This window comes from Tuber melanosporum (genome assembly GCF_000151645.1).
Source record: "Tuber melanosporum whole genome shotgun sequence assembly, scaffold_17, strain Mel28".
NCBI lineage: Eukaryota > Fungi > Ascomycota > Pezizomycetes > Pezizales > Tuberaceae > Tuber > Tuber melanosporum.
In genome coordinates, this window is record NW_003298830.1 from 814,999 (window position 1) to 884,976 (window position 69,978).

General features: G+C 46.1%; 5 protein-coding genes; 3 read left to right on the top strand and 2 right to left on the bottom strand.

The window, feature by feature from the left end:
- Positions 1-33,274: 33,274 nt before the first annotated feature.
- GSTUM_00005078001 (uncharacterized protein) lies at positions 33,275-35,321 on the bottom strand (the record flags this gene model as incomplete). The annotated part of the gene is made up of 4 exons (XM_002837052.1): positions 33,275-34,234; positions 34,337-34,836; positions 34,907-35,083; positions 35,177-35,321. The coding sequence occupies 4 exons, from the start codon at positions 35,319-35,321 to the stop codon at positions 33,275-33,277; spliced, it is 1,782 nt and encodes a 593-aa protein (XP_002837098.1).
- Positions 35,322-43,017: 7,696 nt separating this feature from the next.
- On the top strand, positions 43,018-45,820 carry GSTUM_00005079001 (uncharacterized protein). XM_002837053.2 has 8 exons: positions 43,018-43,182; positions 43,252-43,321; positions 43,384-43,744; positions 43,806-44,134; positions 44,207-44,721; positions 44,801-45,088; positions 45,218-45,335; positions 45,413-45,820. Exons 1-8 carry the CDS (start codon positions 43,156-43,158, stop codon positions 45,496-45,498), a joined length of 1,794 nt encoding a protein of 597 aa, XP_002837099.1. The 5' UTR covers positions 43,018-43,155; the 3' UTR covers positions 45,499-45,820.
- A 4,228-nt stretch (positions 45,821-50,048) lies between these two features.
- On the top strand, positions 50,049-52,923 carry GSTUM_00005080001 (uncharacterized protein; the record flags this gene model as incomplete). XM_002837054.2 has 2 exons in its annotated part: positions 50,049-50,276; positions 50,336-52,923. The coding sequence occupies 2 exons, from the start codon at positions 50,049-50,051 to the stop codon at positions 52,766-52,768; spliced, it is 2,661 nt and encodes an 886-aa protein (XP_002837100.1). The 3' UTR covers positions 52,769-52,923.
- An 81-nt stretch (positions 52,924-53,004) lies between these two features.
- Positions 53,005-53,733, bottom strand: GSTUM_00005081001 (uncharacterized protein). XM_002837055.2 has 3 exons: positions 53,592-53,733; positions 53,411-53,531; positions 53,005-53,342 (listed from the first exon to the last, which is right to left on the bottom strand). Exons 1-3 carry the CDS (start codon positions 53,687-53,689, stop codon positions 53,271-53,273), a joined length of 291 nt encoding a protein of 96 aa, XP_002837101.1. The 5' UTR covers positions 53,690-53,733; the 3' UTR covers positions 53,005-53,270.
- A 190-nt stretch (positions 53,734-53,923) lies between these two features.
- On the top strand, positions 53,924-56,237 carry GSTUM_00005082001 (uncharacterized protein). XM_002837056.2 has 4 exons: positions 53,924-53,989; positions 54,185-54,476; positions 54,586-54,747; positions 54,814-56,237. The coding sequence occupies exons 2-4, from the start codon at positions 54,368-54,370 to the stop codon at positions 56,043-56,045; spliced, it is 1,503 nt and encodes a 500-aa protein (XP_002837102.1). The 5' UTR covers positions 53,924-53,989; positions 54,185-54,367; the 3' UTR covers positions 56,046-56,237.
- Positions 56,238-69,978: the final 13,741 nt, after the last annotated feature.

A 69,978-nucleotide genomic window follows, 5' to 3' on the forward strand; every position in this document is an offset into this window, starting at 1 on the left:
ACCTTCGGATGGGGTTCCCTCGTCCGTCCCCGCACCGTGCTCTCTCGCGTATTTTCGATGGAACTTTGGCATCATGCCAGTGCGCCAATATTGTGGGGGTAATATTGCCCGCTGATTGCTGCCACAATCATAAAGGGTCACTCGTATTACGTGCAATTTACCTCTTGATAGTTTCTTTCCTACCCTTGTATAATGGGGTCTTTTGACCAAAGGCTCCATAAATGATAACTCCTGGGTTTTGTGAAAGGCTCAAGTAAAAAAAAAAAGAATATAATAGCTCGCTCGGACTCTAAAAACGCCACCAAAACTACAGGTCCCCGATAACCCAACTCTGCTGTGCTAGCTAAAGAAAAAGTGCACAGCACAAACAACCGCTGGTCAAAAAAAAAAAAAAGAAAGATCGCGACGCACAGCCCTAGGAGTGGTGGAGTAAAAAAAGGGACAGCGGGAACTTCGTAAAAGCAAAAAGGTATCGTACTTTTCCCATTGCAGCAAGCACAGCAGAATCAATCGACCGTTGGCGCAACAGTCCCAATTTCTCGGCCAAGCCAGGGAGGATCAACTCCGGTGAAGGGTTCAGATAAAGCCACGAAAGGGGGCGAGGGCCCAAGCATATCGCTAATTCGGGGAGGGCGTAAGAAAGAGGATAGGGTACGGTACTTCATAGGATGGCTGAATAACCGTGCTTGTAAGGTAGGTTCATCCTGCTATTCGCTGCCGGAATACTTAAGACCACGTTCGAACCACGACCCCCCTAAACCATTCTCTATCTGCGCACCCGCATCCACCGCACACGCGCACCAGGTAGTGCCAATCACACTTCCTCAACACCGCAGGAACCCTTGCCCAATGGTTTCGTCCCGATGATATCTTGGATAGAGATGCCGGGTAGGTTACTCATCGAAGGGAGGAAATAGAAAGAGGGCGCAGGAAAGTGAGCTCTCCCAAGTACAGTCGCACACCCGCTATAATGGACCCCTTTATAGTGAAAAAAATGCTATTACAAACAAATTGTGGTGGAGTTTGGATTTCTCATAGAAATATTCCTGCTATAACGAATTTTATTGGATAGCGAATAAGAATAGATTTTTCAGATTTTCTATCCCTGTTTCCATACAAATTTAACCTGCTATAATAGACAACTGGCAACTAGAGAAGCAGATTGGCATATGTTTGGCTAAAGCCATGATCATCATACTGAGAGGGAAAGAGATTTAGGTCCTGTGAGTCATATGGAGGGGGGTACATGTTGTGATGAGTTTGGTCCCTCTCATACCCACCAAAACTGCTGCCTCCAGCTTGTTCTAACTCTTCCTCATCTGCAGTTACACTATCACCTGCTGTTTCTCCTACTTTCAACTCCACAATACCACCCTGCACCATTGTGCTTAGCACCTCTGGCCACTCACTCCTGTGAGAAGCCTCACGTTCTTTTCCATTTCCATTTCCATTTCCATTTCCATTTCCATTTCCATTTCCATTTCCATTTCCATTTCCATTTCCATTTCCATTTCCATTTCCATTTCCATTTCCATTTCCATTTCCATTTCCATTTCCATTTCTATTTCCCTTTCCCTTTCCCTTTCCCTTTCCATTTCCATTTCTATTTCCATTTCTGTTTCCATTTCTGTTTCTGTTTCTGTTTTCTTTGCCACTATACCAGTTGCTTCTTAAGCTGATGGAGCAAGGTTGATCAGCCTGAAGGTGAGCTGGCGGCCAGGACTTCAGCTGGAAAGGTATTCAAGTAAAAAAGACGTCAATGCTAGTTTGTTTCTTTTAGGATTCTTGATAGCTAATCGAGTAAAGATAATTAGTAAGACAATAGTTCTCTTTCTTTTATAATCAAGAATTGTAAAATCTAGTATTGAAAGTGAGATATGAAAGATATTCTTACTTAAACAGAAATAAATATAAACCTACCAGTGAAGAGCAGAGGCTAAAAAGGTAGACTGTTCGACTATTGTAGAGAGCAAAATCTTCTGCCTAGTATTAGCTGAAAAGGAACTAACCGGTAGTAACTGAAGGTAGTGGGAGATGTTGTGAAGAGAATGGATAGCTTTAGTATGAGATAGAAGCTGAAGTGGGGGGGTAGAAAGTTCATCATTGAGATCTCCTTCTGCATCAAGGTATGTTGTTTCTATATTATTAATATTCTATGTAACTAAACTCAAATTAACATATTCCTAGACAAGGAATCCAGGATCTGGGAGAATTGCAAGTGTTTTGGCAAGGTCATCAGCATCTTCTACACTCTCATCATAGCAACAGTCGTAAAATCATTGATCCAATTCAGTTTGTAGGAGGCCTGAATTGCAAATTCTGACAGTAGAATGAGTTTGAGCAGAAAAAGCAGTAAGAAAGTCAGAGTCCTCAGAAGGTAAGTAATGAGAACCAAGCAAACCAGCCCACTTCTAGTAGTTGCTAATTGTACTAGTAGGAATCAACTCCTATACATTAGCTATGAGGTATATCGTAGAGAGAATATTGAGCTTCGGTGGAGCTTGACTATGATGATTGGTATATTGAACCATGTAGTCTGCATACTGCCTCCAGTATGCCGTTTTGAAAAAAGCAATAATACCCTAATTAAGTGGTTGGAGCTTTGAGGTAGTATTTAGAGGGAGATAGAGAAGGGTAATATTTGTAAGTACTAGTGGGGCTCGTTTTTTGGGCAGTTATTAGTAATTAGGATAATATTCCGTCTCTGAATTTGCATTTCTTGATCAAAATTCCTTAAATACTCATACCACAATCCACTTAACATTCAAGCCTTTTTGTTATAGTAGTAAAGAATTGGTAGGCTATGAATATTAATTCTATTGTACCTGAATACCTGTGGTATTTCTGCCTGTCCAATGACCATTAGGCATCTTTTTTCAGTTTCATATGCATTGACTGTATGGAAGGTTGTGATGCAAGTTTTATCCAACTTGACCCCGACTAAAACCCTTCCATTTTCCTTTCTTACATTAGAGTAAGCTGGCTGTTTATTATATTGTAGATCACTCTCATCACAATTCCAAATGTCCCTCAAAGCAAAATACCTTAACTTTTCCTGAATTTCTGTTAGGCAGAGACAACTTGATAAACTTCAAGATTGTCTAGGCCAATTGAGATTCGTTTTTGTAGACGGTGATTGTCTAGGAAGGCTCAGACTTGGCTCATTTCGTTTATGACTACTAGGAGCAAGGTAAGTAGGTAAAGTAGGGTAGAATTGTAAAAACAATATTATATTGTTAAGGTCTCTTCTCCATTGCTTGATGATGTCTAAAGCTTGGGAGGCACTTCGATATTTATATTCCGCGTCTGAGTGTTCGCGGACTATATCTATTTATCATACAACTATGTACTTCTTCAATCGTAATTTGCAACGTCGAGTTTTCTTCCAAGGTGTGAACACCTGTAGACCCTAAAAACCATCACACCCTCTTTGGTAATTACGATATTTCTTCTTAGGAAACGTACTGTCCTCAATAGTAATATCCCGATTGGCAGTGTCTTTAGATTTATAGCCTAGTTCTTAAGTCAAACTGAGTTGGCTCCAATTGTTTTCGCCATTGATGAAATGATCAGTCTTATCCACGGCTGTAACCGGTACTGATACTTGTATTTTGTTTTATGTTTTGTTTTAAGTATCGCTTTGATACTTGGTTTTATTTTATGTTTTGTTTTAAGTATCGCTTTGATACTTGGTTTGTTTTAAGTATCGTTTGATACTTGGTTTTGTTTTATGTTTTGTTTTAAGTATCACTTTGATACTTAAAGAGTTTTACCAAAGTGTATCGATTGATACCTTTGATTAGTTTCATTCATGCTAGACATGAACAGATTTGTGTATTTAAAGACCGCCTGTTTCTACGATAGAAAAGGCAGACTTCGACAGACAGTATTTCAATATACTTGGTTGAACGGTTACTTCTTTGTTCCCCAGTACACCCTCGAAGCCTCCTTTAGTTCTCAGCTCTCGCCTCCTCTCTGGAAGAGCAGGCCACCTGCCAACTATCGTATCTATTACCGATAACGTGATTAGCACCTTGCGAACACGTTACATTTTTTTAACCTCAGCAAGTGGTTAAGAACCTGTCCCTGAATTTAGGCCTAATCAACCTATCGATATCCACCTCAGAACGCTAGCGGAGAGAAGTGGCAGAATCACAGTACATTCGGCTTCATCTCAAACCCAAGATAGAGTCTTTAACGACCAGGAGTGGGAAGCAAATCCCACGGCAAGACCTCAGAAGGAAGAAACAACCCCGGCGCTCTACTAAAGAGCCGGGCGATCCTGCAAACATGGAAGATACACAACCTCCAGGAGAATTCCCTTCTACTCCAGCAAAGAAGCCTTCCTTTGAACCTCCATACGGCCCCGAATCTAGTAGCGAATCAGATATGGCTAGCACAGGAGGAGAGCCTTCTGGAGGAGGGAAATCTCGGGCAAGGCCTGAAGAAGAGGAGGTACCCGCAGCATTTGAACCCCCTAAGTTTAAACTCCACCTCCCAGCGAAGTTCACAGGCGAAGGGAAAGACCTCAAACCTGAAGCCTTTGAACGATAGGCCACAGAACTCTCACACTTCCTACTCTTACAAGGAAAAGATGTGGAAGACCCTACAACCGGACTTATCATTGGATCATTTTGCGAAGGAAAGGCAACCGACGCATACCACCAATGCTATAAGGATTTCGGCGGGAATCTAAGATTAAGAGGATCTACAGTTCTCGATTACCTGAAAGGACGATTCCAATCCTCTATAACCAACGACCTCCTATACAACAAATTCAACCAGCTCCAGCAAGTTAACGGAATGCATGTCAAGCGAATCACCAATGTGGCTATGGACCTAATAATGTATAATGACCGGATGGAGAGAGGAAGTATCTCCAAATACATACTGAAGCGACGATTCTATGACACCATGCACTCTACCCTCTGGCGAGAAGTAGAACCACGCGAGGAAGATGGCGATGATATTGCAGTAATAATTGCAAGAGCAGAACGAAAGGACGCCATTCTCCATGAGACCAAGGCCTATAAAACACAGACATCCTCTAGTAGGAACAGCCAGCCACGACACAAAGCCTCCAGCAACTCTGAAGACGATACCCCACGGGTTTTCAAAAAGAAAACAAAATCCTCCAAAGAATCGAGACGGCAAAAGGGAGAATGTTTCGAATGTGGAAAAATAGGACACATGGCAAAGAACTGTCCTACGAAGAAAAGAAAAGGAAAGGCAATTAAGCAAGAGGCATCGGCCAACAATGTTGAAAGCGATAACGCCCAATCCAGTGAATATGAAGAAATCCATATCGGATATATCGATGTAGAATGCAACAGTGTTCGACCTCCGGCTACATTCAAAGCACACACCGCTCTAGAAGGTACTATCCTGATCAATGGCAAAAGGGCTCGAGTCCTATTCGACACTGGCGCAATCGGAAGAGATATGATCAGTAATGCCTTTGTCTCTGTCCATGGACTCCCAACCCGAGACCTCAACCAACCCATACCAGTCAATATGGCAGTAAAATGATCACGATCTACAAGGCATAAAACCTGTAGTGCGACCATTCGACTTGGTTCTGCTATACTACCCACCCAGGAAATGCTGATTCGAAATTTAGCCAAATACGATGCCCTAATAGGCATGCCATTCCTGAACCGCCACAAAGCTATAATCAGGTGTGGGGAATCAACCATCGATTTCCCAGATCAGAAGGTCAGAGTCTCATGCAAGCCAACAAGCGGCGAATACCGAGCCGCAGTCTGTGAAGCAACTACCCAAAAACTATTGGATGAATACTCTGATGTTTTCCCTGATCAAATACCCGAAGAACTACCGCCTATGAGAGAGGTGAATCACTACATCCGCCTCCGAGACCCCTCCAATCACAAGAACCAACCCACCTACTCTATTCCTGACACATACAAAAGTCCACTTTGTGATTGGATCAACCAACAACAAAGAAGAGGAGTCATCTACCGGGCAGAAGTCCCAGGTGCCACTCCTATGTTTGTTCAACCCAAAGCAGATAGTAAAAGAATCCGCCCCTTAGTTGATCTCAAGCTACGGAACGAAAACACGGTTATGGACAGCTCGGCTATCCCAAACTAAACCCAGATCCTTAATGCAGTTGGACGGGCTAGATTCCGAAGTAAGATTGACCTAAGCGATGCCTACTTCCAAACAAGGTTAGATCCAGAAAGCGAACACTACAACAGTTTCAAAATACCCTTCAGAAGTTTCATTAGCCAAGTTATGTTACAAGGTGATATGAATGCACCGGCCACCTTTATGCGAATTATGGAAAACCTCCTGAGCGAATACCTCCACCATTTTGTTTGGGTTTACTTTGATGATATTCTCATTTTCTCGAACACCGAAATAGAACATGCCTACCATATAGGATTGGTTTGAACCAAACTAAGGGAAGCTAAATTCTATGCTAGCAGAAACAAATCAATTCTGTTTGCCGATAAACTCGATATCTTAGGACATGTTATAGATGATGAAGGAGTACACACAGCCCCTGGAAAAATAGCCTGTTTAACGGAATGGTCAATACCCCGGAATCAAAAGGAACTCATGCGATTCCTAGGACTAGTCAACTATATTTCCCAGTTCCTCCCACACCACGCCACTGTGACAGCGCCGCTCACAGACCTTACCGGCAATGCAGAATTTGTCTGGACCCATACTCATGACCAAGCCTTTACCAACATCAAGGAATTGATTAAAAACGCCAACGTTACTCAACCTGTCGACTATAGTAAACCAGAACCGATATGGCTGATTACTGATGCATCGGATGTTGGGGTTGGAGTATGAGTTGGGCAAGGGACCTCCCATGAAACGGCAAGGCCGGCGGCATTACACAGTAGGAAGTTCACTAACTCACAGATGAACTATGGGACAACAGACAAGGAAGCCCTTGCTGTGATTGATGCTCTCGCCGCTTTCAACCACATCCTCATGGGCAATACCTTCACTATTGTTACCGACCACCAACCGCTCAATAATCTTAAAACAGAAAGGATACCTGGAAGAAGAAGAACAAGATGGATAGGCGAAATCAGCAAATATGATGCAAAAGTTATCTACACCCCTGGAAGAACGAACTATTTAGCTGATGCTCTCTCCCGCCTATATGAGAATCAAGACATCGCAGAGTCCCCTCTCGTTCACGACCACACAAGACAAAGGGAGGACAGCCCTGACGACACCTCCTATGAACAAGAACCATTGATGGCTACCGCCAGCTCTGCCGCTCCCTCCAATCCTTTCTCTTACACCATGTACAGTGCTGCCGGAACAGAACGAGGAAAGGACATCGATGAAGAATGGAAAGACAATTGCACGCTCCGCAGCACACCTCCTCATGAACTTGAACAAAGCAGACTCCACTGGTCCCACTGTTATCACGACACCTGCCCTTTTCACCAGACGGAGATCAAGTTCGGCAACAGATACCAGCGACCGTACTATATGCCTGCTGACGATTCCAAAGACACCAGTTTCGACACCATAGAAGGAGCAGAAGAGATGATCAATGAAGATGAATCGACCCAACCTCCTCATACCCTTAATCCTGTTCCAACACGATACCAAGGTCTTGAAGAACTTGAACAAGCAGCAGCCTACGTGGATGCAATATCCTATTTACAACCCCCACAGTCAGCCCCGCTATCCTCTCCTCCCATTGTCAATTCACGACCACTATATGGTGGACCCTTACGAGTATACAACAATGAAACCATTGTCTCAGTCATACCCCCTACTATTCCCGAGCATCGGCGTCAACTCTACGAAACCTTTGAGGAAGAGGAAGCCCCTAACGAACCAACAAGAGGATCCCTAATCGAGGATGAACAAGATGTTAGATCGACCAAAGAAGAATTAACCTCCTCATTCTGAAGCCAAATGATAGCAGGATATCGCCATGACCCGATTTACTTCAAAGCCATGGATAGCTCCAGGCATGGAGATCTCGCCCCCTACAACATATCCAACGGAATGGTCTTTACCAGCACCCGTTACGGTGAACATTGCCTATAGATACCAAAAGGCCATATGTTCAATGGAATGACTATTAGAGAATATGTCATATCCGAGATTCACAACAAAGGACACCACAGTACGGACCGCAACCTTCAATATGCCTCAGAATATGTTTACTGGCCTGAAATGCGAAAGGACTTCCGCGATTTTGTCAAACAATGTGAACTCTGCCAGGCAAATAAGGAGCAAACACAACTACCTGAAGGGAAGGCACAGACCCTCCAACTACCATGTGAAATATTCGAATCATATGCTATCGATTTTGCAGGACCATTCAACAAATCCGCTGGATTTGACACCATCTTGGTAGCTGTGGACCGATTTTCTGGATATACCTGGCTCATTCCAATGAAAGTTACTGATTCCTCCAAAGATACCTGGAATAACCTCCAACGATACCTGTTTACCCCCTATGGGTACCCCTTATCCATTGTCAGTGACGCTGATCCCCCCTTTACCGCCAGATTCTGGAAGCAAACCTTAACCTCCCTCGGAATAAACCCCATTATGGCTGCTCCTGGACACCATGAGACTAATGGCCAGGCAGAACGAAAAATCCGCGAAGTTAAGACCGGAATTAGGAACATGATCAATGAACGACAAACCAACTGGGAACCAGCCCTTGTTGAGCTCGCTGCATATATCAATGCCGGATTTTCAGATACCTTGGGAATGTCACCATACAAGGCAGTTTTTGGCTGTCAATACCCCCTCCTACCTACAATACTATTTAAGAACTCCTCAGTCCCAGCCTCTGACGACCATCTAAACCGCCACCAAGCAATTCGGAACGATGCCTTCCAAGCTGTTAAGGCTGCCCGATTCCGAAGCACCACTACTGCCCAGAAACGAGGACGCAAACATATCCCCATCTCACCAGGAGACATGCTCATGGTACACGGTAACATGTTCATTACCAATGTTGGACGCAGCAAGAAACTGCAACCCCGATGGCGCGGACCCTTCAAAGTCATATCCTTTGACGAGCATACAGAGAACTACACTGTCCAGATGGATGGACGCATGTACCGCCGCAATACTGCAGTCTTACACGCCTCTGCTGTCAAACGGTTCCACCCAAATGACGACTCCAAGTTCTCTGGAAGAACCCACTCTCGACCCGCACCTATCATCATTGAAAAGAAAGATGAATTGGAAATTGAAGAAATCCGAGACCGCCGCCTTTGGCATGGAAATGATCAGTTCCTAGTCAAGTGGAAAGGATATCCGACGAGCGAAAACAGTTGGGAACCACTAGAGGGACTAGAGCACGCTATGGATATGGTGAACGAATGGTGGAAAGACAACATGCCAAATGAATCCCTCCCCCCAACAATTAATTATATCACCATGTGCTGGACACCTACAATGCCAGAAACTGAGCGATAGCACACAGAACTCGAAGCTAGAGATGGATTTTGGGCACCACACTTTGAGTCGGAGTTTGAAAGCAGCGATGAGGAGAATCAAGCTATGGAGCAGGCTCTCGACAACTTTATCTAGTCACCAATCACCATCCGAATACCATAACAATGTCAAACTATGTGGAGCTCAATGTGAGGCTGCGACAACAGATTGTTGGACTGTTGTTGAACCGCGATGCTATCCAACTTGAAGACTATTTCGAAATCCTCTGGATAGATTACTGTCCTGATTGCGATCACACTTGGGTTGATGTACAGCGCGAATCTGGTATTCGTGACTACTGTGATTTTGATTTCTTCGAGTCTAAGTGTTTCCTTAGAGTTTCCTCTTGTCCCTGGTGTGACACTTACGATGAAGAGTTTTTAGCGGAAACTGAAGCCATGAGTTTCTCAGAATCCGCTTTTGATGATTATTAGGTTTTTGTTTGTTTAAACAGTGGTTTTGTTTTGGGGAATGTAACCGGTACTGATACTTGGTTTTGTTTTATGTTTTATTTTAAGTATCACTTTGATACTTGGTTTGTTTTAAGTATCGTTTGATACTTGGTTTTGTTTTATGTTTTGTTTTAAGTATCGCTTTGATACTTAGTTTGTTTTATGTTTTGTTTTATGTTTTGTTTTAAGTATCGCTTTGATACTTAAAGAGTTTTACCAAAGTGTATCGATTGATACCTTTGATTAGTTTCGTTCATGCTGGACATGAACAGATTTGTGTATTTAAAGACCGCCTGTTTCTACGATAGAAAAGGCAGACTTCGACAGACAGTATTTCAATATACTTGATTGAACGGTTACTTCTTTGTTCCCCAGTACACCCTCGAAGCCTCCTTTAGTTCTCAGCTCTCGCCTCCTCTCTGGAAGAGCAGGCCACCTGCCAACTATCATATCTATTACCGATAACGTGATTAGCACCTTGCGAACACGTTACAATGGCTATATCTGCAAAGGTGGTCGTCATTACAACTATTGTAGGTTATTTGATTCCGATCCTTTGTAACTCCATACCCAACCAATAGATTTTCTTTGGATGACTTCCTATTCACTCACAGGAAGCCACTCCACTAGACTGGTAATTAATCCCTCGGTCAGCAACCCTTGGTTGCTTCCTGGGTAGTAGGTTTCAGTAACTATTGTAGTATTTTTTAGAATCACCCCATGACTACAATGTGTTCCAAAACCTAGTTGCAACACTCCGTGAAGTTCGTTGGCTTCTTTGGTAGTGTCTTTTGGAGTTCTAGACTCTTCTGGTATATGTAATTGTATTGGTCTCTAGTAGAGATCCTTTACTATTTGATACCATCTCATTGTACGAAATCGTCCCGTTACCTACGGCGCATGCCAAAGGTGTCATGTCTTTGAAGCCTAGTAACTCTCTGAGTAGTTGACAGAATTACTCCGTTCCACTTTCCAGGCCTAGCCGAAGGTCCCCTCTCATATATCCTGCGAATAGGATCCGGTTGGACAGACGGCAGCGACGTATACGGTGTTATACTAACACCTTCAATTCTGTGGTAATGTAGTCACAGGACGCAACTGAGATTGATATATATGATGATACGCAGGCCCCATAAGGGAGCCAGAGGGGGGTGTTGGAGACCAGAGATTCCGATTCCAAGTGGGATTACCCTACTTAGGGTGATTCCTAGGTATCAGATTCTGGTATTCCTAACAATTTCCTCTTATGCTGTTTCCACAATTACTGAATTGACACTACCAGACTCCCCGTGTCTCTTCAGCCTTCCTATCATATAATGCTTCTTACACCTTTTTAGCCATCCCCCAAAAAAGGCAAAATCAGTATAATCTTCCCAGCAGCCAATCTCAACCAGATTTTCTTGGATAAGAAGTAATTGAGCTCGAAGTACAGTTACTCGGCAGAAGTGTTCGTGATCTGAGACAATGTTTAATTGCAGTTGCGCCATATGGTGGGACAGTGCTGGTGGGGTTGTCAATAGGCGTGTGGGTACGCGAGTTCAAGTTCACAATCAACAACCACTGGAACCTCTCAATATTCAACAGTCAATTGACCTACCATAAATTAAACTAGCTAATATTTTGTATAACCTCTGCTTGCTTCTAAAACTGCAGCCACCCTATCAGACATTGATTTCCACAACTTCTCAAAAAACTCCTCGGGAATTGTCTCCCAAACCAATGGTAATACATGTGCAAGTCTTCTACTAACAGCCTCTTTGCCTACTGGAGTATCTGCAATCCTTGGATACTGCTGGTGCAATTGCTTTTTAAGCTCAACCCATACATGCTCAATTGGATTTAAATCAGGGGAATAAGGAGGGTGGTCTGCAACCTCAAAACTGTTTCTCTTCAACCAATCCATAACACTATATACCTTGTAAACAGGAGCATTATCTTGCTAAAAAAGAACATCTTCAAGTTGTATACCAAAGGAAATTATTTAATGAATAACAGGAAAAATATATCTTCTCAAAAGTCTAACATACCTGATCTTATTGATAGTTTGAGTAATAGGAACTAATGGACCTTTTCTTTTACCCCAAAAGCACCCTAAAACTATAAGTGAGATTCCCTTATCCTTCTCCTTTGGGTGTACACAATCAGCCAACCACTTCTCTGCAGGTTCTCTGAATACTCATTGTTGCTTTGGATCCTTGAATTTCTCCACACTACACTCATCACTCCAAATCACCCTTTCAAAATCCTCAGTTGTCCAGTCCCTATAAGCTGTAGCCTATCTCAATCTCTTAGCCACATGATCAGAGTTTAGCGTAGGTCTTGACTTGGCTATCCATTTTTTAATGTTTGCTTCTCTGAGTACCCGGTCTACTATGCAGGCAAATTTAGTAGGCAATCATATCCAGTCACTCTGGGTAGCACAAAGAGTTACCAGTATCAAGAGAAACACTGGGTGCATAGCGATCCCTGAAGGCGCATCTGGTCATTTTCCAGTTGGACTTAGCTGCCTGTATAATTGTGCAATTGTAACCGGTACGGGTACTCGGTTATTGGTTTTGTTTTATGTTTTGTTTTAAGTATCACTTTGAAATTTGACTTGTTTTAAGTATCATTTGATACTTGGTTTTGTTTTATGTTTTGTTTTAAGTATTGCTTTGATACTTGGCTTGTTTTAAGTATCGTTTAATACTTGGTTTTGTTTTATGTTTGGTTTTAAGTATCACTTTGATACTTAAGAAGTTTCACCAAAGTGTATCGATTGATACCTTTGATTAGTTTCGTTCATACTAGACATGAACAGATTTGTGTATTTAAAGACCGACTGTTTCTACGATAGAAAAGGCAGACTTCAACAGACAGTATTTCAATATACTTAGTTGAACCGTTACTTCTTTGTTCCCCAGTACACCTTCGAAGCCTCCTTTAGTTCTCTGCTCTCGCTTCCTCTCCGGAAGAGCAGGCTACCTGCCAACTATCGTACCTATTACCGATAACGTGATTAGCACCTTGCAAACACGTTACATTTTTTTAACCTCAGTAAGTGGTTAAGAACCTGTCCCCTGATTTAGGCCTGATCAACCTATCGATATCCACCTCAGAACGCTAGCGGAGAGAAGCGGCAGAATCACGGCACATTCGGCTTCGTCTCAAATCCAAGATTGAGTCTTTAACAACCAGGAGTGGGAAGCAAATCCCACGACAAGACCTTACAAAAAAGAAACAACTCCGGCGCTCTGCTAAGGAGCCGGGCAAACCTGCAAATACGGAAGATACACAACCTTCAGGAAAGTTCCCTTCTACTCCAGCAAAGAAGCCTTCCTTTGAACCTCCAATCGACCCCGAATCCAGCAGCAAATCAGAAATGGCTAGCACAGGAGGAGGGCTCTCTGGAGGAGGAAAATCTCGGACTAGGCCTGAAGAAGAGGAAGTACCTGCAGTATTTGAACCCCCTAAGTTTAAACTCCACCTCCCAGTGAAGTTTACAGGAGAAGGAAAGGACCTCAAACCTGAAGCCTTTGACTAATGAGCAACAGAACTCACACACTATCTTCTCCTGCAAGAGAAAGATGTGGAAGACCCTACAACCGGACTATACATTGGATCATTCTGCGAAGGAAAGGCAACCGACGCATACCACCAATGCTATAAGGATTATGGTAGAAATGTGAGATTAAGAGGATCTACAGTACTCGATTATCTAAAAGGACGATTCCAATCTTCTATTACCAATGACCTCTTATACAACAAATTCAACCAGCTCCAGCAAGTGAATGGGACATATGTCAAGAGGATTACAGATATTACTACGGATCTATTGATGTATCAGGACCAGATGAAGAAAGGAAGCATCTCCAAATACATCCTTAAGCGACGATTCTATGATACTATGCACCCTACCCTCCGGCGAGAAGTAGAACCACTCGAGGAAGATGACCATGATATTGTAACAATAATTACAAGAGCAGAATGTAAGGACACCATCCTCCATGAGACCAAGGCATACAAGACACAGGCATCCTTTAGCAGGAATAGCCAACTACGACATAAACCCTCCAGCAACTCTGAAGATGATACCCCGCGAGTTTTCAAGAAGAAAACCAAATCCTCTAAAGAATTGAGACGGCAGAAAGGAGAATGTTTTGAATGTGGAAAAACAGGACACATGGCAAAGAACTGCCCTACAAAGAAAGGGAATGGAAAGGCAATTAAACAAGAAGCATCGGCCAACAATGTTGAGAATGATAGTGATGATGCCTAATTCAGTGAATACGAAGAAATCCATATCAGGTATGTCGATGTGAAATGCAACAGTGTCCGACCTCTGGCCACATTTAAAGTACACACTACCTTGGAAGGTACTGTTATGATCAATAGCAAAAAGACTCGAGTCCTAATTGACACTGGCACGATCGGAAGAGACATGATCAGCAATGCCTTTGTCTCTGTCCATGGACTTCCTACTCGAGACTTTAACCAACCAATACCAGTCAATATGGCAGTGAAGGGATCACGATCAACAAGCCATAAAACCTGTAGTGCAACTATTCAACTCGGCTCTGCCATCCTACCTCCCCAAGAGATGCTAGTTGGAAACTTAGCCAAATATGATGCCCTAATAGGAATGCCATTCCTGAACCGCCACAAAGCTATAATCAGGTGTGGGGAATCAACCATTGATTTTCCAGATCAGAAAGTCCGAGTCTCATGCAAACCAACAAGGGGAGAGTATCGAGCCGCAGTCTGTGAAGCAACTGCCCAACGCCTATTGGATGAATACTCTGATGTTTTCCCTGATCAGATTCCCGAAGAACTACCTCCTATGAGAGAAGTAAACCACTACATTCGCCTGCTAGACCCCTCTAATCTTAAGAACCAATCCACCTACTCTATCCCTGATGTATACAAAAGTCCACTTTGTGATTGGATCAACTAATAACAAAGAAGAGGAGTCATCTATCGAGCAGAAGCCCCAGGTACCGCTCCTATGTTTGTTCAACCCAAAGCAAATGGAAAAAGAATCTGCCCCTTGGTTGACCTCAAACTATGGAATGAGAACACGGTTATGGACAGCTCCGCTATCCCAAACCAAACACAAATCCTGAATGCAGTTAGACGGACTAGATTCTGAAGCAAGATTGACCTAAGCGATGCCTACTTCCAAACAAGGTTAGATCTGGAATCCGAATGCTACAACAGTTTCAAAACACCCTTCGGAAGTTTTATTAGCCGAGTTATATTGCAAGGTGATATGAATGCGCCCGCCACCTTTATGCGAATTATGGAAAACCTCCTAAGCGAATACCTCCACCATTTTGTCTGAGTCTACATTGATAATATTCTCATGTTCTCGAACACCAAAATAGAACATACCTACCATATAGGTTTGGTTTGTACCAAACTAAGGGAAGCTAAATTCTACGCTAGCAGAAACAAATCAATCCTGTTTGTGGATAAACTCGATATCCTAGGACATATTATAGATGACGAAGGAATACATGCAGCTCCTGGAAAAATATCCTATTTAACGGAATGGACAACACCCCAGAATCAAAATGAACTCATGGGATTCCTAGGACTAGTCAACTATATTTCCCAATTCCTACCACATCACGCCACTGTGACAGCGCTGCTCACAGACCTTACCGGCAATGTAGAATTTGTCTGGACCTACACTCATGACCAAGACTTTACCAACATCAAGGAATAGATTAAAAACGCCAAGGTTATACAACCTATCGACTACAGTAAACCAGAACCGATATGGCTGATTACTAATGCATTGGACGTTGGAGTTGGAGCATGGGTCGGACAAGGAACCTCCCATAAAACGGCAAGACCGGCGGCATTACACAGCAGGAAGTTCACTAATTCACAGATGAACTACGGAACGACGGACAAGGAAGCCCTTGCTGTGATTGATGCTCTCACCGCTTTCAACCACATCCTGATGGGCAATACCTTCACTATTGTTACCAACCACCAACCTCTCACTAATCTTAAAACAGAAAGAGTACCTGGAAGGAGAAGAACAAGATGGATAGGCAAGATCAGCAAATACGATACAAAAATCATCTATACCCCTGGAAGAATGAACTATTTAGCTGACGTTCTCTCCCGCCTATATGAGAACCAAGAACTCGCAAACCCTCCTCTTGTTCATGACCACATAAGACAAAGTGAAAACAGCCCTGATGATACCTCCTATGAGCAAGAACCATCAATGGCCACCGCCAGCTCTGCCGCTCCCTCCAATCCTTTCTCTTACACCATGTACAGAGCTGCCAGAACTGAACGAGGAAAAGACATTGATGACAAGTGGAAAGACAATTGCACCCTCCGCAACACACCTCCTCACGAGCTTGAACAAAGCAGACTCTACTGGTCCCACTGCTACCTCGATACCTACCCTTATCACCAAACTGAGATTAAATTCGGCAACAGATACCAGCAACCATACTATATATCTGCTGATGATTCCAAACACACCAGTTTTAACACCGCGGAAGGAGTAGAAGAGATGATCGATGAAGATGATTCGACCCAACCCCCTCATACCTTTAATTCTGTCCCAGCATGATACTAAAATCTTGAAGAACTCGAACAAGCAGCAGCCTACGTGGATGCAATATCCTACTTACACCCCCTACAGTCAGTCCTGCCATCCTCTCCTCCCATAATCGATTCACGACCACTATATGGTGGACCCTTACGAGTATATAACAACGAAACTATTGTTTCTGTCTTACCCCCTACAATTCCCGAGCATCGCCAACAACTCTATGAAACCTTGGAGGAAGAGGAAGCCCCTATCGAACCAACAAGAGGATCTCTGATTGAGGATGAACGGGATGTTAGATCAACTACAGAAGAATTAACCTCCTCTTTTCGAAGCCAAATGATAGCAGGATATCGCCATGATCCAATCTCCTTCAAAGCCATGGATAGCTCCAGGCATGGAGACCTCGTCCCCTACAACATATCCAATGGAATGGTCTATACCAGCACCCGTTATGGTGAACATTGCCTATACATCCCGAAAGGCCATATGTTCAATGGAATGACTATTAGGGAATATGTCATCACCGAAATTCACAACAAAAGACACCATAGTGCAGACCGCAACCTCCAATATGCCTCAGAATATGTTTACTGGCCTGAAATGTGAAAGGACTTTTGCAATTTTGTCAAACAATGTGAATTCTGCCAGGCAAATAAAGAGCGAACACAACTACCTAAAGGGAAAGCGCAAACCCTCCAACTACCATGTGAAATATTCGAATCCTATGCCATCGATTTCGCAGGACCATTCAACAAATCTGCTGGATATGACACTATCTTGGTAGCTGTGGATCGATTTTCCGGATACACATAGCTCATACCAATGAAGGTTACCGATTCTTCCAAAGATACCTGGAATAACCTCCAACGATACCTATTTACACCCCATGGATACCCCTTATCTATTGTCAGTGATACTGATCTCCGTTTCACCACCAGATTCTGGAAGCAAACCTTGACCTCCCTCGGAATCAACCACATTATGGCAGCCCCTGGACATCATGAGACTAATAGCCAAGCAGAACGAAAAATCCGTGAAGTCAAGACTGGAATTAGGAACGTGATCAATGAACGACAAACCAATTGGGAAACAGCTCTTGTTGAGCTCGCCGCATCTATCAATGCCGGATTTTCAGATACCTTGGGAATGTTACCATACAAGGCAATCTTCGGCCACCAATACCCCCTCCTACCTACAATACTATTCAAGAACTCCTCAGTCCCTGCCTCCGATGACCACCTAAACCGCCATCAAGCCATTCGAAATGATGCCTTCCAAGCTGTTAAAGCTGCCCAATTCCGAAGCACCACTACTACTCAGAAGTGACGATGCAAACATGTCCCTATTCCACCAGCTGATATGCTCATGGTACATGGAAACATGTTCATTACCAATATTGGACACAGCAAGAAATTACAACCCCGATGGTGAGGACCTTTCAAAGTCTTATCTTTTGACGAGCATACAGAAAACTACACCGTCCAGATGGATGGACGCATGTACCGCCGCAATACTGCAGTCTTCCACACCTCTGCTGTCAAGCAATTCCACCCAAATGACGACTCCAAGTTCCCTGGAAGAACCCACTCTCGACCTGCACCTATCATCATCGACAAGAAAGATGAATGGGAAGTTGAAGAAATCAGAGACCACTGCCTTTGGCATGGAAATGATCAGTTCCTAGTCAAATGGAAAGGATATCCAACGAGTGAAAACAGCTGGGAACTACTAGAAGGACTAGAGCATGCTATGGATATGGTGAACGAATGGTGGAAGGACAATATACCAAACGAATTCCTCCCTCTAATGATCAATTACATCACCATGTGCTGGACACCAACGATGCCTGAGACAGAGTGATGACAGATGGAACTCGAAGCAAGAGATGGTTTTTGGGCACCATACTTTGAGTCGGAATTCGAGAGTAGCGATGATGAAAATCAAGCTATAGAGCAGGCTCTCAACAACCTTATCTGATTACCAGTCACCATCCGAATACCATTACGATGTCAAACTATGTAGAACTCAATGTGAGGCTGCGACAACAGATTGTTGGACTGTTGTTGAACCGCGATGTTATCCAACTTGGAGACTACTTCAAAATCCTCTGGATAGACTACTGTCCTGATTGCCATCACGCTTGGGTTGATGTACAGCGCGAATCTGGTATTTGTGACTACTGTGACTTGCATTTCTTTGAGTCTAAATGTTTTTTGAGAATTTCTTCTTGCCCATGGTGTGACACTTACAATGAAGAGTTTTTGGCGGAAACCGAAGCTTTTAGTTTCTCAGACTCCGCTTTCAATGACTATTAGGTTTTGTTTGCTTAAACAGTTGTTTTGTTTTGGGGAATGTAACCGGTACGGGTACTCGGTTATTGGTTTTGTTTTATATTTTATTTTAAGTATCACTTTGATACTTGGTTTTGTTTTATATTTTGTTTTAAGTATTGCTTTGATACTTGACTTGTTTTAAGTATCGTTTAATACTTGGTTTTGTTTTATATTTTGTTTTAAGTATCACTTTGATACTTAAGAAGTTTCACCAAAGTGTATCGATTGATACCTTTGATTAGTTTCATTTATGCTAGACATGAACAGATTTGTGTATTTAAAGACCGCCTGTTTCTACGATAGAAAAGGTAGACTTTGACAGACAGTATTTCAATATACTTGGTTGAACGGTTACTTCTTTGTTCCTCAGTACACCCTCGAAGCCTCCTTTAGTTCTCAGCTCTCGCCTCCTCTCTGGAAGAGCAGGCCACCTGCCAACTATCATACCTATTACCAATAACGTGATTAGCACCTTGCGAACACGTTACAGCAACGCTGTTGACCACTGAAAATGGGGGTGCGACCGGGGCAAGAGAGATTTTCAAGAGATTGGTGTTCACATGCCCAGACAAGAAACCTCTTAACTGTTGTCCATGGGCATCTAATAATTTGAGCCACTAAGACAATATTCTGAAGGCAGTAGAAAAAGGCGATTATTATGCCCTTCTCTGCAAGGCTCATTTCTCTCCGAGTGGTTTTAGGTGGGGGTCTTTTTTTTGCAGCATACTTCATATTTCCAAAACACTTAACCATTGGTAAAAACGGTAGAGAAAATTAATTAATTAATTAATTAGGTAAAGGAGGCTTCGGTGGGTGTAGATTTGTGAATGGTCACGGTTATGATGGAGTGAACAGTCACGATCAACTTTATACTTCATTGAAAGGTGGCATTTTGGCGAGGCAGCTTAGTCATCTGAGACTGGTTTCACGAACACTTCTGCTGAGTGGCTGTACACTATCAGTGACTGGTACTCTTGCCTCTTCAGCGGCATCAATCCATTTCACTAGCAAGAATTCAAAAATTAGGTACTGCACCTTCCTTGTCTTTTGCTTCTATACTTCTGGCCCTATTGTATTTAACCTAGATCAGCATAAAACTAGAAAGTATAATGAGTTTGTAATTGATACTATTTGGTTTTCCCTTTTGAACATGATCTCTCTAGCTTCAGGTGCTCTGATAGGCTTGACAATGCCAATGGCCTTCCATCTTACCTCTTTGGACATTCTGGCAACTCAGCAAATCTTGCCAGTTTCATCTCAGGATAGCAGGATCGTAGGAGGCATAACTCATATTTCTGGATTTGAGTTAAACCTTTTTGGCCTGCAGCATTGGAACCCATTGCATGCAAGTCGGTCTTTGATTGTATGAGGGGCAATCTACTACTTTCCTTTACCCCACTCACGCTTGACAATTCTTCACCAATGCTGACTAATTATTCATGGTCTCTGGTGGATCACTATACTGAACAATCTGCTATTACAAATAACAATGGCCTGATACTTGGCATTCGTTATAGCGGGGTGCGACTGTACCTTAATTTACCTGCTACAGGCCGTGGCCGGTCGTAGTAGTTTATTGGTGAAGCACTGGAGTAGGTGCCCGGGAAAACAAATACCATAGTAAACATCTCTAGCACTAAAACACAAGTTGAGCCATGGGCACGATGAGTGCACCTTGGGGAACAAGGGATATACCAGGACTTTTACTGGACGCTAATTCTCTACCCAGCGGTATTCGCTCTCTCTATCTGGAAAGTATCCATGGTTCGCATGTCTCAATCCAAGTATTCTAATCACAGCGCCGGCGCCCATGCTTAGTTTGAAATATCAGACTACCGGTACCTACCCACCTGCTGCTTTGGTTGTTGGCCCGCACCCTGTGGTACTGCACTGTGGTGATCCAGTTTAAGTTATCAAGCTTCGTTCAAGTTTCATAGAATCAAACAGGGAGGGGGGGGGGCGAGTGCCCTTGACGGTAGATTCGTGTTTTGTTTACCGGCCTGCTGGCCCATAGGGTATGTTACAGGACTCCGAGATAGCAAATGAAAGGAACCCAATCCCATCCATTTCGTCTCCGATTGTATTGAGTTTTTCTAGCCCGCCCGCATCAATTCTCGAGCTAGGGTGGAGACCCCGGCTCCGAGACCAGGTGATAGATAGGATATGATTTAATTAAGTTGAAGGATATCATATCACAAAAACGCCCAGGTGCGCTACAGGTAATACCATAAAGTTCTCCGTGACTCCAGGGATGAGTACGCGATATGGTGTCATACCTTGGCTATGTTTAATGTTCTCAACGCTCCTCTAACTCATTGGTGTCACTTGGCCATTCTGGAAACATTACCTATGAGGTTATTCTCTGCGACTTCTATAGATAATGCTGCTGCGGGTATCATGTTCCTGAGGGAGAAAGAAATGGTAAAGGTCACCGCTGATCAGAAGAGACGATTTCCAAGAGAGCTACGCGGTAAGCATCGTGGCCGATCCAGGAGGAGTTTGGGAATATATAGCCGTATGTGCGTACTCGTCCTCTGCATGCCCTTAATCATAAAAAGCGAGTATCATACACGTTAAGCTCTCTCAGCCAAAGAGAGATAGACGATTAGCTACACCTATCGAACCTGTGATCCACTTGGAGAAGTCTAGAGGGTGGAGAACATGGAGGACCGAGCGTTTGTCGGAGCACGATGGGGGGGTGGGACGGCAAACATCTGGCGTTTAATTAGCCGGGGTACGGGAATTGAAGCCAATGCGGGAGGACTCATTCGAAGCTGAGCGAGCGGAACGAAACATCCAATGCATAATGGATTATGTTTCCAATTGCATATGATACATGAAAGACGGCACCAAAATCTTCCGTGCCAATGCAACAGCCCGTTGACCACCCTTAAAGTATGAGATCGCAATCGGGGGTGCGGATTCGACAGGGGACCCAAGTCCTCCCTCCGGTGAAGCCCAGAAAAAATAAAATATATAAAAAAAAATGCACCCAAGTTTTGATAGGTGCATAAAAATTTCTAAATCGAAAGATCAAGCAATATACTCGTCGAACAGCCAGAGCTCCCGTCCGAGTACCTCACATTAGCGTCACACGCTCACTGCATGTTAAAATTGCCAAGCTTTCACCGGGATATCCACGAGTAGCTATTCTTGACTTCCCAACATAGCCCGTGGGAGAAGGGTCCTCGTCGTCGTAATCTTTGGCGAACATGAGCCTCGCTGCTCCTGCGGTATACACCTGTCTCGTGAAATGCACCAGATGCAGGGCTATCACCTTCTCCCGCTTCACCAGTTGACCGATCTATTGGAGGAAAAAACTAAAGCCAATATATAGTATAGGAAATATCAGCAAAAAATAGCCACGCATCTTGAAGATTAAACCTTACGGGGCAGCCCATCTTACCATCAGCTGTAGTGTCCTAACATCGCGTCACTCTTGAACAGGCAACCGGCCTAAAAATGCCTGCTCACCCCTACTATCCACTACCCGCAACTTGACGGACAGCGAGTGAGCGCTGGTGATAAAGCGCCCGCGTCAATCAGGATTTGAATAAACGGTTCTGTCTCGCAACCTTGAAGGGCTGAAAGCCGTTATACACCAGCCCCCCATCGTATCCCATATACTACCCACCATCCCCACCATCGCCATCACCAGCCGGCGAAGTGTAGCCAAGGCCATATCACGTTTATGTATGAAATGCTAGGTCCGTTGTCGCGGTCTTCAACAGGGACACTAAGAAAACTAGTGATTGACGAACAGGGTATTGGGAGGGCGAAAAAGTGACTTCTTCAAAGTAGGGTAACAAAAAAGAATACCGGTTATCGATCCCTGTTCGTCACCGGCGGCTTCTTCCTCGTCCCGGTCGAAGTCTGAAGAGTCCGTCACGGTCGCGGTACTGGTAAATTTATCATAATATATTATCAGACTTTGCAACGCGACACTTCGCCCACCCGACCACTCGTAGGTTTCAGCCCCAGTTCTACCCCTCCGCCCATTACCTCAATTAGGGATGCAACCAGGATCCTCGACCTCCATCTTCACACTTGTCTCTGGCAATAAGCATCCGGAAATAAAGGGTCGGGATTTGTATGGGGCGCTCAGATTTGCCATATATTTTGCTGATTCTTGTCAGCAGATTGCAAGGATTAGTCCTTTGGCGCAGTCGGCCATACAACTGTGCGTGTCAGCAAACTGACCGAGTATCATAGCACCAAGTCAGCAAAAGAAAGGAAAACAAGAGAAGGAAAAAAAAAAAGAAAGGAGAAAAAAAAGAAAAAAACGAGAAAGTTGGTCGGCAGTTATTACTTTTTTATCCCTAGATATCGGGCATTGCTTTCCTACACCGGTATAGTACCGTACTTTGCTGCATCTTAAGCATTGGGATCACACTGAGCACTTTACGTAGGGCTAGTCCAATCCAAACCAAGTACAGTACCGCTAACCCTACTGTACAGTATCGCACCGCGACCTTATGATGTCCCCCTCTTCGACCCCCATACAGTATGATACCGTATTTTCACCATTGCTTTTTGTTCTTCCAAGAAGAACCCCTCCAACCGCCACACGGACACACCGACCCGAGAACTACCCCGTGACCGATAACCAGCGTAGCTTAACCTAAAATAGACGAGTGCCAAAAGGGTAGTAGAGCAAATGTAGTATGATACCGCTACTATAGCAAGATGCCGTAGGAATGCCTTATGCAACAGCCTTTCCAGACATATCGTATTTACTCTTATAATCCACTATCCCCGCCGGGCTTCTAATCTCCGTGCTTAGAGACAAACCCTCCTAGGAAGGATTAGTGTTTTCCTCATACCGCAAAGCTTGAGTGTGCTGACTGTGTTGGATCTCACGAACCGGTATTCGCAATTATTCACCTATCAAACTAAACCCCATCAAGGGCTGATGCAGGGATTGGCGGAGATTAGGGGGTATGGCGGTGACAGTGGATTATATGATACGTGTATATACGGTGCCGTACTTTACCAATCCTTTTGGATCCCTATACAAGCGTAGACAATTGAACCTAGAGTGGCGATAGCTAATATATCTTTATTCTTAGCTCGCATAGCCATTGTTCGAAGTTATCGGCCGAAAAGTACACCCAATATTAGTCGCTGTACAACAAGTATTGGACCGGAAGCACCCTCGGTCTCACATAGAGTACGACTACTACATGCTCATGGATGACTCTACACTTGTGCCACAAAAGCAACTTGGGATTGACGAAGACTGCTTAGGATGATACCGTCTCCAGGCCTTAGTTGGCCTCTGGAGTGGCCAGAGAGCATAGAGGGGGGAGCCGTGTTTTCAGGTCTGGGTACGGGCGGTGCGCCAACGAGCTTGGCTATGCCCTGGCTATCACTTTTCCGAGAGGGTCTAAATTGGGCACAATAAAATCCTGACGTGAGTCTCAATGACGCTGTCTGAACCGCTATAGACCTGGGAGAATCACCAGCTCACCAGTATCGATATCTCGTTGTGTGATAACGCCCCAAATACGGTAGCATGGGAAAGGCGCCAGTGCAGAATACCGGTATTCGAGGACAAGCGCTGGGTGCATAGCCCGCTATGATATCCCATGCTACAACCCTTCCCCGGCCGGACCGGTCCTTCCTCTTCCATGTTTATGCATGATTCTTGTACCCTGATCGAGATAGTACAAGTATGATACCGCCAGCGAAAGGCCAGAAAGACAGATGCATGGACAGTACAGTATGATACCAATAATGGATCTGCACAAGCCCTCGACACACCCACCATTAGAGTGGCCGGGCCTAAACTTGGAAAAGGCACCAGTGTGTCACAAAAAGAAAATGCCCAACCCCCTGATCGAGACCCAGCTGAAGGGTTATATGAATGATTCCAGTGGATACAAAGCTCTCAAGGTGGAGTGAGAAATGAGACCTGAACTATGAAACTCGTTATCTATAGACTATAGAATTAGCCCAAGTCAGACTGCCAATTGGTGAGATTGGAGCTAAAGCTGCAAGAATATTAACGTCGAGACCCTTTCTATGCAAGCCAAACAAGCTCATCTTTGTACTCGGAAATAGTCCTAAGGACTGTGTTAATGCAGGTAGGCAAGTTCTACAAGGAAACGCGTCAAGAGTGAGTTTTATAGAATATAAATACCCAAAATGATATATGTATAGCCCACACTACCAGTAATGCTGTAACTTTATGGTTTTCTTGAAGTTCCAGGTTGGTAGAATTTACCACCCTGATATGAGGTTTAACAAGAGCCAATACCTCAATACACAGCCGGATTGGCCAAACCGGAATTGTGACTTGCCATGCAATATGTGTATCATACTGTGGAATGGTATGGTATGATACCACAAATTTTCCACCACATTCTGAAACATCCATCCGTCCTTAGACCGCTGCGGGCAAGGGGATGACTTGGAGATCTTCAATGTATGGCCAAAGTTGGCCCTATGGAAAAGCAGCAAAAGGGGGAGGGGAGCTCGTTTTAAATCTTTCTTCTTAGAAACACGGGGGACATTTTCCCACCTGAACAGAGGTTTTTTTCTTTTATCATACATGAGGGACCAATTTAGGGCCCTCAAGGGTTTATTGTTTCTCAATTGTCACATCATAATTGCGATATCATACTTATATAAAAGTTCGGAGCTTCACCGGGTCTAGATCACTTGTTGGGTGGATAAACTCTCCGGAGAGGGCCAAACAAACAACCAACTACCGTAGAGATAACGAAGCAGGAAAAACCTACCACCCATAAGATCCCTTTTTTTAAATGAGGATAAAAATAAAAAAAAAAAAAAACAATACCATATTTACCTGAATAATTGAGCTTCGCGCCAAGACGTCCAAGATTCCCCCTCTCGGATACGGCAGTGGGTTAAAACGCACGGCGAAAGCTGGCTCTTCAGCTTCAGCTCAGATAAAAAAATATATAAAAAAAAAGGGTACTTGTAAGAGGAGTGCAGCACCTAACCAGCAAAGGCAACTCCAACGTCCCAGGCGCGAAGTCCAATCGTTCGAGTGAATGCGGTGACGGTACTCTACCCCGAATCCCAGCTTCGCATCCTCGTTTTTTTTTCCCGACGGGTAAAATCCAATGTTTCCTTCCATAATAAGGTTGATTCTCCGCACCCGCGGTTAGACCAGTGTTACATTGATATATCGCATACAGATCAGGTGAGGAGGGATACATTCCCTTCCCGATGGATGGCGTACGGTATTTCAGCGACGTTGCGGACACGAAGCTCAGCAGGCGGGTAATCTAATCGACCCTCTTGGAATGATGATCGAGACCTCACGTTAATTTACCACAGCTCTCTCGGGGACTTTGCCGCTAGTGCCTACCACTATACAAGTACAGTACAAGTATGCGATGTTTGTAACGCGTTACTAGATTGCTGATTGTTTCAATCCAATCTACTCATCCCGGCATTGTGGCACTGTACTGTACAGTACAGTACCCAGTAGTCGAGTACTGTACCTTAACTTGGACGGAAATAGTAACCTGCGGCTAACGACCTCAACTTGCTCAGCCGACAAACTGAGATGGAGCTAAGCCCGCCAATCGCATGGGTCTGTCTGGGGTGGAATAAAGAAAGTGAACGGTAGGGTGCATAGCTAATATATCAGTCTGATGGCAGCAGCGCGCGCCCGAGAAACGCGGGCCTGAGAGCATCTCCTCTATAGCACTATACCCTCTTTGTCTCAGTCGATTTTGAACGGACATGATTGGTGGATCTGGTCTCCAGTTCACTTCGTCCATCAGAGAAGCAACTCTCTCCAGGCCCTTTTCGAGCGATATAAGGCTTTTGATCTCAGACAGGTTGGTCGCCCAGCACTACTAATTCTAATTAAAAGTAAACATCAACACCCCTACCATACTCCCCACGCACTAGTTTTTTATGCCATATCATATACACCCGTGAATCTTAATCCTCCCAAACGATAGTCCACCAATCGGCGAGTAAAAAGGTCATCAAACGAGACAAAACCAAACGGCTCAATACCATGATAATATTATCATGGCATCAACCCGTATTCCCTGCTCTCCACAGCCACAACGGTTCCAAGACCCAAACATCCTCCCGAAACGACAAAAAGCGTTCACTTTACCGGTATCATACGGTACGGTATTCCATGCAGAGTCGCGCTTATCCAAACACCTTTGCTTGTGGCTGTGCTGTACGGTACTTTAACCAAGCATTTCATGATACGGTCCTCTTCTCGTTTAAAAAATAAAAAATAAAAAAAATATCCCCCCACGTTGGAAAGACGAGCATTGTATCACCGTAATCCTTTTTACACCCATACTAAAACTCCAACATTGTAAAAATCCGACCACCGAAACTTCCCAGCGCAGGGAAATAACAGTTACCGGAGTTGGCGCGATTTCCAAACGAAAATCACCACCCCCCCCAAGCATACTGCGGCAATTACGCTTAAGCGCAAGTCAGGTCTCACAATACCGCTAAACTTTCCCCTACAATCCACACTCTAGTAGAATACATAGATGCCGGAGCAGTTAATATCCGCAGGGCCGGTGAACGGACATAATACCCCGCAGCTGTACCGTGCGCATGTATCATGGAATGGACTCTCTTGATACAGAAATCAAGCCCAAGTCGCTAGGCGTATGATAGTCCGCAGTACCTCACCTCAGGAAGGTCATCATTTCTTTTGTTAAAAATAAAAATAAAAAATAAAAAAGGTAAGAAAACGTCTCAAAACTTCTCACTCCGGTAACGAGCTAACTCGCCCCAACCATACGCGGAAATACAATACCTTTTTGGTTCTTTTTTTTTTATGATACAAGATTCCTCACCGGCAGCCCTATATAATACCACGACGACCATGGGGGACGAAGGATGGTAGGGTAGATTACGGATCACCCACCGCTATGATAGTAAAAAAGAGGTATGCATATTCTAGAAAAAATCCCCTTGGAGCATAGCCCGTGTCCAACACGATAATACTTTTGGGTGCTCCTACAGGCCAAGTGAGTACCTACACAGGCGCGGTTCCCACGTACAGTACGCACTCGTACAAGTCGTGCCCCGTGTATGCAAGTACGATATGGTGCACCCCCAACGGTACTGTATATATATAGTAGTGGTCAGCATTATGGGAAGATCGCAGTGAAGGGTATATATCGTTCTCTCGTCCGTCGTGTGTGTGATACCTGAGGGTTATTCTATCCGCTCGACACCACGGTTTGCCCTGCATGCCGGACTATGCGGTGACCGATAAGGGTAATATTAACCGCACGGTACCGCGGTAGACCCAGGGATTGGAATAAAGTTTTCAGGCTTCCCTAGCGTGCGCACGGTGGGGCTCGTGCTTTAGCCCGATGCTGTATTCTTCTTCATCTTCTGCTCAAGTGAATGGATGAGGTGACACACATACAACCATGGTTTTCCACCGTGTCTAGTTTATTTTTAGACGGTGTGTGGTTCGTTGGGGGAATTTCCAGGGGGGGGGATGTGTGCTGCCGGTACGAGTATCATACGAGTAGAAGAGCTCGGACAGGGGACAGATACAGTAGATGGATGGATGGGGGGGGGGTATGGAAGAAAGGTTGAATCTGCCTGATGAGCCGACCAACAAGTGATAGCTAGCTAGCAAAAGCTTATTCTCCTGCGCTTGAGGTACTATAGCTTAATCTTCTACTTGTAACCGGCCGGCTGCTACAGCATAGTTGGCACTAAACTTAGCAGCTATACTGTATGAGTACAAGTGCAGTACAGTACTCGTACAGCCGTACCGAATTGTACCGACCCAAGGCTTTCCCGTCCATTGCGATGAATTGCTACAAGTATAACAGAGATGGATGGATGGATGGATGGATAGATAGAGGTAATCTCACCTATCCATATCCAGCACGCATTGATTGTCTCCTAAGAACCTAGTCGTCTCGCGCCTTACCATATTGTATTGTATTGTATTGACAGACATCATCTTCACCACTCACCACCCTCGCCTAGATCCCTGGTACTCTACCCCTCATCACACGCCCCGTAGTCACGGTACCCGGTACTCGAGTACGGTACTCGTACCAGGGACAACCGAGTGTGCCCCGGAGCTACCGGCTCCGAGCAAAAAATAAGGATAAGCCACACACTATCATAACTAAACCTACCCACCCACCTCTGAGCGCTTGGCAACAATTCTAGGCCTCGTCCAACGGGTGCTCTAAAAAGGATCACAATCGAGATCTGTTAGACACTCCCCCCGCGTATTCACGTTGTGCATGTACTGTACTGTACCTAGTACTGTACAGTACAGTGCACTTATAAATTACGCTCGATACTAGCACCAACAAGCAAGATATTTACAAGGCAAGTACGGTACTGTACAGATAGAAATCTCAAACCAACCACATAACAAGATATCGGCGGTGTAAAAGCAGCTCCTGATACCAATAGTACAAGAATTCCAGCCAGATACTGCACAGTAGAGTACGGTACGGTACACATCTATTGCCACGAAGCAGCGCATTGCATAATTCCTCAAGGTGCTGGTACAGTACAATATAACCATAGCCCATTTAGTTGGTCGTAGGCCCCTCAAGTAATTCACCACAAGGCACCATATCCATGGCCCATAAACCAATCACCTGGACATCCATTATTTTATCTTTTTTTTTTTTTTTTTTTTTTTTTACTGCATCTTCCTCTCGCCTCTCTTCTGCTTCACCGGCCGCGGGGGGAAGAAGCTGTGGACCCAGTCCAGACCTGCGCTTGCGTTTAGGATAACGGGAGTAAGATTGGGAAAAAAAGTAATTATCGTGGAGCGCTGCGGGGATTGGCGGAAGGAGTCAGGATTGGCCGGGTTTCGTTATATGCATTACATTGCATAAGGCCAGCGGCCAAGAAAAGGGCCCCCTCAAGTGAGGAATACTGGAGGAAGAAGAAAGAAGAAGGGGAAGCGGTAAAAGGCCAACTGGCGCCTGAAGAGCGGGGGGGGGAAGAGGGAGGGGAAGGAAAAGCTATTTTAATAGCGCAGACAAGTATCATACGGTGCGGTATCGAGTACTGTACTGTACCGGTATCATAACATCATAACCATTTCCCCTCCCAGCATGTGGGGATCGAGGCTCGGGCTTTAGGTTCGTGGCGCTTACCGTATTGGTTGGGTGTTATGTGCATCACCTTCTGGATTCCCGGGTATGAGGTACGGTACGGGTGGGCGAGGATCTTATGATCCCGTTCCGCACAAGAGTGGAATCAATGGTTCTGGAACATAGGGCTGATCATACAAGAAAGTGACCACACATACGCACACACACGCACACAAAAAAAATTAAAGCGCGAATTGGGACTACCAGGACATCAAGTAAACTCAGAGTGGCAGGCAAGTGTAGGTTAAGTGTTGGAAGTTGGCAGCACTCCGGCGGCACCGTCGACCAGACGGAGCACACACCCACCATATCAACTGCAGACCAGCTCAAGCGGATATGTCGAGAACATTGATGATCCCGGACTCCCGTCCTGAAGGATCAGGAAAGAAGAAAAGGGGGAAGGTAGTGAGGAGAAAACAAGGAGGAAGAGGAGGGGGAAAAAATAAAATAAAAAATAGCGTAATGATACTCGTACCACGGTGGAAGCCCGGCTAATACGGTAGGAAAGCCCAAGCGCTAACGCGGGCAGTGTAACGAACCGCGAGCTCCCTCACTCTGTCAGTAAATCATTTCTCAATCGCTACCTATCATGCCTGCCAACCGATCGCGGAGCTAACTCCTTGTTTGAACAGAGCAAAAAAATAAACCTAAAGAAATAAGAAATAAGAAATAAGAAAATAATAGACAACAACGATTACCGGTAGGACAAGGCAAACGCGAGGCGGGGTGTGGTGGTTGGAAATACACGCTGGGGACGCAGGTAGCCAAGTTAGTATTTACACTTGTCTACAGGTATTCTCCCAACCAGCCAATAAGTAAAGCTAAGCGTGATCTCTGATGGACAAAGTCCCCATCCACTCACAACTGCTTATGACAGTGCTTAGTTTACTCAACTTTCCCCTCTTTCGGAGATTTATAATTGTGAAAACCAGAGATCACAATCCCGATTAAATGATTGGTTGGTTGGCCGCCTTCACATTTACGAGTACTGTACAAGTATGATCCAGTGTGATACCCACAAGCCATCCAGACAAACCCTCCCCTCTGGCACTTTTGCGCTCCCTAAAAACCCATGATAGTACGGCGGGGGGGAAGAAAAAAAAAAAAAAAAAAAAAAAGTCACAAAAATCTCCAAGGGAAACTACCATGCTCATGGAAGGGAAGGGAACACTTCACCATTTCTGGATTATCCCCACCTTCCTGCAATAACTGGTAGACCTACTTACCCGGATGGAGCGTTGTATTGTAGGTACAGCTCAGAAGGATAATCTGTACAAGTACCTGTAACTTCCCCGCTCGGTCAATCGATCCCTTCTCACCGTCCAAATAAACGCTTACTCACCATCTTGCTTGATTTCTGGGAAAAAGGGTCCCAGAAAGACGTACCGTAAAATCTCGTGATATTCGCTGCAGGCATCTCTGTCAGCCATGTGATCTCCGGATTCGGAGACGAAGGTTCCTGGAAAGGAATTGCTTTTTTCCTGACACAGCTGGAGATTAGGACTAAGGACGTGTTCTCATATCAACTGGTACCCGAAATTCTGTAAAACTTGTCAGATTTAACCTATCCTGGGCCGAAGGGTATACCGTAAAATCTCGTAAAATCTCGTATAATCCAATTATCTCCAGGCAGGGGTTAATCCCCATGTTCAGAGACAGAACACCTCAAAAAGGGATGCCGTAAGGTAGTGATTGTGTGACCCGGTATGGCTTGAGCGTGCCAGGCCAATTATCGGGATTTCGAACACCAGTCATACCGCTCCGGGTAAACACTACTCCTTCTTAAAGCGTTCCGTCTCCGAGCAAGGAGATTAACACCTACGCGGAGGTAGTGGATTTCACGAGATCCCCGGACACAACAAGTACAAGCAAGAATATCAGGGGGACAACACAGCGAATACCGGTAGTGCACCATAGCACTTTACGAGCGCAGAAGCTCAGCACTATGAACGCAGCACCGGTACGATATAACACGACTAGAGTAAATTTACTCGAGTATAATAACATTCTGGGGATTGTCGCTTAAACAATGTTGCGGTACCGGTATCTGTCCAAGTGGACTCCATCCACCTCCCCCGCAAATAGTAAGTTATGGTACTACAGTATGCCATAGCCAACTTCTGTCCAGTTTGGAATGCTTAGGGGTAGTTTCTCCTATCAATATTAGCACTAGTGCTCAAGCTAATTTACGCTCCTCTCTTTCTACCATCTTCCGGCTAACTCTGCCCTCCTCTCTTCTCATCCATAGACTCCCGCGCGTCACAGTTAATACCCCACGAACACTGGTCGAGTACCGTGCCAACTCTCTTGGCAAGTAGGAGTGCCAGAAAGCAAGCTAGAAAATGTACAAGTACGAGTAACGCTCAAACTGAAGACAGCGAGATCAGACTACTCGAGTAAACGCGCTACAGCAACTGACTTACCGGTATCGGTACGGTGCTCGAGTGGCGGTGAGCCACCGACTCTGCCCTGCATACCTGGGAAAACCCGAGAGGGCGACAAGGTGAAGGGGTAAAACTGGCGTGCCCGCAGCAACCCTTTTTCTTTTTCTTCTTTGTAATATCTTGGCGGTTTGGGGCAGTCGCACAAAGTTTTTAGTGTGGTGCGTGCGAGCAGGAAGAAGTCCAAGTGCCGGTGTTCAATTGTGAGTGAAGCTCACTGGACATCTGGTAGACGCTTATTTTCTTTTGTTTTTTCTTCTTCCGCTTACCCCGTCTTTTGCCGTGAATTTGGGGGGGGGGGGGTGTTGCCATCATCGATTTCTAGATGGTGCTATGGGCTGCAGAGATTATCTTTCTTTTCTGGGGGGTTTTTTTCCTGTCCGGCGAGGTTTGGTCCTTTCGGAGAGAGAAGTGGAAGTTTGATAGAAGTGTTATGTCATTTCGTACTAGTACATTATTTGTACAAGTAGACTTCCCAGAGGCTAACTAACTTGAGCGGTACGGTGGTACTGTAAGGAAAACAAAGTGGTGCCAACCAAGTAATTAGCTAGAACAGAAGAAATTGGTTACAACGCAAGTAATGAATGAATATCGGACACCTCCGGAATCCCCCTGCCGACAACCCACCCGTGTGCATATACCCACCCCAGAGGTCCTCTGTTTCTATGCACTGTACAGTTCAACGAGGACAAGTGATACATTAAGGGAGGAAAATGACAAGTGAGAAGTAGAGTAAACAAAAAGCAGATAACGCATAAAACACCATTGTAAACGACATGCAGTAAAAAAAAAAAAAGGCCACAACCATCTACTACAACACCGTAACCCCGTCCCGATCGTTTCCGCTCCACCTCCGCTCTCCATCAATAAACGCCCGATGGGGAAAGAAAAAGAAAAAACATTATGCTAATTTATTCTATACTACATGAAGCTGGCCGTGATCCGATATAGGAGAAAACCCTTGCGGCCATGAAGTGAAGTAATCGGAAGGATCCGGCAAGGCCGTTGCAGCCGAGGACGAGAGCAGGCCGGTGTTGAAGGGAGGTAGAGAAGAGGATTGGTGATGGTGAGTGTGTATGTCGAAGGCGAAATTGACGTCAGCAATAGCCAAAGACAAGGCCTGTGATTGGCCCTGGTTTGTAGCGGCGGTAGAAACTACAGGAGAGTAGATGCTCGTGGAAGTGGTGGTGGGCGTGATTGTAGCAGAAGGTGGCTGGGAGACCATGTTGTAGTACGAGGATAGGGACATTGGCGATAGAGGATCGAATGGCGACAGGGGCATCTGCACCACTCCCCATGCTCCCCCTTCGCCCCCGTTCCCCCCATTTAGTTTCATGCCTGCGTTTACTTCGCTAGGGAGTATTGCTCCTCCCCTCATGCTGTTGGGCGAGCTTGCCAATACACCCGCACTCAGCACCGGACTTGGGGGAATAACCTCCCGCCAAGTTGTCTTCCCTGCTTGGCCTGTCTCCGCTTTGCAGAAGTCCCAGAGGAATAGGGCCGCCCGTTCTCTGGGCCCTGCAACAGATAGGGCTGAAGTGGTAGTGATAGGAGTAGAACAGAATAGTTCCTGCACGACGGTGATACCTTTAATCGCGGCCCTACACTCTTTTGCGCGTCTGCGGCGCAGCTTCTCGGTTTGGTCAGCGGCAGCGGCCCGATCTGGCTGGTGCTGGCGGTGGTGGGGGGGTGCAGCTGCGGACGGCGACGAGGACGAGAGTCCGGTGTAGAATGCAGCCCAGAAATCCGAGGCGAATGGGAGGGTAAGCTTTCTGCTACCGTCCATCCCAGCAGTAGCATCGACTGCGTGTGACAGTTCCCATACCTTCTTGCCAGGTGCGTATATGCGGGTAATGCACTCCCATTCCTGGGATGGCTGGTGGCGGTGGTGGTATGGAAGGTGGTGAGGGTCGCAGGCTGAGTCGTTGATGCTACTGCTGCTACTGCTGCTGCCAATATTGCCGCCGGATGATGATACCTCGAACTCTGTGCAGAGAATTGACGATTGCGTGGGGAGTTCAGACATGACTGACACGCTGGCTTGAAAGTGTAATACCGGGCAAGTCTCGAATGACTCGGTGTTGATTACATCCGCAACATGCGGAAAGCGCGCCCTCCACTCGGGGATCGACGAAATAGGCGCTGCTGGTAACACTGCGTCGTCCTGGGTGAGTCGGGTGTAGGAGTGAAAGCACCCGTCAACTCCCCCAACCTGGGATGGTGATCCCACCCACATTGCAAAGTTAGTCGGTCTGATCCTGGGCGCATCTGAAAATTGTGTGAAGAACTCTGGTGGACTATCAAATAGGCTTATTTCTGAAGCATTGCTGCGGGAGCTTGGGGCACGACTAGGGGAGATGGAAATAGTGTGGATATTAGGACTTGGTTCTCTCATATCCGGCGGACTATTCGAATCCCAAGCTCCGGAGTCTGCGTCCCACTCGGGGGGTTGATTCTCTGTTGTAACGTGCTTCATGACTGTCCGATAATCCCATGACTGTTAATTATTGTCCTCTTTTAGCATCCTCATCTCGAGGGTTGGACTTACAGTCTGGATTGTGTCGTAGTAGGTTCTTCAAGACTTGGATATGACTCGATACCTGCTTCCTTGTCCTCCGCTTGCCAGTGACTTTGAAGATGTAGTCCGCAATCAGCTCATTTCTTCCACATGGCTTTCCCTCCATTGACAACTTTCGCCGACCAATCTTGGGAATCTTTTGGATAGCTAAACATTGTGAATCGTATTAGTCGAACGCCCCAAACCAAACCAAACCATATCCTTCGTAAATAAAGTAAATAGGAGAGGTGTTAAACAAACCTTCCATGAAGGCTTCTTCCAACTCTTCATCCCAGACGGACTCTCCCTCCATGCTGGCGTCTCGCCTCTGCCTTGCTCGGTATTGGTGGTAGGGTACTAGATCTCGCTGAACTGTCGGAGCAGAAAGTGTTCGTGATGGTGCCATAGGTCCCGTAATTCCTCTGACGGCTCTCGAACGCTTTTTGTGCTCCAACTTGTCCAAGTTCCTTTTATACGGATGCTGAGCAGCAGCAGCAGCGACGTTATCCGAATGCGGTTTAGTAAGACTGTTGAGGCTAGAGCGACGCGAGTTCAAAGAGGTTTCTCCAAGTGCTCTTCGTTGTTCGTTGCTGTTACTACTGCGAGAGGATGTGGTCGAGCTCAGTGATGATCTTGACGAAGTGAGAGTTGGTGTGAGAAGGGAATCTTCTTCCTCTTGTTGGAGTTGTCGCTGTTCCTGGGGATTACGATATAAAGTAGTGGTAGCAGCGGTAGTGGTACAGGGAGTGTTGGTGGCAGCGGTAGTTATGATGGTGGTGGGGGGAATGGTCGAATAATGTAGTTCCATGGTGGGAATGGAAAAGTGCTTATGTCAATTGGCCGAGAGCAATTCTTTTGGACTTAGTCTACACCCTAGTCCGCCTATGGGCCCAGGAATATCGACTAAGATATGGGAGTCAAATGCTGTGTCGCAGCTACCGGTGTGAAGAGCCAATGAGTGTGTCTAGTTGGATGTGGGGAAAAAACGGTAAATATGTGGAAAGGGCAGAACCGCTGTCGCTACAGGACGGGGCTCCCGGGATTATTTGGGGAGTGGGGTGTAGGGGAGGGGGTGAGTATGGGGGTACCTTGGAAGGCTGGCTGTAAAATAAGATAGAAAGGATTAAGAAAAATAAAATATTAAAAAGACAGTGCACGGTATAGAGGGGACACAGCTAAAAGGAGCGTTGGCAGTGGCGGTGAAAAGAGTGACACCGAGAACTGCGGAGGTGGACAAGAAAAGAAACTGAAGCAAAGCGGGCCGTAGGCTGTTCGCACGAATGGCAAGTTCAAGAGAGAAGGGAACGATTGGAACTAGTAGAAGGTAAGAAAAGAGAAGGAAAGGGAAAAAGAGGGCAAGTGATTAAGCCCCTCCAGTGATATAAAGAGTATCAGAACCGTAGGAGAGAAGCGCCGTTACTCTTCTCCACTTTCCCTTCCAAATTCCAAAGGGAGCCCTGCAGGAACAAAATATCTCGAAGAATGGAGGGGGCGCATTTCCTACTATCTGAGAAATGCAAAAAAGGTAAACTAGAGAGAGTCGAGTTATAGGAAAAAAGGTTCTCGTGATGTAAAAGGGCCTTTCTTAGCGGGGATCTATATGTCGCCCCGTTTCCAAAGAAGCACCCTTCGCCATAAAGGTGGAATGAAGGGGGCCCTTTCCTTCAAGATCTTTCTGCTCCTCTCCCTCCTTTCCTCGAAGAGAGCTTCCGGTCCAATGTACCTTGACCCTCTTTTGGCTAGGAAAGTCGTGAATGTTGGTGAAGTCTACCTCATCAGGCACGTAGAATGGTATAGTAGAGCCCATCACGTTGGCTGAAAACGGATAGGTGGGGTAGTAGTTAGAGGGGAAGACAATTGAAGTAAGGGGTTCTATCAGTAGAAATGGATGCAGGAAGTTCTTTCGAAGAAAGCGCGACGCGACTCTTCAGTACAAAAAAGGACGCGAAGAAATGCTCAATTATTCCCAAAGTATTCCAACCCGTCCAAAACGGCGAGGGATGGCCACAGTGAGGGGCGCCGAGGAATAACTCAAAATGGCTCCTCTCACATCATTCCGGACTAATGCACATATAAACCTCACGAAAGGGAGACAAGAAACAAAGATGGACATGAACACCCTCTCTACCTTTGTCAAAAGGAGAGGGGGCATATGTGGAGTAGAGAGCCACCCTTTCTTTCACATGTACCGCATTTGTGCAGTCTGCGCATCGTACAGGTAGGTACTGTAGGCGTATGTCTGATGGTCGGAGCAATGTACGAGTACTGTACTGTACGTGTGCCTCTCATCTCATGTGGCCAAAACGGTCCTGCGTTACCGCGATAGTAGTTAAACGCGATGGGAAGGGAGGGAAGAAAGCGCCCCCTTCCCCAGCCACCTCTGAAGTCACTATCCCAAACCCTTAAATCCTTAAAACCCACTGGAACCTTGCTCTAGATCAAATAACCACGAGAAGAATTAAACCGTCCCCTGGACTGCATCAATATAACGGGTATCCGACCTAAACTATGATACCCGTGATACTTGAAACTAGTCCCTAATAGGGTAATCCACCACGACCACGACTATAGTAGCGCAATCGCCCGCCCAACATCCGCCCATGGTTAACCTACTGTACCGTTATTGTATCGTACAAGTAGAAGCCAAGCTCTCCTCTTCACAATGACGAGATGAAGGGAAAAAAGAAAATAAATAAATCCCATTCACGGGACTAAATGCAGCCACACCGGCACTTTACTACCGCAGTAAAACCGGCCGAGCTAGAAAGCCAAAGAGTAAAAAAGTAAAAAATAGAAATAAAACTCCCGTGCGCTTGAGTCAGGAATCGAGCAAGAGAAAGCCTACCGTATCATAGATCGTCCTCACACCGCTCCGCACCAGTCGCGAGCCAGACTGAACAGAGAGTGCAATTTTCTCTTCACTCCCCTACCGTACCTAATTCACACAAACTCTGAGCGGACGAACAGGAAGGTCACAACGAACAAAGGATCAGGAAGGACCTTCATTCAATCCAGGAAGAAACTCAGGATCGTGTTCACTTCGGACCTTGAACTGAATACAGAACAAGGCAGGATCCTCCCCCGCTCCTCCTCACCCTCCCCGACAAACCCGATAACGATTATACCCCTTTGATCCAATTCCTCCCACCCAGAAACATTCCCCCATTCCGAATAACAGGATAGGGAAGAATAGAAGGGTAAAAAATGTCGAACGAAAAGATCGGAATTGGCGAAGGTGAGCCCGTAGTCGTTCTCTGATTGATCGCCATTGGCGTCGTCGCTACCATCTTACTAACTCGACTTAATAAATCATCACTTTTGTTTGAGAACCAATCAGTAATCTTCACTTCGCTAAAGCCAATAATCAAGATGGCCGCTGTTGGTAGTACGGGTGCGGTTTTTGCTAGGAAAGGTATGAAAAGAAAAGAAAAAATATCTTGTGTTCGTAAAAGGAAGGATGAAGGAAAAAAAGAAAAGAAAAGAAGAAAAAAAAAGGGTTTGCTCGTTCACCCTAACAGTTATCATCTTACATTCACAAGAAATAACTCGTTCTCCTACTCGATAATAATAATAACATTCGCGGACCTGGGCAGGCTACCTAACCCCCGAAATCTGCAAAGCCAACGCTTCACTAATAATGAACTTCCTGCTACCACTACTGATGTTCTCGACCGTACTCCCAGCATTCAACGCTGGCAACATGGACTCCGTCCTTGCTGTGGCTATCACCGGGATTTTTTACCAAGGTGTGCTTCTCTTTCTTCCTTCTCCCCCTCCCCGTTGGGCGTAGGTTGCTATACGATATTAGGGATGGATTTATGGGTGGATATATATATATATAATAATTTACAGTCCTGGGGTTGTCCTTCGGATTGATTGTTCGCTGGTTCACGCCTACTCCTAAGTCATGGGGCGGGGGGGTTTTGGCTGCTGGTAGGACTTTTCCTTTTCATCTTCACCCCGTGGGTGCGAACAAAGTGGATGCGTTTGTTTTACTCTACCCTATCCCGTAACATGGCCGGCCTTTGCTCATGATAATATGTGCGTGTGCGGGAGGGGGGAAGTAGGGATGTTCAGTAACTTGGGTGACCTGGTGAGTGATAAAACGTGAATCGTATATTCATGTATTATTATGCAATTACCGTTGCCCGAGCCTCCCGACGTTCCCTTCAGTAAACAGAATATATTAAAACCAATGGTTTACCGATTTTACCTTCTTTTCCCTAATTTTTAATTAGGTTATATCATATATATCTACATTAGCGAAATCAGCTCCTTTCGACCCGGACAGAGATGTAATTCACCCCCCCCCCCCACTCCTGGAAATTCCTTTCTTGTGATCAGCAAAAAAGTTTATTCTTGATAATGATTCCACAGGTTGAGAAAGGGATTGCCTATGCATCCATATTCATGGTCGTTCAACTGGTAGCAATGTAGGGGCTCCCACACCCCCCATCCATCCGCACTTTTCTATCTTTCCTCCACTCTCTATTGTCCTTCCCTTCCCACATATCAAACAATCTCCTAGTTTCTCTCCCACCTCCCTAGTCAGCAATTTCTGGTGGGGAATAGGATTACGAGCTGACCCCGTCATCCGGGGGATGGGCTTTCTCAGATTCAATCTCGGCGGCCTACAACTCATCAAACGGGACTTCGACCACCGACCGGAGGTCCTACTAGACGTGGAAAAGTCAGCAAAGACACCACCGAAGTCCATAAATTCAGCTTTGGCAGGCGGCGCGTGGAAGGCGGTGAACGTGGTCTCACGGCTTGCTTCAGCAAGGCAGGGGATTCCAAGTGTGCCCGGCGGTAGGCCATCATGTGAGCTCAATCCTAGAATGACCTCGTCCTCCGAAGGGATCTCCTCCTCCGAAGCACCCATCACACCTGCTATACCACCAGAAACAGCGACAATAGTAGAAACATTGGGAAGGCCATCATCATCATCAACAGCAAGACACCTGGACACCCAAATTACCATTGCCACCACTGCAACTCTGGAAACTCCAAATTCACAGGCACCCACAATTGCAGATCCCCCCTCAGCTTCCCCACCTACATCAATCCCCATACTCCTCCGGGTCTGGGCAGTCCTGAAGCCACTCCTGACCCTACCGGCACTAACGCTCGTGTTCTCCCTCGTGATAGCAAACGTGCCATACCTAAAGGCACTCTTCGTGGACACGCCGACAGTGTCAAAGTCCAAGGTCCCAAACGCTCCAGACAACAAGCCCCCTCTTGACTTCATGATGGATATCGCGACGTTTTCCGGGCCATGCGTGCCCGTGTTGGGAATGCTGCTTATTGGCGCAGCATTGAGTAGGCTTTCAATGAATAATCTACCAAAGGGGTTCTGGAAGGCTGCCTTGCTTATGGCACTGTTGAAGTTGGTGCTTGGTAGGTTCTTACTCCCCCCGTCTTCCTTCAATGCAACCCTCTTCTTATTCCCGGGCTTTCTTCTCCGCTACGATGTTGGCGAACGCGGGAGTTTTTTTTTTTTGCATTTTCCGAGCCGTGAGGCTCGCCGGGTCGGTGGTTGGCTTGCCTGATTCCGGGTTGTGGGTGGTGGGGGAGGGGTAGGATTGTTTGCTTGGTTGGCAAATGGAGTGTTGGCTGATGCGAGAGGTGACAAGGTCCTATTATCGGCATCGCTTGGACAACGCAGTTGAAGAAGAGAACCAATTGGATCGATCCGAATGATAAGATTTTGGAATTCGTCATGATCATCTCTAGCGGTGGTGAGTTGCAAATTTCTTAATTATGCTTTCCCCCAAAACCATTACTACCTTATTCCCTTGGTATGATGGTTTTTTCCCTGTACAGTACCTTACGAGGGGAGACAAGCCAGACGCTCCCTTTTCTCTGCGGTGAAATCGATAGGTGCCTTATAAGAGAAGCCGAAAGCTGAACTGTCATTACAGCTCCGACTGCTACCACTCAAGTTTATCTGACGAATGTATTCGCGCCGCTTGGTGAAGAATGCTTGGAAATGTCGGCATTATCAGCGTAAGGCTTTCCCTTTCGCTTTCCGCTTTGTTTGAGCATTGAGAGCCTGCCACAAGAGCACTTCACGATGATCGAGGATGGCTGACGATCGCTCGAGCGAAAACTCGACAATTACCGGGTTTCAGTATCTTGTTGACACAATATGCGTTGTGTAAGCTTATTCTCATTTCAACTGAATTTCTCACACTTGTCTTCCCATTTTCCTCCTCAGCTTTGGGTCTTCTTTTCTTCCACGACAAGATTCCCGATCTTAGGTGGGAGGTGAATATCTCCTCAAGTATCCCACTACTCCGTACTTCATACACCATCGATTATTCTTCCCCCTTTCTTGGTCTCTTTTCTTTTTGCGGGGAGAAACCGAACTTTCTGCTCGTCAAGAAGTGCTCGAACGTATCTGTGCGCGCAAATAAAATTATACCCTCGATTTTCGGATACCTCTTTCCTATTTTTATTTTTATATTTAAAACTTTTCCATTCGGGTTTTTAGGGACTTTTCACCTTGGACGAGTATCCCCCCTACCTTTTTTTTTTTTTTTTTTACTTTCCTCCTTTCCCCTCCTTGCAAGAAGCTTTCCAACTGCATGGATTAGCAAAATATGTCTGCAAACCCCGTTTGAAATGGAACTGACAATGACAGGTTTGATAACACTAACGATCGCGTGTTGCTATACGTTAATGAACACCCTATAACACAAGTATGACTGTCATGGATAACTTGTGCCTTTTCATTCTAACTTGTTCCCCTAATCCAACCATTGCAACTGCAACAATTCAGACAGCGAGGGAACAGCGAATAGAAAACAGGGAGAGATATCGGTATGGTGGAAGCAATATAAATAACGAGGATCTTGAGCAGAGTGAGAATGATATATTTTCAAAGATATGGTGAAGAAAGGAAATTTAACGGGGGAGAGTTAGGGTTTCCCGCCTTATATACAAGAGATAGACGAGGTTTTTGATTTATATTGAGTGATTGATCTGGGGGGTTGGGGTTTCGGATAAATGAAAGGTACTGTGCAGGGGATAAACCTGAGGGTTTGGCAGGAACCATTGAGGGTTAGGGGACTTAGTATATTGGTGTGCCAACCGCAGAACGAAACTCAGTCGAGCAATTTATCGTTACCCGTGATATGGTATCATACCGTTAATGTAGTAAGGTGCCAAAGGGTGCCTTAACAGAAACACAATTCCTCCCATCAAAGTTGATTAGAGGGGATTAGGGGTCATGTGACGGGTTGAATAGATGAGAGATTATGGGACGGAGGAGAGGAGGAGGAGGAAGCAAGAGGGAAGGAGGGGAAAGAAGGAAAATGAAGAAAAAGGGAAGGGAAGGGGTAGGATAGGAACATGGTGGAGACAGGATATTAGAGGAAAGAATCCACGTCATCAATTGCAGGTCCCTTCTCGCTTGCTTGCTTTGCTTGCTAGTATAAGTTACCTGTGAAAGGATGTGTAAACTAAGCAGTCGCGATGCCCGTACCTAATTAAAAAAAAAGAGCAAAAGGAATCCCCGCTCCTGACCCTCTCTCTCTTGCTTCTCTCCCAAGTCCACTTCATAACTCATTTCCGGCCCGGATTTTCCTATAAACTCCTTCACTCTCTTGCCGAGGGGTTTATTCTTCTACTTTCATTGTTCCCCCATGGTTTCCTGACTTTCCCTCAATTTTCTGCTTCATAGGATTTAACTTTCCCCAGGTAGGCTAAAAGAGATAAGGTGGGTTTCCAGTCAAGTTGAGACCATCCTAAGACCTGGAGAGTGGCCATAGTGTTTGAGCGAGTTGAACTTGTTTTCGTACCTCATTTTATTCTGTTTATTCCATCTTTTTTTATTTTTATTGTTATTAATTTTATTTTATTTCCAGCTGAGATAAAAGAAAATTGCAGGCTTGCAGTGTCTCACGGAATAACGTTGAACCTTGACGTCTTAAGCTACAGTACGGTCCGGTGGTGGCTTGCCATTCTTTTCATCCGCTCTCGGGTGGAACAAGAAAAGAGAAAAAGAAAAAGTGGGTTCGCGCCAGGAACGTTAGATCCAGAGCCTCCTCCCTAGCACAATCAGAGAACTCGCTCACTTCAACCTTGTCTTCTCGCTTGCTGTTATTCAACACGAGCTGTCAACCCCAACACCTCAACTCCCTTCCTCCTTTTCGTCTTTCCGATTTTCAATTACCTCCGCCTTGCAGAGTTTTTTGGTTCGCTCGCTAGCAATAATTTCCTAGGCCCCCAAATAAAGGATGGCTAGTTTGGACAATCTTTTCAAGGTTCGCGTTCCTTGGGCGGCTCCCACTGCCTTCCCGATCGATCTCAGCGATCAACTGACAACTGTATAGAAACCAGCGCTCCCTTCCTCCTCTTCTAATTCCTCTAAGAAGCGAAAATTAGAATCATCCGTCGATCCAGGTCCGCTCCCTTTCCTACCCAACTCTGTCCTCCCGACCGCCATCTTCTAATCAGCCTTGTAGTCGCCGCCTACAAATCCGCCAAGCTGGAAGCTCCAAGTAACGACAAAGGGAAATCCCGCGCAGCAACGGTGGAAGAGGGTGACATTGATGATACGGCTGGTCCATCAGCCTTACCTGTCAATTTTTTCGACAATGCCGGAGAGGAACCGGAAGATGAGGAGGGCGGTAGATTCTTTGGCGGAGGGGTGAATAAAAAAACGGCTGAGATATTGGACTTTATGGATGAGCGGGATCGAGATGATACGGCTGCTGCTTCTGAAAAGATCGATGTGGCGTGGCTGCGGCGCACGGCATTAGGGTTCGAGAAGAAGATTAATAAAAATGCCGAGATGAGAGGGAAGTACGAAGATGATCCGCATAAGTAAGCCTCTCCCTCTGCGCCCTACGGTTAGCTTGGCATCGATTGCTAATGTGTGAAATAGGTTCATGGCTTCTGAAGCAGATCTCGACGCTGGTATAAAGGCAATTTCGGTCCTGTCGGAGCATCCCGAATTGTTTGAGGAATTTCGAAAACTAGGTTGTCTAGCCAGCCTTGTAGGACTTTTAGCTCATGAAAATACCGATATAGCGATCGACGTCGTCGAGGTGATCAGTGAACTAACCGACGATGAAGTAGAGGCCGAACCAGAGCAGTGGAATGCGATAGTAGATGGAATGATAGAGGCTCAACTTTTAGAAATGCTGACGCAAAATCTTTCGCGTCTTAATGAAGGAAATGAGAGCGATAGGAATGGAGTCTATCATACCTTGAGTAACACACCCAACCCAATTAGGCAACCTCATTATGGCTTTGAAAACTCTTACTAATATTCTATGCGAACAGGTGTGTTTGAAAATCTCGCATCACAGCAATCGTTGGCGGAACAAATGGTTCGCGAAACGAACATAACGCCATATTTACTGCAGAGAATCCAAGCCCGTGAATCACCAATTTCTCAGAACAAGCAATACGCGGCGGAGCTGCTAGCAATTCTTCTACAATCATCACCAGCTAACCGCAAAAAACTGTCTGAGCTCAGCGGAACTGATGTACTTCTACAGCTGCTATCGCCATACCGAAAGCGTGATCCAGTAAAAGGCGGCGATGAAGAGGAGTTCGTAGAGAATGTGTTCGACTGCTTGACCTGCGTGGTTGACGAACTTGAAGGCAAAGAGGCCTTCGTTGACTTAGAGGGGGTGGAACTAGTCCTGATTATGCTGCGGGAGGGGAAGATGAGCAAACCCAGAGCACTAAGATTACTGGATCACGCTGTCGGAGGACAATCTGGGGCAAACGTCTGCCAAAAGCTTGTAGATGCAGCGGGGCTCAAGACCGTTTTCGGCATGTTTATGAAGAAAGTAAACCTCCCAAGCCAACCGGTCGCTAGTCCGTCGATGCAAACTGGGTGCTAATTTATTCATTTCCCCTTCGTTACAGCAAGACAATCAAACAACTGAGCATCTACTTGGCATATTCGCTGCGCTTTTAACGCACCTACCAGCCGACTCCGCCTCACGCATCAGAACGCTGGCAAAGTTTGTTGAAAAAGACTACGAAAAGATTGCCAAATTGACTAAATTGCGTACCGACTACGCGCTACGCGTGGCCAAGGTGGACGCGGAGATCGCCGTCCAGCGGGAAGATTTGGGGTCAGTCGTTGAAGAGGAGGAAATGGCTGAGGAGTGGTTCTCCAAGAGATTGGACGCTGGGTTGTTTTGTCTACAGGTTTGTGCACACCGCTTATCCTTGACTTGATTTGATTGAGGGGTGCTATGATATGAATATGATATGAGTTGGAACATGTGGGGGCTAATACAAATGCCTTGTGGGGGGAGGGATGTCTGATGATAATAGATGACCGATCGAATACTTGCCTGGTTATGCGCCGAAGACGACGGTGCTAAGAAGAGGATTGGTGGACTGCTGGGCAGGGCTGGTGGGAGCCTAAGGGATGTCAGGAGGACACTTAAGGGTAAAATTTCCCAGCCGCCGCTAAAAGTCGCCCATACCTATATAACACAAAACACTAACACCAACAATCATCACTAGAACAAATCGATGGCATGACTGAAGCGTCAGATGAGTGGCAACAGGTTATCAAGGATATGCTCTCGACATTGATTGAATTTCTCTAGTCATTGTTTCTCCTGTTATCTTAAGTTATTTTCTTCCATTCATTCCTTGTCATTTCTTTTTACCCCATCCATCGCTTCTCCTTTCCTTCCTCTTCCCCCCCATTCCCTCTTTCCCCTCACGCGCCATTACCAAACAGCCCGCCTTACCCGCCCCCTCCCTTCTTTCCCTACTTGGCAGCTCGATATACCCAGGAAGAAGGCGTGCGGACAGCGAGGAGAACTCAACAATGGGAGGACACACCCATCACACCCACAACAAAAGCGCAAGTGCAATTCAGGGGAATTACGAAAGAAGAGAAATAATAAATAGTTTTAATCACCACCACATCTTTCCCTGTGTGACTTCCAGATTAACATGTCGAATCTGCCCCACTTGATAAATTCCACTCTGATTCGCCGCAGCGCGGCATAGTGTATGATGTACCTTCTTTTAGAACGGATACGGTAGCCTGAACTTTTGATTAATCGGCCTACGCCTACACCCATACAGCTAAGGCTAAGGCCAAATGAAAGTTTAACTCACTCACCATAAGACTTTGCGCCTATCGTCTTGTGAACCCACAATCACCTGTTTTAGTTACTGTGGTCACAGAAAACCACGCGCATCGGTAAGTATCGTTATTCAATATAGTACGAGATCTCAGTATGATAGATCACGGCACTAGATCCCACCTTGCCCTTCCGCGCTCCAACGCAGAACAAGCTCACCAGCGCCGCGACACCACAACACCTTCACAATAAATCACTCGCACATGTATGTGAGTGGCCAGCGCCAAGGAACCGTTGTTCTCCCTCTGCGCGCATGTACTGTACAGGTAGGAAAGCACCAGCGCGGTCACGAAATCCACCACCACCCTCCCTAGCCAAGAGTCAACCACCCTCCCCTCCTCGAGTATCATACAGCATCTGTCGTATCCAAGCTGAAGCTTGAAGCGGACTCAAGACCACTAAATTAACTGGCACAAATTCTTCGCTAAGGTAAGCAAGCAGCGCAACGGTAAGCCACCCCCAACTCGCCAAAACCAAAGCTTTTTTTTCCCTCACACGGCTGGCTGGAAGGGCTCGAAGGCGTTACATTCCCCTTCATCCCGTCTTAGCGCGCCCTACACCGCATTCCTATCCGACCCACCGGCCTAACGCGCTTGTGTCCTGGGCTTCTATATGTCTGTCTGTCCGTCCGTCCTTGCCACCGCTTACTAGCCAGCTAGCTAGCTAGCTCGATGGAAGCGGTGCATCGCCATTGGGTTGAAGGGTTTGTCGCTATTTTCGCAACAAGCTTGCTTAGAATGTGCAGTTGCAGTAGCGCAATGTGGGCTCGCTCGCGGGGGGTGGGCTGTAGGGCTCATTTTGCTCCTTTTTCCGGTGAATTTTGGGGGGGCGATTATGGATGGATGGATGGATGGATGGATGGGACGTCGGTGGATTGGTTGGTTGGCCTGGCCCAGTGTCTGCTCGCTTGTTCGTTCGTTTTCTTGCCTGCTTGGGCCGGAGTACTGTACTAGTACAGTACATACGGGGGGTTGTGGTGTTTTGTGTCGCATCGCGCGGTATTATACCGTATTGTACCCCCCCCCCCGCGGCTGTGTTGACACTGATACTCAGGAGTTCCGGTGCGGATGGGGATGGCGATGGCGACGGAGGTGCTGGGGAGTTCTGGGGTCGCCGTTGATGATGTTTCTTAATTTAATTTAACTTTACTGCACTGTAACTACCGGTACCGTACCCTGCTGCGGCTGCGCCGCTATGCAAGTGGTGGCATGACAGCATTGTCAGAGACAAAGGCAATCTAGAAGATTACCGGTACTGTAGAGGGCCCAGGCTTCGAATCCGCCGCAAGGACTCTGGATGGTTCGGGAGGGTATGCCCAGACTCTGCATTTCGAACTGTAAATATCGCCATAATGCGTGCGCGAGCTCACGTGCTCACCTTCCCAAAATGCCCAAGGAGGTATGATAAAAAAAAGAAAAAGAGGAAACGAGTGAGTGCAGATGACCACACTGAAACGTCAAGGTGAATAAGCGGAGGAACTTGAGCTTACGATACACGCAGTACGATACCAGACCCACCTATATCCTTCAAACATCCCGGTTGAAACAAAAACCCGGAGACCCCAGGCACCTGTCCCGATCGTACCTGAAGCGGAGTAGGTTTTGTGTACAAGTAGTCTAGATCCCCTTTCTGCACTCTCCCCATTAGAATTCGAATACCGCGTATACGAAGCAAACCGGGTTATGCATCGCCGGCTGAGTCCCGGTTTTTAGTGCATGGTTTTGTATGGTTCGTGCAATCCAAAACGTGCGCCAGGCAACAACTCGTCAATTGATTATATCTCACTATCAAGACCTGTAATTACTTCAAAAAAAAAACCACTAAGTTATTCTCTTTAGTATTCCTAATAGGCTGGTGGTTTTTCGAAGCAATATTTTATCTTAGAGGAGGGGTATAATCATTTAAAGATGCTAATTTCACGGTGGGAAACAGCGGGCTTACTGGGGGGAAGGATTCTCCGCTAGGACAGGCGCACTCGGATCGCCGTAACTATGGTGTAGATTGGGATATTGGTTTTTTTTTTTTTTTTTTTTTTTTTTTTTGAGCTCTGGGTTCTATAGGATAGCGCGTCAAGAATCCACTACTTAGTTGGAAACTTCGAGGTTCGTGCTTGGAAAAGGCACTTTGTCCATGTGGCTCATAACTGAGAGATTCTTTGGAGATTTTTCTTACTCTTGCATCTGGAATTGCTAATTCTATTCTTGATTTATACAATCATACTTTGTCACTCGTCTGAGTGTCTTCCAAATTTAATTTCTTTTGGTGGAAACACGTAGTTGGGGAAAAGTGGCTGTGGGAGGTTATCGAGGGATACATTGATGGTGTGAGTTCTACTGTTCGAGAATCCCCGGATTTTCGAAGGGGGTGGGTGGTTGTTGGGGTGGGTAGATTGCTCTTAATGGCCATTAAAACTATAATAATAATATTATTATCTGGTGAGGGGGACTCATTACTATGTACAACATGGTTACATGCATAGAATAAGGGCCGCATAAGACTAGCAATTGCTCAGGGAGGAATTACCTTGCTTTCTTTCTTTTCTTTTCTCTTCTGGAAAAAGGATCAATAATTGACATGGCGTATTGTTCCCTTTGTTGCCGTGATACGCGATGCCACGGCTAAACCATCTAGTATCGGCGTGGACTACGGTGCGGAACGGGAAGCTAGAGCTCGGCCTCCCTAAAGCTCACCCGGGCCTCTCGGCCTTTGGCCGATTCTATCCTCTCTCAAGATGCTTGCATGCATTGGGGCGTCGAAGCTGAGCTTAAATAGGTCCTGGATTGTGCTCCTTGCGTTGGGGGTTTTCATTGACTTTCCGATTGAGCACGCAGTTTTAGGAACTGCGGATCGGATGCTAAGTTTGTGGAGTGGATTTTGGGATAGGGTGTTGGAACGGTGGGTGCTTTTTTGGGGGGAGCTATGGCTTTATCTTAGTACGATATGGTATCTCGAGTTAATTTTCCGATAGCCCTATTAATCTGGAGTGGACCTCATCTGATAGAATGATTCCGCTACGGAATCCTTGGCCCAGGGTTTATCCAAGGACAGATCCCGGTAGAGTTGTAGAATACCGGTACCGAATCGTCAGACAGGATATGCAAGGGACGTGAACAAAACTTCATACTCGAGTACTTGTACTGTATGTACCTACCCTACTCGAGTACTGTAGATACTCCATACGCACTAGGCTTCAATTCCTAATATCATATTAGCGGTTAGCCTCTCAAGCCCCGATAACAGTTAAATTTATCGTATGGGATACTCGAGTACGTGACTCATGCGAACAACAAGGCCGCCGTTCAGGCGAGGGTGAACCAATAAGAAACTGGAATGAGCAGCGGTTATGCTGTAATGTCCCATTGAGTTAACCACGGGACGTCATGCATTCTGAACGGCGAATACTTGCTCCTGATCACACACCCCTGCTAAGTCTAGACAAGGTTGCTTGTTCGCTCGCAAAGATGCCAAAGCAAGGCAAGGAGTCGGCGATCCATCTGAATGGATCGATCAGGGTTTTTCCTGTGTCTCACACCTCTTTTGCACTGGAACGGTATTCAATGTTTTATAGTTTTCACGTGAAGGGATAGATCGTGAGCGCCTTCTGTTCATGTTTGAGTGCGGTTTACACCAACGCCTGGATTCCACGGCAGAAGGAAGAAATTCCGTGGAAGAAGAGAGAAACGAGCGGCCAAACGTGATATTTGATCTCGTTTAGCGGGGGTGTTTTTCTTTCTTTCTTTCGTCTCTCTTGCGGCTCTGCTTTGTGGCGAAATGTGAACTGCATCATACTAATGCTGGTGCCATCTCGACTAACTGTCCACGTCCCATCGACAAACACAACCCCCTGGCTTAGGCTTCTCGCAATTCTTGGGATCCCCGATGAACTCGCTAACCCCTCCTCCTGCCCTCGAACCCGATCTTGAACGACGCTGCGTTTCATCTACAGCAAGTGTGACTAAACATCTGTTGAACCGACGTTGACTGATAGGGTGCTGTGGACCATGCCTACTGTCCCTGTGCCTACCAACTCCACTGCCACCTCCCCACTTCCATACAATGTCCAGTCGCAAACCCCGCCTCGGAAGACCTCTGGAGCCTTCACCCCCTTGGGTGGATCTTTCGGTCCTGGGGGGGGTGGAGGCTCCGGGGTGGAAGTAGTGGAAGGGATAGGGGGAGGTTACGTCGACACTTTACCCGCGGATAGACAATTATTTGTTCTCTGTGATCCGGTAAGATTGCCCGTGAAGCTCTCTAGAGCTTCCTTCACGATGCTAACATCAGAAAAAAGGTAGCTTTTCGCTACTTGGAAGAGGAGACTTGCACTACCGTTGTTCATCGTCACCGCACGCTTCCCGGCCACGAGGTTTACTTTGTCGAACAATGGGCTTGCTCCCGTATTCACCCTACCTTTGTCATCTCTACCTATACTGGGGATCCAAACCATGTTATTACAATCGGCGTTCTCAATATACCTCGTGATGAGGCCCAGTGGTCGCCGCGGTTACGCGTATATTTCAGAGCTGTCACAAAGTTCCATGCCCGACCAAAGGAAACCCCGTATGGGAAGCTTATGGTGACGAACCTATCAACATTTCCGAGCGCGTTAACCGTCATTCCGGTCCCCGATGGAGATGCGAGGCTGCATAGGGAAGACTTTATTGTCAATGAAGATTTGAAGAGAATGGGATGCTCGGGGAGGTCCGCCTTGAGCTTGAGTATGCCTGCGGACGCTAGTCAGACCAAATTTCATCAGCTTTATAGAACCTCGGATAAAATTCCACTTTACACTTCTGTTATGGAGCTTGTCCGGTTATGCCAGATTGCGTTGACTTTATTTGAAAAATTGAAGCCGGAGTATGCGGATGGGCTGCTGTGTGACATCACCGAGAGAGGGATATATGATTGGTGGACAGAATTTGGTACGGAGTTTTACAATATCGAGCCGAGTGATGGGACACTTGGACCCACGACGGTTGCCGCATTACTGGGCATGGTACTAGGTGCGAGGAATAGACTTTCATCTTTCGGTGCTCCGGTACCCAAAGATGCTTTTGATTTGCCACAGTTAAAGAAGGCGATATATCATTTCCAACGACAGCAAAGGATACCCAGGACTAGGAGACTAGATAGGGAGACTATGGATAAACTACAGAAAGCTGCTATGAAGAATGGGAGTGGGGCATCATCAGGAGACATCTTTGCCGTCCCGAGGGCTATTAAAAGTACTGTCGTTGACCTTGGTGGAAGGGCTGTTGGTAGCAGTTCTGCGAAAGTAGAGGGGACCAGCGTCGAAACGGTAGACATAGAGAAGTTTGCTTCGCACTTGAGTGGCGAGCGATGCAAATACCTCTGGCGAGGGAAGCCGCGAAAGAGCCAATCTGCTACTGGAGGTGGGGTTGGCGGGAGTGCAGGCACTCAGACTCCGCCCGCAGCAGTTAGCATGAGCAGAAGAAATAGCGTTGGTGGAGGGAGCATTAGCGAAAATGAGGGCATGATTCGACATTCCGGAGAATTTACTGCTACTGGCTACCATGTAGTGAGCAATCCGACAAATAGCTCGCTTGGTAGCAGTGGTGGGGGTTCTGTGACAAGCCCTGGGCTAAAGGAAAAAGAGAGTGAGGGGAGAGACGTTTCAGACTTGAGAAAGACTGTTTTTAAGGGTATGTCCGGACGGATGAAGGGCATGAAAGATGTTGCTTCAGCTGGTGCCGATTATGTTAGGGGGCGTGGGCATCACGGACGATCATATGCAAAGGATTTCGGCGTCTACGAAGATTCAACGGAACATACTGGGACAACAACACCTCTATCTGGCCTCAAGGAATCAGAGCGGAATGAGAGGGAGCACAAAGGACCGAGCGAGCATCCTGTCACCTCGTTCTTAAAGTTACCTTTTCATACCGATAGCCCTGCCGGTAGTACTGGGAATATCAACTTCTTGAGCGTCGTGTCAGGGGATGGCGGTGTTGCAACCGGAAATCACAGCGCCGCGGCGAGCGTGTATAGAGAAGTAATGGATGCTGAGGGGGATGACGATGGGGAGGAATTTGTGGACGCAAACTTGCCGGGACGTCAATGGATAGATTACGACGAAGGTAGGATACTAGAGTGTGGGAGAAAGAGAAACAAGAGCTTTTCCGAGTATCTGAAGAAGTGCCACGAAGTCAGGCACGAGGAATATTGGCCAAGAAGGCTGAGTTTCTCAGTCGCAGAGGAGGCGGTATTAGATATTGGGCTGCTGCCTTCTCTCGATGACGACGTACAGGACGAAAGCGATTTGACGCTAGATACCCTCTCTCGTCATGCTCTGAACCTCCAAACCTTACTTGCGGACGACCGTATTTCAGAATGGACAGATCGTAGGTTGACTACGCTTGAGAACATCTTTGCTTATCTGGACTCTGGTGCCGGCAGGCTCGAGGGTGACTTACGTCGGGGATCAGAGGTGGTAAACTCAATGGGAGAGGCAACAAGGGATATGATTGATCGCCAAACAATGGACCTGAAGGCGGCGGTGAGAGAGGTAGAAGCCTTAGGCGCCAGACTGCAATATGAATTGGGCAGCGTGCGAGGCCAAATGGCAGATGTGGAGGATGCAGTGGATGGCTTCGGAAGAAATGTCGAGGAAGTTGAGGAGAGAGCCTTAGGGCTCGGGGAGGCTATCGAGCGGGGTTGGGGGGAATGGTTACTTGCGGTTGTGTTTGGGATCAGGAGGAGGTAGCTGAAGGAAACATAGAATTTTCTTTTGTGTGATATGAGGAGTCGATTGTTCTCCAGGCGCGGTGGGAGTTTCTGTTTTTGTCGCATTTTTGTACTGATACATTTATTAATAACTTGAAAGGGGGGTGGGGGAGATGGTTGTGGCGGTAGAAAACGTGTTGAAGCGGGCACTCTTTCTTTCTTTTTTTGTGTATTGCTACTCCATTTGAGCGTGGGTAGGTAGTTCGAACACGGAGGTATTTGAAAAATTGAAGCAGTTGCTGCAACACATTTGCTCTGCTTTCCAAACGCTAGACTAATTATTCCAAGATCGTGAGAAGGGTGATGTACGATAAGGTGTATAGATAATAGAAAGAAAAAGGGAAAGGAAAAGGAAAAAGACTCCACCCCGGCCCAAGTTGTGACGCACACCTTCCTTTCCAATCCTTTCCATTCACGGCATCCCCATTACTTTGCAATGTACAGTATACCATCTAGTCTCGCTGGGGAGGAAAGTAAACAACTTAAGCACCGAGCCCACCACCGCCCTGGGCACCTCGCATGGCCTGGCTCTGGCTCTGCATCGCTTCACTGACCTATCACCAGCACCCGGCCTCGATTAGCTGGACTTGGATGGTGTAATATTGTGGGAGTGGGATAGAACCTTGATGTTGACGTCGAAGAACTTGGAAACGCAGCGATCGAGGCAGACCGACTCGCCCTTGTTCAGGTCCGCCTCTTTGTAATCGGTTGGAATGCATTTGTTGTGGCATGATCGGGTGAGCCTGTGTATTGGAATTGCTGTGAGAAAATATATTTCTTAGGAGGAGAGAGGGGGGTAAAACCTATTGAACATATCAGTAATCATCTCGAGTTCTTGTTCCGCCGCGGTCATCTTCTCGGCTAAAGTTGGTTGGGGCTTGCCGAATCCTAGGAACGACATTATGGTTGTGGTTGAGGAGGTCTTTTTGTTTCGCTGGTACTGCTGGCGATAATGGGAGAGGTGTTGAAGCTATGGAGTTTTGATGATGAGGGCGGCTCATCTGTGGCGGTGGTGGGGTTTTGCCTGCCGGGTTGGGATAGGGGTGTCAAGCCACAGAACCGGGAAACATCTAGCGTAATTTTTGGGGGGCCGCTTCTTCGCCTTTTTCCTTTTTCATTCTCATCACACGAGCGACAACGACCACAAAAGCGTCCCCTCTCCAAAAGGAAGAACAAAGTGGGGGTGCCTATTTGAACAAAGGTATATTTTAAGTTTGCTCCTACTGTTGCTAGAACCTGTCCTGGAAAATGATGAGATGAATTTAAGAACCGTTGCGAATGATGCTGGCTTTGAGGCTAGTGTGTGACTTTACGATGCAAATCTTCTCTCTGATTCCTCCTCTGCCCTTCATCGTTATTGACCTTATTGAAGGGACCAATTGCTAATGATTATTAGATGTTTATTTCGAGGCCCCCCCTCCTCTGCTTAACCCTCACCAGGAGACAATTTACTCCCCGGATAACCCAGCGCTTCAAGCGCTCCTTAGCTGCCTTAAGACCGGACCTCCAACCTTCAGCGCGTCGAAGAAACCTCCAGGATAGCGATGTGCCCCTCTACCCGCATATCTACAACCAGGGCATGAACGTAAAGAGCGTAGTCGAGATATGTAGGGAGTATGAGCACATCGTTGCGGGATGCGGCGGTGGCGATGAGAGTGTTTCTATTGATAAATTGGTTACCATAAGAGGTGTGTTTTCACCACCACCACCGCCATCAACACGTTGGGGGAGGGATTTTGTACTTGTATTTATTGTCTATTGTAATAATGAGATTGAGTTTCCCCTTACGCGGCGAAGGCAGGATCAAGAATTACCGGGAAGTGAGCTCGAAATTGATCTTTTACGATCTCGTCCAGGATGGGGAGAAGATTCAGGTTGTGGTTAACTGCGCGAGGGTGGGCGGGGAGAAGGGGGAATTCAGGAGGATCTCGATGCTGACGAGGATTGGGGATGTCGTTAGTTAGTCTTTGTCCATTCGCTAACGTGATTATTGTTTATATGGACTGACGGAATTGTATGGAACAGGTGTGACGGGCTATCCAGGCCGTACCAAGGCCGGGGAGCTCACTATCTTTGCAACAGCGCATCTACAGATTCTAGCTCCCTCCCTCCACGTCCCGCCACAAACAATTCTGGATCTGGAAACACGCCTCCGGAATCGGCATGTGGACCTAATGGTCCGGCCTGTGGCCGGACAAATTCTCAGACTTCGCTCCCACATCATCCAGCACATCCGCGACTTCTTCATCTCACGAGACTTCGTAGAAGTCCAGACGCCAATACTGTCGGATACTTTCGGCGGCGCGGTAGCAAAGCCCTTCCTAACAGAGGCCACGAGTGTCTGCCGTGGGAAGCAACTGGCCTTGCGTATTGCGCCAGAGCTATGGCTGAAGCGCCTCGTCATTGGCGGCCTAGACCGTGTCTTTGAAATAGGCACGCAATTCCGCAACGAGGGAGTCGACAACACGCACAATCCCGAGTTCACCACGTGCGAGTTCTACCAAGCGTACGCGGGACTGGAAGATATCATCAATACGACGGAGGAGCTACTCTCGGGCATGGCACGGAAGGTCTCGGAGTTGAAAGCGAGAAAGCTAAAAGACATCCCAGAGATAGAAACAGACTTCACGGCACCCTTCCAAAGACTCGAGTTCATCCCGGCGCTGGAAGCATCCATGGGACACAAATTGCCCGTCCTGCATGGGAACACCGAAGCAGTGACGCTGGAACTGCTCTCCCTCTTCAAGACACTCTCCCTCCCCACACCCCCAATGACAACAATCCCGCGCCTCCTCCAGAAACTCTCCTCGGAATACCTGGAGCCGCAATGCATGAAGCCAACGTTCATAACAAACCACCCCGAAACCCTCTCGCCGCTATCGAAAACCAGCCTATTGCACGGCCAGCGCGTGTCCTCGCGCGTGGAGCTGTTCGTGGACGGGAAGGAGCTGGTAAATGCCTACGAAGAGGAGAACTCTCCGACGGAGCAGAGGCGCAAGTTCGTCATGCAGGCCGGGTGGAAGGACGAGGATGTTATTGAGCGCGGGGAGGACGGGGAGGGGGTGGTCGATGAGGCCTATTGCCAGGCACTCGAGTGGGGCTTGCCCCCGACTGGTGGGTGGGGGATCGGTATTGATCGATTGGTTATGGTCTTCGCAGGGGCCGAGAGGATTGCTGATGTGTTGGCGTTCGGGGGCTTGAGGGGGGCGGTCAATCTAGGCGATGGGGTGCGGGGTACGAAGGAGGAGGGAGAGTAAAGTGGAGTTCGCGTCATGTGTTATCACTCGCTATGTTTTTCCGCTTCGAGTGGGGCAATGGGCTTAGAAAACCTGTATCTATCCATGCGCCGTACTTTGCGGCGATGTATAACATAATTAAGCATCTCCAAGTTTAGGCCTGTCTTCGTCAAAGTGAGGGTGTTATGGAAAGTCATGGACGCCTAAGAAAAACCCTGGCATCATGCTTCGTGATACAATCAATTTTCGTAACTGTCACGAACTAACGCTGAACAAGCGGGTAGAAGGAAAGAAGTAAGGGGCTGTTTGGAACATGTCATCTGAGCTGTTTGTCATTTCAAAACGCATGGTAATGGTATTTGACATGCCATCGTTTTGCGGGGGGTGTTTTGGGAAATTTTTCAAAAGCCATTTATGTGATCATAAGAGATGTTAATGGTGTCGCTCGACTTACCCTTGCTACCTAGTATCATACTGGGTGTTAATTGTAAGTGAAGCGAACTCGTTCGAATCAACTCCTAAGTCGGTTCCACGCTTCCTGTGCCCTTAACCCCCGCTTTCCCCCGCCCCAACGGCTTCTGTACTGCTGACCGGTCGAGAGCCTTGCCGTAAAAGCCAGAGGGCTATAAAACGGATAATGCCCGGGAAGCCGTCCCAATTACACGATGATATAATCGCATATCATACATATATAGACTGGGTTTTTTTTTTTTGGGGGGGCGTTCTTGAGAATTCAAGCGAAACGTTTCATCTTCCTATGATATTTACTCCTTCTGTGATCCCTCCCCCTTCTAACATTACAGTACTACATGGTGGCTATGGAAAGTGGCAGTAGGAGGGGCCGTAATGTAGGGTTTTTTCTTATGCTTCCCGACATTCTGTGTGAATGCCAGTGCTCTCACATCGCATATTTCTTTCTCAGGGGACGGGCTTGAATTTAGGGGTGCTTAATTATGCTATCCATCATCGCTAAGCATGGCGCTCAGATCGGTACAGGTTTTCTAAGTGTAGCGTCTTATTCTAGGTGGAGAAACACTTTTGGTGATACTGATTACCAGCATAGACGGACAACACATTGCTGAGCAAAAAAGAGATTTAAGAAAATTGTTAGACTAGAGGCTACGTCCTGCTCTCCCGGTTCTGCAAAAAATTGGTTACCGGAGTTCAAAAAAAAGACAAAAAGAAGACTCAAGAATAAGATGGATAGAGAACGCAAAAGGAAAATAAGCTTGTGCTACATTTGTTTAACATGCAAGAGAAGAGTAGGAAGCGCAAAATAGATACCAAGTCAGATGACACCCCATTCCATATTCTAACGGGTTGAGTAAGACGTTTCCTAAGAATTGCCTTAATTCATTCTTCAATGTAGCTAAAAAATCATGCTGATACAGCTAATACAAGCCTGCCCTTCCGCCAAAGCCGCCAGAAAGTACAAGAATTCCCCCGGCTCCAGCCTATACTGTATCAGACCAATCCATGGAGTCTGATTCCCTCTAGAGTGTGTGCGTCGGTGTTTCGTGTTCGCCATTGATTGGGGTCTATCGGGGTTAACTACTATTTGGTTTAGGATTTTCGGGACGGGTTGGTGGCCCTGGCTCACCGGTAGATTTTTTGGTGTTCTCAGGATTGGATGCTTGTTCATGCTCCTCCGAATGTGATGTGGAACTTTCCTGACTATTGGCGGTTCTAGGCTCGCCGGCAATGGAGATGGAGCTTTCAGGAATGGGTTTTTCGGGACAGGTTGGAGGCCCTGGCTCGCCGGTAGATTTTTTGGTGTTCTCAGGGTTAGGTGTTGGTTCAGGTTCCTCCGAATGTGATGTAGACCTTTCCTGACTATTGGCGGTTCCAGGCTCGCCGGCAATGGAGATGGGGCTTTCAGGAATGGGTTTTTCGGGACAGGTTGGTGGCCCTGGCTCAATGGTAGATTTTTTGGTGTTCTCAGGATTGGGTGTTGGTTCAGGCTCCTCCGAATGTGATGTTGACTCTTCTTGACTATTGGCGGTTCCGGGTTCCTCCGAATGTGATGTGGACCTTTCCTGACTATTGGCGGTTCCAGGCTCGCCGGCAATGGAGATGGAGCTTTCAGGAATGGATTTTTCGGGACAGGTTAGAGGCCCTGGCTCACTGGTAGATTTTTTGGTATTCTTGGGATTGGGTACTGGTTCAGGCTTCCCCTAATGTGATGTTGACCCTTCTTGACTAATGGCGGTTCCCGGCTCCTCCGAATGTGATGTGGACCTTCCAGAACCATTTGTAGTTCCAGGCTCGCCGGTAATGGGGATGGGGCTTTTAGGAATGGGTATTGGTTGGGCATGCATCGTCGATAGTTCGGGGTTGTCTGGATTTGTTGTTTGTTTAAGGTCCTTAGTATTTAGATTGGAGTTCTCCGGACCGCTTTTTTCGTTAACTTGTTGACTTAAAATATGCAACTGGTGCTCTAACTGATTTGACACTAGGGTTAGAGAATTTTCGCAACCTTTGATAAGGTGGCACAATTTGTCAAGAGTGGGGTGAGGTTGAGAAATGGGAACTCCGGGTTTTGTGTCAGTCCCAATAGGGTCAATTTGAGGATTGTGGGGGTTCGCCGATCGATCGATAATCTGGCTTAAGATATCAATATCAAGCGGTAAGACCATTAAGGCAACCTCATCCAGATGAGAGCCAATATGACTCCCGATGGAAGACTTTGTCTCTTCGATCTCATCTTGACAAAATGGACAAATTCCTTTGTCCAGAGCCACAGCTTTCTTTCGCATATCTACCAACTCCCTAACCTCTGAAACAGAAAAAGCCCTCACAAGATGGTTTTTAGCAACATGGCATACCATATCACTTCTTTTCTTGAGAGTTTTCGGACAGGGCTTTTGGCAAACAAACTGAACTACTTTCTCAGGATGGTGATGTTGAAATTCATAAGAAAGCCAGGAATCAGTTGAATCAAATGTAATATTTGACTCGGAGCAGTTACAGCTAGTGGATAAGCAGTTATATGGTCGGAGATGTTCCAATATGTGTTTCCTGAAATGTTAGCTAGTTTTAAGTAGAAGTTATTGATAGGAGTTCTCACTTCCACATGTAGCCGGATTGTATGCCTTTCAACTCTGTATAGCATATGGAGCAATGAAAGGTGGTTTCTAGGAACGGATTTTTGGATGGCCTTTCACTCAGTGGTACTCTTTCGTTGATGCTTTCATGCACTGTTACTAGTGACTTGGGTGTTGCAGAAACTGGGATTGTATTTTGGATTCCGCCGTTATCGGTGCTTGAAACTCCACTAGCGGAAGTGAATGATTCTGGTCCTGGGTAATTTTTAATTAGTAGGGGGTTCGGTAGGGGCTTAGAATTTTTTTCCTACTTGGGAAGTTAATCGGTCTTCTGTACTTTGAGTGTTGTAACTTCAAATCTTGAATTTTAAGCAAACGCTCACAATTCAGCTCAGCTAGTCGCAATACCAGATCATGAGGGAGAAGGGAAAATTTATTGCGGATACTTGTTTTAAAGAAACTCATATGTGCTGCTGGTTTCTCTTGTCCAGACTTAGCTATGCTTCTCTGCTCTGTGTACAGTTGTTGGAACTGTTTGGGACAGTCTGATAGAATTGCTTTTGCGTGTGGAAGGATCTCAAAGAGGGTATCAACTCTAGATTTGGCCATCATTTTTATGTCGTCTGCCATGTCTCCAGTATTGGTGTAATAATATTTGTACGGGAGTTCAAGGTCGTCTTTTATCTCTGGTACCAAAGTAGTTATGGTCTCTGCTATATCCCCCAAAACATCTCTATAGGACCATGGGAGTTCGATAAGTTTTACGCCTGATAGGTGTTAGTAGATTACACTTTAGACATTTTATGGATTTGGGGAAGTAGCATACAATTGGACAAAGCGACGGCAATTCCACAAAGCATAAGATAGGTAACCTTTTGCAAATGCCATGTAGTCCGTATTCTAATGAACATTTGGTCCAATTTGCCTTCTATAACTGACAATTCCTTTTCCCATATCTTAAGCCTATTTCTCATCTCTTGCCACTCCCTGGCTTTGGTGTATGAGTTCCTAATATGAGGATTTGAGAGCACAGCAGTGATAGCGTCTTGGGAAAAGTTGTAAAGGTTGATAACAATATATTCCTCATGGGCTAGCATAGAGGCATAATTTTCTCCTGCCTTTGCACTGCACACTGTTCTAGATATTCCATGGCCTTGATGTATTTTCGAGTCCATAGATTTTGACCTATCTCTGGCCTCCAGGTTTCCGGAACTTTTAGAGTTGTTAGGTTAGATGCCACGCTGAAGGCTGATGTTTAAGTGATGTGAGATACTGAGAGTTTATTCTTTATTGTAAAATTTGCAGATTTCTTTAGAGTGATTGCAGACATTTCAAGTGACTAGGTTCACTGTAGAGGCTGATATTCAGAGGTTAGGGGAGGGAACATGTATGTAATGATTGACTTTGCGAGAGTGGAGCTCAGGGTGGGTAGTGGTAATACAGTGGACCAGTTGATGTGGCCGCCATATAGGTGAGGTACCACTGTCAATGAGCAGGTGTGACTGCGATTTGATCCCACAAAAATCATCCTAGCAAGCATGTGACTCATAATTGAACTTTCCCCTGCACCAAAATCTGGAACCTCGTGAGAGCCTGAATTCCCACAATCGCGTATCTCTTTTCTCCTATCACCTCTACTTCTTCTGTCATTTCTACTTCTACTGCTACCTTTACTTCGGCTGTCACTCTATTGTGCGTTGACAAAATTAACTGCGATTCAACAATTGGTAGCAAACAACCCCTCTTCATCACCCTGCATTCTCAACAGTACCTAAAAAAATTGCTCTAAGTCAACCAAGAAGAAACCATTCTGCTCAATTCTTTTTTTCAATAAACTATGCCTCCTATTCTTTGCAGTTATGCCAAAAAACCTATTCCCTCCACATATCTCTCTGAGTTTACCAGGGGGAGGATTCCCGGGTTACATGAGCCTCAGATAAGATATCAGCAAATTTCTCACTACCGTAATATCTCCTACACTACTGTCAGGGGTACAATTGCAAAGGGACATCAAGAAGGCAAGGAAAATAAGGGTAGAGGAAGACATCCTAAAACTACCAAGTTACAGGATGATGCTATGGTGGAGGAAGCTCTTAAAAATCGCCATACTACCTATTCTGACATTGCTGAGCAAGTTGCTTCCAATGTTTCTAGTAGGACAGTAAAGAGAAGACTTGAAAAAAAGCATCTTAGGAAGTGGATGGCACAAGAGAGAGTTTATTTGGATAAGGATCTAGCTTAAGAGAGGTTGGAATAGGCATTAGCTCATAGGCATTGGACAAAGGAGATGTGGAGAAGGAAGGCAATATGGGGGAATGAGGTAGCTATAGAAAATGGAGGAGGAAAGAGGAGAAAATGGGTTTTCAGATACTCATATGAGAAATGGAATAAGGATTGTGTTGAACCTAAGGCTAGGAGAGGGGAGAGAGAGATTAGTCAGATGATGACTGGTTGTTTTTATAGTCAAACTTATAGTCTTTTTTTACCTGTTTTTCCTGATCCTTCTTCTGCTAGGTGTGGAATTACTGGGAAGTTAATTATTGATGTTTATGATCATTATGACTTTCTAGGGATATGGGAGAATATCAGAGAAAAGGCTGGAGAAGAAGAGGTATTTTTTTATCATTGACAATACTAAGACTCACTTGTCTTTTAGGAGATGGCTCAGAGGGCAGGAAATTACAGTAATGGAAATTCCTGCCTAATCACCAGATCTCAATCTAATTGAAAATATTTGGTCTCTGGTGAAAGGTAAGCTTCATAAGCACTCCCCTGAGCTATATCTTATGAAGGGTGATGTCAATGTGGTCAAGAAGGCAATAGTAGAGGTGTAACGATCCCTCCTTGGATAGTTAGTTCTTGGTGACGGGGAACAATACTTCTCGTTTCTGTCTTCCTCTTCCTTCGTCTTATGATAGCTCTAGGCCTCTGACTACGTTACCGATAGTACAAGACCCTTGTCTTCTATCGGGAACACCTATGGTAAGCTTTCTCTAACTCTTCTTTGTAAAGCGCTTTCCTTGGCGTAATGATAATGTTGCAATAAAGATAAAGATCGTAAAGATGTTTTATATTTGTTAAAGTAATAAGTAGGAAAAGTACTTAGAAGTCAATCTAATTTTATTTAAACTCGTTCCGCCAACACTGGCATATGACGAGCCCCCGCCGGCACAGGGATACCGCTAACTGGCATACCACTAATCCTAGGCTAACCAAGTCTACGGTCCCGCACCTGCCATCCCCGAGTCATGCCTGCACGGAAACTAATTACAAGACCATCAAACAACGCAGCGCCCTCCCCGGTCCAAGTCCGTAGCCCCTCTGATATGAAGCCAACCAGCACCAAGCGTAGCCGAAGTCGAGCAAGAGACCGACCCAACCAGGTTCCTCGTCCAACAAAATTTAAAATCACTACCACCCGGTCTAAATACCGTCCCGCAACACCTCCACCACAGTAGAAAACCAACAACAAACCAAAATATAAACTACAGGCGACACTATGGCAGAGAGGAGGTGACCAACATGTCCACCTCTCGCATCCGCATGCCAGGCCGTCGACCCTATAAACTCTCTTTGCCAAGTGCCTCCGAGGAGCGTAATGGTGAGGAGGACCTGTACCCGCTGCCTGTCCCCCAAAACAAACTCATAAACAAAAGAAACACATAGAGGTGGTGACAAACCGAAATAGTCAGTGGGGCCTATCTCCCACCCATGGTGCCTTGCCCCTGCCAGCCATGCCCATTGCCAAACCAAAGAAACCAAACAAACTTCCACAACACCCAGCACGCAGAACCCAAACAAGTCCAACCAGGTGGTCGCAACCCACTATCCGCACAGGTGGCCATCAGTCCAGCGGTCCGTCGGGGAGCTTTACAGCACTCAGCAGCTTCACCCAGCAGCCCAAACCGATCCGGAAACACTTAAATAGACATCGCCCAACCTGACGCATGCCCGACCAGTGCTTGCAGGTGCCTCTCCCCCCCCAATCAGCCCCCCCCAAGCCCCACACACCAGACACCACAGAGCCCATCCAGCCCCCCCAGCCCCTCAGACAGATTAACCATCCGACGGCCATAGGACAGCTTATACCCAGCCTCGCCATGCGGCCATTGATCTTGGCCACACGAACAGAGCCCCAACCCCCAGCACCATATAGCCGAGGGGAGCCCACCAGCCACAGCCGGGAGCCACAAAGGAGGCAGCACCAACACCAGAAGGCGCCGGCACCAGCCACACCATCCAACACAGCTGAACCGAAATCCAACCGAGTCGGGAAAGAGTTAGCAGAGCCAGCCAAAGCCAGCCCCACAGGTCCGGCAACAGGCACGGACCATACAACGGGCAAAAGGCATCCCCAACTGACCCGATAAGAAGGGGAAGGGCGAACGAACAGAAGCAGACAAACGGAAGGTAGGCCCCACGTGCAATGGGTGAAGCCGCCAGCCACAGACCACAACTGAACCACCCAGACACACAGACAACGCGAGTGCCTGGCAGCCAATCGTCCCACACCACCCCAGGTAGTAAAGAAAAACCACTCCAGGGGGTAAGGTTTTTCAGGGTCAAAGCCATCCTCACCGTAGCTAGGAGGTGACACCTGACTGAACCACCGTATATGCCGCAAGGACAAAACTTCCAAGGGAACGGTGATAAACAACATCGTAGGATTCCAACCGTAGAAACATAAAGTAACGAGGCAGGGAGGGGCCGGTGAGGCCGCCTCCCTTGAGGAAATGATGCAGCCGGTACGACGAGTTGATACTTGGGAAGGTCATCAGTCTAACCCAAGGGCGTTTTGTATCGCGTGAACTAAGAACTCCGTTAAAACCCAACAAAAGACATGAGCTGGCCCAAAGAACGATACGGGTGATCCCCCCAAACACAATGTTCAATCCCCCCAATCAAACACGAAACCTGCGAGTAGACTATAGACAGGAAGCCGTGGACATTTTACCGAAAGGGGCTCGTATGCGACCGTGATGAGTGCTCGAAGTGCTAGTATCGTGAGATAATCAGTCCAACGAAACGAGACGCAAACAAGTTATCCGCCACGCAACGCCTAACAGACCTCAACACCAAAGACCCCAGGAACTACTGAGCGAACTCAGATATCTCCCCCAGAATCCAAGGCATCAAGGCCCATCATGATGGCGAAAGAAACGCTCGGGGCAAAGCGACGGCAAGGACGAGGAAAAGTACTTAGAACAAAGCGTGAAAAACCTATTCTCTTCGGCCGCATCGGCCTCCTTATATAGTATTCTTCCCGCCCATAGTCATGTGACCTAAAGTGGTCACATGTGCGAAACCAAATCATAACAACCTAGTCATGTGACCAAAGTGATTACATGCTTAAAACCTATGACCTCATAGCGAGATCATGTACAAAAACCTATAAACCAATCATAATACAATAAACGAGTCATATGACTTGACTGAGTCATATGCGCGAAACCCATGACCTCATAACGAGGTCATGAATGAAACATAAATCATATGCGCAAGGCTTACCTGCAAGGCATACTTGCAAGGCATATTCACCAGGCGCACATCCCATGACTCATATTTGAGCCATGTGCGAAAGCATCACAAATCCCACACATAACAAATCATATGACCCGAATGAGTCATATGTGTAAAACAATAACATACCTGTGACTCATAACCATGCGTCACGTGAAAACCTCTTTCATGCCAAGCCACGTTCGTGATATTAGCTCCCCTCCTCCTAAGCCTGAGTCCCATCTGGCTTGTTCTGCCAGTTTCAATAGTTCCCATCCTGCTGAGCGCCTGGTCCTTCTCAGCTTGTGGAACTTTTTGTCTGCCGTCCTCCATCTGATCCTTACTGATTCTAGGGTCAGATTCGCCATCTCGATCGTGTGCTGTGATTATCATTCAGCTGTCTTAGCTCCACGATCGTTTTGTCATATGCCGAAATTGTGGCCTCGGCTTGGCCAAGTTGTTCTCGGAGTCCCTGGATCTGCCTGTGTAGGCTCCTGACGTCCGGTTCCGTGTCTGCTGAGGAGTTTTAGGCCCCTCCTCCCTTAGACCGCATCCTTGCAGCCCATGCCTTTCTGGCATCCTCTCCTTCCAACTCTTTCCTGCTTCCATCCTTCTGTGGGTAGAATCCCGCAGATATTTTCTGTACCCTGTGCATTCTGCACCCATTTCTGAAGCATTGTTGCCAATGCTTCAGGACGTGGTCTGGACGTGGGCCACGCTTTCGACATTCCTTTGGGAACCATCCAGAGCCTTCCTTGTCCCCGTAGTGTGTGGGACATCCATTGTTGTAGCATACTGTCCATGATATAGCGTTATGCTGTACTTGTTTTTCCCTTTCCTTGAGTTCTTCATTGGTTGGCCCTGTGAATGAGTATTTAGGGCTAGTGGGTGTGGTTTGTCGGGGGCTATCGCCCTGGCCCTCGTGTTGTTGCAATATTGCGGGAGCCTTTCCCTCTCCTTTGTCTTGGTTGAACGTGATCGTCACCTGGGCTGGGCTTGCCTGGGTATCACTGGTGGAAGGTTGAGATGGCATCTTGTGTGTGTTCGAAGTTGTGTGCGAAGTACCAAGTATTATCGTGTTCAGGTGAATATCCTGTCCACTTGGCTCGGTATTGGAGGTGACCGTGGAAGAAGCGGGAATCGACTATTTTGTCGAGCTCGTATTCTGGTTCTCCGTCAAGTTCGATCAGAGGGGGAGGAATAAGTGTTTGTGAGGAAAACCTGTTGTCGTTGTGTAATTCGAGGAGTGAGATGTGGAATGTGTTGTGTATTTGCATTGTGGGGGGAAGGTTGAGTTTATAAGCTTGGCTGCCCACTCTTTCCAGTATCCTGAATGGTCCGATTTTCTTATGGTCCAATTTCTTTGATGGTCGAGTCGTATGGATATTGCGTGGTATTAGCCATACCATATCTCCTGGTTGTATGTTCGGATCTGGTCTTCGGTGTGTATCGTATTGTTCCTTTTGTCGTTGTTGTGCTTGACTCATTTCGTATTGTAATGTTTCGTGTAGTTTTCCCATATTGGTTTTGTCCGGTATCATATCATTAATGGTATGATATGTGGTCTCACTTTGTAGATGTTGTCCGTAATTCGCGAAGAATGGTGTCGTGCCGATTGTTTCTTGTTTTCCATTGTTGTATGCGAATTCGGCCATAGATAACAGCTTGTACCAATCATCTTGTTGATAATTGATGTAGGCCCTTAAATATTGTTCGAGTATCGCATTTACCCGTTCTGTTTGTCTATCTGTCTGTGGGTAGAATACTGTGCTCATCCTGTTTTGTATTCCCATTTCTCCAGTTACTTTCTTCCATAGTCCCGATGTGAATAGTGTTCCTCGATCTGTCATGATATTTTTTGGGAGGTCCTGAAGTCGGAAGACCTCTCGCAAAATTGTCTGTACAAAATCCCTCATGTTGATATCTTTTCTGACTGGAATGAAATGACTCATTTTGGTCAGACAATCCACCACGACCAGGATGCTATCGCAATTTTCTGATGCTGGTAGGTCCGTCATGAAGTACATAGTAATTGTTTCCCATGGTTGTTCGGGAACTTCGTTTGATTTCAGTAATCTATAGGGTACGTATTTAGCCGTTTTCATCCTTTGGCATATGTTGCAGTTTTTGGCATATCATTTGACATCTTCACACAGTCCTGGCCAATAGAATGACCTCGTGATGAATTCTGTGGTTTTAGCCGTTCCTCCGTGTCCTGCCATTCGGATATCGTGGTATTATCGTATGATGTCTGTCCTTATCTCCTCTTCTTCTGGGATACATTGTTTTCCGTCGTACTACATACTTCCATCCTTCCATTGGCATAAACCCAGAGCAATTCCTTTCATCTCCTTTTTTCCTTCTTTCAATGCTTCTCTTATTGCCTGAATTGTTTTGTCTTTCTCGTTTGCATTCTCAATTTCCTTTTCCTCTGTTGATGCGAATTGGATAACCTCCATTGCCTCGAAGTAGGTTTTTGGTAATAGTGTTTGTGTTTTTTGTTTGATTCTTTCGTCTTCTTTCCTTTGTGGTTTGTCGCTTGCAATTCTTGTAAGAGCATCGGGCTTTCTACTCTCTTTACCTGGTCGGTTTTCAATTTTGAAGTTGTATTTGCTGAGGTATTCCATCCATCTTATCTGGCGGCCGTTCAGTTTTTTCGTAGTCATGAATGGGACCAAGTTCTTGTGGTCGGTTAGAACTCGGACAGGATAGTCGTTGTTTAAAATGTATTTCCTCCATTTCTTTAATGTTTGAACTATTGCTAATAGTTCTTTATTTACAACATCGTAGTTGCACTCTGCGGGGGTCATTGTCTTAGATCGGTAAGACACTGGCCTCCATTTTCCAGCGTCGCATTTTTGTGATAGTATGCCTGAGCACACATATTTTGAGGCATCTATTTCGATCATTGTCCTTCGGTTTGGGTTGAAATGAACCAGTATGGGGGCTGATGTTAGATGCGTTCGTATTACATCGTATGATTTTTGTTCCGTCTCTCCCTATTCCTATTTCTTGTCTTTCTTTGTTAGGTTATAGAGTGGTTTTACAAGCCTGCTAAATCCCTCTATGAACTGTTGATAAAAGTTGCAGAATCCCATAAAGCATTGAATATCTGTTTTGTTATTTGGTTTCGCCCAATCCCATATAGCTGCTGTTTTGACAGGGTCGACCTTGATCCCACTTTGATTGATGATAAATGCGAGGTATTCTGTTTCTTCCTTATGAAATTTGCACTTTGTTGGTTTGATCTTCATTCCTGATCCTTGTATTGTGGCCATGATATTGCTGATATCCTTTTGGTATTGTTGTATGTTTTCCGAGTATATGAGTACATCGTCCAAGTATACGATGCAACATATGTCGAGGTACTTATTGAGTACCTTATTGATCCATCTCTGGAATGAAGCCAGTACATTGGTTAGCCCGAATGGCATAACCAAGTATTTGAACATTCCATATCTAGAGGCGAATGTAGGCCTCCATTCGTCTCCTGCCTTGATGAGTATATTGTGGTATGCATCCTTGATGTTGAGTTTGGTGAAGTATTTTGCTGACCGCAGTCTATCCAGTGCTTCTCCAATCAAGGGTAGTGGATATCGGTCTTTCTTGGTAACCAAATTGAGAGCTCTGTAGTCCACGCAGAGTCTCATTTTTCCGTCTTTCTTTTTGACGAATTGTATTAGGGATCCTCCTGACACGAAAGAGTCTCTGATCTATCCTCGCTTTAAGTTTTGCTCGATGTACATCCTAAGTTCTTCGAGCTCTGCTTCTCCTAGTGGGTATAACTTCTTGTAGGAAATCTCTTTTATTTTTTCCATTTTTTCTTCTTTGTCCAGCTGAATTCCATGATCGATTCCTGGTCTTCGAGGTGGTCGCTCCTTAGCATCCTCTTCTTGGAATAGGTTCGTGAATTGATGATATTCCTTTGGAACCAATTCTTTCCATCCCTTTATACTTTAGTATTTCTTGTCCTGGATTGCTAGCTCCGTGCTGATGTTGATTTTTGCTAGAACTGCTTTTTCGTCTTCGTATGTCCATTTGAGAATTCCTGTTGCATCTCCCCTTCGATAGTACCTTCTAAAGGCTTGTGCTGTGATCTCTTTAATCTCGATTCTTTTTGTTGTATCGGGCTGGTTTTGGTCCGTGCTTCCAAATCTTTTGTCTTCTCTTGTGGTTTCTTCCAGTTGATCTACCTCCTGCAGATCTTCTTTTTTCATTTTTTCAATTATCAACTATGCGATTCGATCACATTTTTAAACTTGGTAGTCCTCTTGAGCTAGGTTTGCCAGGACCACTTTGATTTCACCTGTATAGTCGACGTCGATCACTTCTGCCATGGTCATGAGTCGATGTTTGACTGCTAGACCACTGCGGGGTACTATTTGTCCATAGGTGCCTTCTGGTAGTCCGATGGCTATTCCTGTTGCTATTGTTACCTGCCTGTTGGCAGGTATCTTGATTCCTTCATTGGCATACAGGTTGTGTCCTGCTGCCCCTTTGGAACTCTTAGTAGGCACTCTTGCCTCTTAGTCCAGTCTTTGTATCTGAACTCTCTTATCTTGCCGCATCTCGGCGAACTTTGTATGCAAGGTTTCTTCTTCCGCTTCTCGTATCGGTGTTGAGTAAACCACAGGTGAACTGTTAAGACATCGTGTTGCACATAGTTCGCTTGTAAAGATCATCTTGTTCTTGTTCCAATCGATCGTCGGATTATATTTTTGTAACCATGGCATTCCTAGGACTATCTCATGGTTTTTAAGATCTGCTACCTGAAAGGTTGCCGTTTCCCTATGGCTGTCAATGTCCAGAGGTACTGTCGCTGTATGAGTTATAGGACCCATAGTGCTTGGCTTTCTATCCGCTAGGTAGACTTGTCTTGCTTTCTTTGCTTGTTTGGTGTGGAGGCCGTATTTGTCGCAGATTTCTTTGTCGATGAAGTCTTCGGTAGCCCCAGAGTCAAGCATTGCATATATTGTTGTTTCTTCGTTTTCTTCATTGTATATCTTCATTTTGATCATCATATGATCTCCGCACTCTTTTCCTCTTTGCGTGTGTAGTGCCGTGTAGTAGTTCGCTAACTTGATGGGTTTTCCAGGTTCACATCTTGGGTCTCCCAGACCACCATTTACTGGGGACCCTCGTCGTTTTCCGCTAGTGAATCTTCTGCGATCATTTCGCGAACGTTGCTCCTTTTTTGATTTTAGAAATGATTATTCCCAGCAGCTTGTCACGAACGTGGCTTAGCGAGGAAAGGGTTTTCACGTGACACATGGTTATGAGTCACAGGTATGTTATTGTTTCACGCATATGACCTATTCGGGTTATATGATTAGTTATGTGTGGGATTTGTGATGCTTTCGCACGTGGCTCAAGTATGAGTCATGGGACATGCAGCTCACACGTGTACTTAC

What these genes read in the sequence shown, in the direction of transcription:
- GSTUM_00005081001 (XM_002837055.2), bottom strand. Translation starts at nt 53,689, where the DNA reads ATGTCGTTCCTAGGATTCGGCAAGCCCCAACCAACTTTAGCCGAGAAG. An exon ending in ATTACTGATATGTTCAATAG is followed by an intron (nt 53,532 to 53,591) that starts GTTTTACCCCCC and finishes TCCAATACACAG; the next exon opens with GCTCACCCGATCATGCCACA. An exon ending in TCTTCGACGTCAACATCAAG is followed by an intron (nt 53,343 to 53,410) that starts GTTCTATCCCAC and finishes TGCTGGTGATAG; the next exon opens with GTCAGTGAAGCGATGCAGAG.
- GSTUM_00005079001 (XM_002837053.2), top strand. Translation starts at nt 43,156, where the DNA reads ATGGCTAGTTTGGACAATCTTTTCAAG. An exon ending in AGAATCATCCGTCGATCCAG is followed by an intron (nt 43,322 to 43,383) that starts GTCCGCTCCCTT and finishes TCAGCCTTGTAG; the next exon opens with TCGCCGCCTACAAATCCGCC. An exon ending in TGTCAGGAGGACACTTAAGG is followed by an intron (nt 45,336 to 45,412) that starts GTAAAATTTCCC and finishes AATCATCACTAG; the next exon opens with AACAAATCGATGGCATGACT.
- GSTUM_00005082001 (XM_002837056.2), top strand. Translation starts at nt 54,368, where the DNA reads ATGAACGTAAAGAGCGTAGTCGAGATATGTAGGGAGTATGAGCACATC. An exon ending in TAAATTGGTTACCATAAGAG is followed by an intron (nt 54,477 to 54,585) that starts GTGTGTTTTCAC and finishes TACGCGGCGAAG; the next exon opens with GCAGGATCAAGAATTACCGG. An exon ending in GAGGATTGGGGATGTCGTTA is followed by an intron (nt 54,748 to 54,813) that starts GTTAGTCTTTGT and finishes TGTATGGAACAG; the next exon opens with GTGTGACGGGCTATCCAGGC.